At 37.8% G+C, this 58,644-nt stretch overlaps 1 protein-coding gene across 2 annotated transcripts; it reads left to right on the top strand.

The window, feature by feature from the left end:
• Positions 1–3,754: 3,754 nt before the first annotated feature.
• FBLN5 (fibulin 5) lies at positions 3,755–57,782 on the top strand. Of its 2 annotated transcripts, XM_087952082.1 has the most exons (12): positions 3,755–3,932; positions 4,034–4,058; positions 7,992–8,046; positions 8,331–8,382; positions 14,817–15,065; positions 33,446–33,568; positions 37,916–38,032; positions 39,577–39,696; positions 42,630–42,749; positions 50,449–50,575; positions 52,498–52,690; positions 53,887–57,782. In XM_087952082.1, exons 1-12 carry the CDS (start codon positions 3,896–3,898, stop codon positions 54,046–54,048), a joined length of 1,380 nt encoding a protein of 459 aa, XP_087808208.1. In that variant the 5' UTR covers positions 3,755–3,895; the 3' UTR covers positions 54,049–57,782. The 2 variants fall into 2 exon arrangements, with proteins under 2 accessions (XP_087808208.1, XP_026534985.1); XM_026679200.2 differs by lacking the exon at positions 4,034–4,058 and having other exon boundaries at positions 3,802–3,932.
• The last annotated feature ends 862 nt before the right edge of the window (positions 57,783–58,644 follow it).

The following is a 58,644-nucleotide window of genomic DNA, read 5'->3' as shown; positions in this document are numbered from 1 at the left end:
TACTCAGTCCCTTGGGGTATTCCTAGGTATTTCTATTCATATGTAACAAAGACACCATATTGGGAATGAAAATGTGACAACTGAACGATAGCCTCTTAGCAATGTTACTATTATTGTAATCCTCATGCTTAGTTAACAATGAATCTACCAAATAATTAGTACATTCATTCAATTTGCTATCCAGTAGTCTATGATTTACAAATTACTCTGGTTGGATTTATGCATTACACTAAGCTACAAACAAAGCAGTTTGATTTTGTATGTTATGTGAACCTGGTCAAACTCAAAAGTGGGGAAATAAAGGAGAAATTAGTTATCCACCAAGGATAGAAAACATCCAATTTCCTTCCAACCTTATGATTTTATGGTAATGATCAGAAAATCAGGAGAATTATAATGGAATTATAGTCACTTTACTTTCAGATAATAAACAGTGGTCTGTACTTATTCCAGGAATCAAGACAAAGTTAAATTAAACTGTACATGTGGCTTTTAAGTGTGCCTTTAAAGGTGAGATTGTTTGAATGTGTTACAAAACAGTTGCACTAAGCAGCTGAAATCCAATTAGTGTCAAATGATAGGTTAGTCCAGTGATTCCCAAACTTTTTCAGTCCGTCACCCACTTGGTGCTACAAACTTATCCTCAGTACCCCCCACCCACCCTGGTTGCTCCCTCCACTCCTGCTCCTAGGAGGCAAGGCCCAGCAGCTGTGGAGAATCCAGGTGGGACCCAAGCAGCAACGGGTCAGCCCTGGCTTGCCTTCCTCTCGACCACCAGTAAGCCAGGCCAAGTGGGGTGGGGGGGGGAAGCTGAATTGCGCCCTGCGAGGGGCCCACTTCCAGCACTCCTCTGCCACCTCCCTTGCCTCTTAGTGCCCCCCCTAAGTCATCCCACTGCCCCCCAGGAAGAGGTACCACCCACTTTGGGAACCACTACGTTAGTCCTATCATTTGATCTCATTTCATTTTTTTTATGGTTTGGAATGATTTATATGACTAAATGTTAGCATTACCTAACATTGCCTATTTATATTTCGCATCTTCCTTGTTTTTGTTAACTTTACTGAAAGATTATCAACATAAAAAGAAAACAACTGAAGATGACATCTGTGGCAGTTAGAACTCTAGCAGTAAAAGAACAAAGGATAAAAATATCTATAAATATAATTCATATAGTAGAATAGAATAGAATAGAATAGAATAGAATAGAATAGAATAGAATAGAATAGAATAGAATAGAATAGAAGTAATTATTTGACTGCTTTTTCAAGTAAATGTGAATATTTTAAAAATTCAAATCAAAGAATTTCTCAAAATGCATTTTAAGGTAGAATTATAGTAAAATTCAATTGATGAATCAACTTATGTCTTAGTACTGAATTTACTACTTTTTTTCTCCATCAATAGTTAGTGGTTGTTAATTCACAATTTATTGGCATTGGTCAGAGGAAAATATTGATTTAAGTTTGATGTAAACAGTAAGATGTTCTTTGCTACAGAAATCACAAAGTACTCATTTCATCATATAACTCAGAATTTAGTTGAAGTGCATAATGATTTAAAATTTCTCCTATTGATTATTGTTAATAGGAGTCCATAAATGAAGCTTTTAAATGGTTGTTTCAGTGTTTTCATGAATATTGAACATATTAAGTGTTTTGTAATTTCAGATTTAACTCTCATAAAAAGCGAGTATGTCACATAACCTGCAAATGTTAACAAAATTAAAACCACAAAACCTGGCTTTAAACTTCAAATATTTTGACCCATGGAGGATGTAATTCTTCATTTCAAAGTTATTTCAAAATGTTTCTTCTAGATATCCATCGCACCTCCCAGTGTAAAAAGAAACCTTCATCATGAAACCATAATACTTTGCACAAAGGAGTACATATTATGGAATGGAAAAAATGAGATTTTATATAATTCATAAAACACATTTTTGAAGAGTGATATTCAAAAGTGAGGGTATAGTTACCATAGTGTTTTTCTGTGAATACTAGAGTGCAATCATACACAGCCTAGGACTCTGCTGTTGCTTCAGTCCAAACATTGTTCAATCTAACACTTATTTTCCAAGTTACTATTGTTTACAATAATAAATTTATCAATTAGCCTAAAATAGTTTCAGCTGTTCTTGTTGGAAGTAGTTTACTAAAGGCAAGATGTTGAATGGAATTTTTATAATCATATACAATGAAACTCCTCAGAATTGCCAGTGTTTAATTGCAGTGCAAGTTATCTGTACAGTTGGAACCTTGTAAAAGATACAGCAGGTTTTAGTGACTTAAAGAGAAATGTTTCAGTCACACTCTTATGTGCACCTTATCATTGTTTGCACAGATTTAGTATGCAATTTGTGGCATTCTAGATTTTAGTTCCCTCAGAAGTATGGTCATTGATGATATGATGATGGGAATACAATTTTTGCTTAACTCTGCCTTTGTGCAGTGTGTGCACTCAGTCAATATTATACATTTTCCATATATCTCTGTGCCATCTAGTAACCAGCCAGCAGACTTTTATACTGCATGCTGCAAATAAGTTGGAATCTTTCTGGAAGGGACGAATGAGTTTTGAGTTACTGTAGAGGAAGATAAATCATGTGATGTATGGCTACTATATCAGGTTTGCAAAAATCCAAGGAACCTCAAGGTGGCAGCAAAGAGACCCAGAACCCCCACACCCACCACCATATAGTGGATAGATTTTAGCAATACATATATGGCAGTTTAGCAATACACATATGTATTACATATCTGTAGTGGACAGCTTTTAGCAATACATATGTGATGCTAATCCTGCACTTCGGCAAAGTGAAGTCTTCATCTCAGTATATACTCTTACAGAAAGGGCATAAATGGAAATGTCAATAGGGTATAAAAGTTTTTCAAACATTTTAATTATTTGCATATTTTGAATAACATACAATACAGTAGTTATTTCTGACCCTTGAGGCAATTGACAGTGTTAACCTTCTAACAAATCATTGGATGAAGCCATTTCCCATATATTCTATTGGCAAGAAATGGTTGACACTGGAGAAGAGATTGAGCCTCAAGTAAGGTCATTCTCAAGCAGACTTTCACAACCTGATTCCTTCTAAATATGCTGGGGCTACAATTCTAGAATTCCCAGGCAGTCAAGACTCTATAGAGCACGGGTGTCAAACTTGCGGCATCATGTTGCCATCATGTGATGTATCACAACATTTTCCCCCTTTGCAGAGCTGAGGTGGGTGTGACACATTCAGCCTGTGGGCCACCAGTTTGACATCCCTACTCTAGAGCAGGGGTGTCCAACCTTGGCAACTTTAAGACTTGTGGACTTCAACTCCCAGAATTCCTCAGCCAGCAAAGCTGGCTGAGGAATTCTGGGAGTTGAAGTCCACAAGTCTTAAAGTTGCCAAGGTTGGACACCCCTGCTCTAGAGGAACAACTCAGTATTTGCAGATATCTCCAGAAGATCTTGATAGAAGTTGATTGCTCATACCAGTGTTGCCAGACCTTCAATATGCTTGCTTAAGAAGTGTTCCCCTTGCTTTTATTTATTTCATTTTATTTTTCATCTGACAGGCTTCTTAGGAGTGTTGTAAGTCTAGCCAGTTGGTGAGCTCTCTAATCTAAACCAGCTGTTCCTAGATTGAGGCCTCCCATGCATTGTTTTAACATACTTAGAAAATGAAGTATTCATTTTTAACATTCCTCCTCCAATTGGTTTAATGTTGAATTACAGAAGAGAACTAAGCAAAACCAGGTGCTATTGCTGTATTCACTCCAGTGTCTGAGGAGGAGCAGACCTCTCTGATTCCCTTCCCTCTCCTCCCCTCCCTCCTCCTTCCTTCCCCTTCTTTCCCTCATTCTTTCTGTCTCTCTTTCTCTCTCCCCGTTTCTCTATGATTTGGCCTTTCATTCTCTGGAAATTAAATGATGGTAGGTCTGAAGTTCTAGCAAAAGATTTAATGTACAAAAGTATTTTTAGATATTCAGCTGTACAGGCATTATTGTTTTACCTTCTTGGCTTTATTCATCAGTTTTGGACATGACAGCATTTAAAAGGTATGTTCTGTGCATTACGTTACTATTTTGTTTCTTTTTTGATAGTTTGCTGAATGCAGTTCTGAGTCAGCTACTTAAGTTATACATCCCATTATATTTGCAAGAGATTGTACGGGAGAGGGGAGGAATAATTTTATTCCTTTAGTATTATGCAGATCTAACATCTGACAGTATGCCTCTTTATACTGAATTCAGCATATCACTGGAGCCATTTACAGAATCTATGAAAAGTTTTTGTGCAGAAGTGCATCAACATTTATTGTAGCTCAAAATCAGTTTACAGCAGCGGACTGTGTTTTTAAAAAATATTTTCCACTAATATGCTGCTGACTAAATCAATTTATCCTGAGGGAACTGTACAGACATATCAAATACTGTGGCTATTATTTTTTCCTGTGAAGATAACTCTCTTGAAGACGTAGTTCCAGACTGAACTCTTATAGGAGAATATTTCTCTTATTTTTTCAAAGCAGGGGAAAATATAGCTGAGCAAAGAGGACGTAACTGAAATTATAAAGAAAGATTGGATTGGTTTTTATATTGCTATTTACTATTTCTATAGCTGTGCTCAGTATTCTTTATGGAATTTCATAAAAGAAAGATCGCTGCACTAAAGAATGTATAGTTTAAATTTGGAATAGAAGACACGACCGAGGAAGGGATACAAAAATAAAGGGGAAAAATATCTGGCACCTTCAGTTACATGCTATTAGATTTACTTTCCTTCAGGTATGGCCTTTTTTTCTTTTAATGCCTACGAAAATGACTTCCTGTTAAGCAGTGGACACAACTAAGAGGAACGTCAAAATAACATTTTTAACGTAGAGTTTTTCTATCTCAGGAGGGAAGATTATTTAATGACTGGCTATTATAGGAAAGATTCTGGATTCAGCAGAATTTTTCCTGCTCTAATAGAGTAATTATTTATTTTCATATGTTCCAGTCATGCAAATTTCTTATGAGATACGACTCTAATCCATATATGTTTGCAGTCATTGGGAGACATGAATTTGCTTGTCAGGGTGCCTAGATTGGTTGCAATGTCTGGTTGAATTGGACACTGGATGTCGCCTATGATCAGTTTGTTTTTCTTACTTTTTGTCCTGTGAAGTGACTCTTCCATGAACAGAACAGAATAACAAAGTTGAAAGGAACCTTGGAGGTCTTCTAATCCAACCCCCTGCACAAGCAGGAGAGCCTATACCATTCCAGACAAGTGGTTATCTCTTCTTAAAATCTTCCAGTGATGGAACACCCACAAGCCATTCCACTGGTTAATTGTTATCACTGTTAGAAATTTTCTCCTTAGTTCTAGGTTGCTTCTCTCCTTGATTAGTTTCCATCCATTGCTTCTTGATTTGTCTTCTAGTGGTTTTGAAAATAGATTGATATCCTCTTCTTTGTGGCAGCCTCTTAAATATTGGAACACTACTATCATGTCACCCTTGTTCTTCTTTTCACTAGATTATACATACCCAATTCCTGCAACTAGTCTTTATATATTTTAGCCTCCAGCCCCCTAATCACCTTTGTTACTCTGTTTTCACCCTTCCCAGAATCTCTATATCTTTTTATAATAGGGTGACCAAAACTGATCCAATATTCTAAGTGTGGTCTTACTAAAACCACAATCTTACAATCTTCCTTGGAATATAATCTTCCTTTGGGATATGCAGCCTGCCTTTGGACTTGCACCATCTCTTGGAAAGATTTTAAGAGAAACAAAGTACAGCAGGAAATGATGGGTGGTATGGAAAGTTCTCCCAGATGGGTACCTCTGGTTATGTTGGGACTACAACTTCCAACATTCTCACCTATTTTCCCTGCTCAGATTCTGCTGCTTTCAGTCCTCGTCCATATCAATGGCTGTCTTCCTGTTGAGCCATGGATTTTTCCTTGGTGATGAACCATGGATTTTTCCTTGGTGAAAAAAATATGATGAGAGGACCATTCAGAACTGGGGACAAAAACAGCTGTAAAGGAAAGGATGAAAATTCATCTGAATTGAAGCTACCTTTCTCAGTAATCTTCCTCAGTGTGGTTCCCTCTAGAATGCTTAGACTGTAACTCCAAGAATCCCTGGCCAACAGGATACCTGAGACATATAGTCCTAATCTTTCTAGAGGGAAATTGCTACCACAGGCTGTTCGGTTGGAGATCCCAATTCCTCAGATATGGGAGCATACTGTGTACATTTTGTCTCTGAGCTGTTAGTCTCCTGGCTATTTGAGACCTGATTTCAGGCTCTGTTATATATAACACTAGCTCGATACTCGTGCTTCGCTACGAAACTATGTGGTCAGGTTTAGTTTTTGGGGAGAAAAATAAAGGGGGGGGGGATTCTGCCTACCAGCATCAATTGGTATTCATCTGGCTAGCGTCCTATCAGTGTGTGAGAGAGTTGAGGGCTATTTTGAAGCTGAAAGAGAATTTGCTGTTTGAGAAAGAAGGAGACAGCAAGGAGCCTGGGTGTGGCTTAGCTCAACTGTTCTGTACTAAAGCTGCTTAGTGCTGTGAAACTAAAACTGAAATTGAAACTCCTCTGCTTGTGTTTTGCATTTGGAACATATTTCTTTTCAGGAGGGGAGGGGAAGTAGAACTCCTAAGCATCAGAGCGTGTTAATAATAATATACGAAATACTAATGCTCTGATGGTCAATTCGAAAAATCCTTTCTTAGTGAACACCTAGAAGCCAAGAGACGTGCCAAATTTCAAGTTTGGCTTTACGGTTCTGGAGATTTTGTGATGATGCGTGAGTGGTATTTCACTTTTATATATATAGATTTATATATAATTTGAAGCTATCATAAATAAATAAATGGCAAAATAACAGAGACTGATATAGAGTCAGTGTTCTTGGCAATTTCAGTCTCAGTTAATCTGCCATTTGTTTGTTGTTTGGTTATGGTGTCTTTAAATCTGTGTTGATTCTTGACATCTACTTGGACTATCCCTGCAGTTTACTTGGCAAGATTTTTTCAGAATTGGTTTGCCATAGCCTTCTTCCTAAGGTTGAGTGTCAGGCTCGTCCCAGCTTGGGCATTCAGGCAAAAAAGACCTTTGACTCCTTTTGTAGCAAAAGGTATATTTTTAATAAAGCCAAATGGTTACAACATAAGCAAAGCTGGATTGCAATATTCCCATTCAAACCTGCATTTTCCCCCATTTCCTGGGTCCTCTCCCCTTGAACAGCTCACAAGTGTCCAATAATATTAAATTTTGGTGTTTTGGTAACAGCTTTAAGGTTTGGCACCTCTTTGGTGTAGTTTCGCATCCCTTTCTCATGCTCCTATCCTTGGATGTGCCAGTCTGTTCCGGATTGGCACCTCTGGTGCCTGTCATCCTTCCCCCTACATTCTCTCTCTCTCCCTCCTCCCACATTTTATGGCAGGATGCCAGCTAAGCAAAACAGGCTGAAGGCAGACCTGACACTGAGAGAGACTGAGTGGCCCAAAGTCACCCAGCTGATTTTGTGCTTAAGCCAGAATTCAAATTCTCAGTCTCTTTTTTTACCCTGTCTCTGTTGTTTTTATAAATAACTCAAGGCAGAGAACATACTTAATACTCCTTTCCCCCTCTAATTTCTATGAGGTAAATTGGGCTGAAAGAGAGTGGCTGGCACAAAGTCACTCATCACAGTTTCCTGTTTTCTAGCCTGGTGCCTTAATCATCAGATCAAACTGACTCTCCTGGTTTTTTTGTTTGTTTCAAGTTTGTTGCATTGTATATATCAGCAATGTTTACTGTGCTGTATGGGAACTCTGGTTCAGCCACATTAAAGGTTCTGGATTCTCATTCTTGCTTTAGACACACTTTTTTTTTCTCATGCAATTTTGAAAGCTGTGCTATTGTGTTTAAAAACAGCTGGTTTCTATTTACTTCAAATTGCCTTGGCAAATATGCATATACTCACTTTGTTATACCTCTTGCAGGTTAATGCCCATTTTCGTGGCTATTGGCTGCCTCATTAGTCATGGAACAACTCAGGTGAGATACAGACTGTGTGAGAAAGAAGGGAATGGATTACATGGGGTGGCATAGGGGAAAGAGAAAAATAACACAATATTAGATTCATTATAATCTTTACCAAATATAAAAAAAATGCATGTGGCTGTGTCATCTCATCTTGCCAGCTTTTGTTCAGTTAGCGATCAGGTTCTTTTCATGTCTATTGCTACCAAAGGAAAAAGAAAACATGATATTCCCTCTGATTTATAATTTTGCATTCTTCCAATTGTTCATTGTCTGATCCTCTTTTCTTTTCTGTTCAGCAACAATGCTCAAATGGCTTTGAGATGGATCGTGTGTCAGGCCAATGCTTAGGTAAGATTTTTATTATATCAGTTCCTCTCAGCTAATACTGTAATATAAGCCAGGGGTGTCACTCAATTTCATTGAGGGCCGCATTAGGACTGATTGATCTCAGGGGGCCGGGTGAGTGTGGCCAACTGGGTGGGCGTGGCCAGATTGATGCCACTCACTGGGCGTGGCTGACTGGGTGGGCTTGACAATCTGACTGGATGGGCGTGGCCAGCTTGATCCCACTCCCCAACCTGCTGGCATATTTCCTCTTTGCATTAAGTAGACTGGGCCGAAGGCATGCTGGCCCGATGTTTCCTCTTCACATTGGATAGACCAGGCCCAGTGGTGGATTAAGGCTCACTGATGCCCTAAGCACTGACAAATCTTGGTGCCCCCCTCCTTTGTACATACTGTACAAACGAAGCCATATTCGTTTGGGCCTGGTGCCCCCCTTTGGGCCTGGTGCCCTAAGCACATGCTTACTCTGCTTAATGATTAATACACCACTGACCAGACCGAAGTGACATGGGTGGACTGGGCCAAAATGACATGGGTAGACTGGGCTGAAACGATATGGGCGCACCCCTTACATTTTCTAGGACGCCCCTGCGGGCCGCATCCAGCTATGGGCCTTGAGTGTGACACCCCTGTTATAAGCAGTGTGTGCTGGAAACTTTGGGCTATGTTTATATTCTTCAATATGAAAAGGTATGATTTATTAATTACATCTTCAAATGAACAAGACTGGATTCAACTAATTTAATTGGAACTGACCATAAAATGGAAGAATCAATTACTTGATTGCTGAATTTGAAATATAACATCCAATATAGCTACAAAAAGACTAATTCTGAAGTTCTGCTTTATAACCAAAGAAATAAAACAAGAGCAAAAAGTAAATAGAACTACTGCTATTGAAAGCCTGCAGTGAAAATATTAAATAGAGATATAGAACTAAGACATTATGGAGCTTATGGAAGAAAAATATTTATTTGTTTATTAAACAGATTTATATACACTGCTCAAAAAAATAAAGGGAACACTTAAACAACACAATGTAACTCCAAGTCAATCACACTTCTGTGAAAACTGTCCACTTAGGTAGCAACACTGATTGACAATCAATTTCACATGCTGTTGCGCAAATGGAATAGGCAACAGGTGGAAAGCCTAGGCAGTTAGCAAGACATCCCCAATAAAGGAGTGGTTCTGCAGGTGGTGACCACAGACCACTTCTCAGTTCCTATGCTTTCTGGCTGATGGTTTGGTCACTTTTGAATGCTGGCAGTGCTTTCATTCTAGTGGTAGCATGAGACAGAGTCTACAACCCACACAAGTGGTTCAGGTAGTGCAGCTCATCCAGGATGGCACATCAATGCGAGCTGTGGCAAGAAGGTTTGCTGTGTCTGTCAGCGTAGTGTCCAGAGCATGGAGACGCTACCAGGAGACAGGCCAGTACATCAGGAAACGTGGAGGAGGCCGTAGGAGGGCAACAACCCAGCATCAGGACCGCTACCTCCACCTTTGTGCAAGGAGAGGCAGGAGGAGCACTGCCAGAGCCCTGCAAAATGACCTCCAGCGGGCCACAAATGTGCATGTGGCTGCTCAAACGGTCAGAAACAGACTCCATGAGGGTGGTATGAGGGCCCGACGTCCACAGGTGAGGGTTGTGCTTACAGCCCAACACCGTGCAGGACGTTTGACATTTGCCAGAGAACACCAAGATTGGCAAATTTGCCACTGGTGCCCTGTGCTCTTCACAGATGAAAGCAGGTTCACACTGAGCACATGTGACAGACATGACAGGGTCTGGAGACGACGTGGAGAACGTTCTGCTGCCTGCAACATCCTCCAGCATGACCGGTTTGGCAGTGGGTCAGTAATGGTGTGGGGTGGCATTTCTTTAGGGGGGCACACAGCCCTCCATGTGCTCGCTAGAGGTAGCCTGACTGCCATTAGATACCGAGATGAGATCTTCAGACCCCTTGTGAAATCATATGCTGGTGCGGTTGGCCCTGGGTTCCTCCTAATGCAAGATAATGCTAGACCTCATGTGGCTGGAGTGCGTCAGCAGTTCCTGCAAGATGAAGGCATTGATGCTATGGACTGGCCCACCTGTTCCCCAGACCTGAATCCAATTGAGCACATTTGGGACATCATGTCTCGCTCCATCCATCAACGCCACATTGCACTACAGACTGTCTAGGAGTTGGGGGATGCTTTAGTCCAGGTGTGGGAGGAGATCCCTCAGGAGACCATCCATCACCTCATCAGGAGCATGCCCAGGCATTGTAGGGAGGTCATACAGGCACGTGGAGGCCACACCCACTACTGAACCTCCTTTTGACTTGTTTTAAGGACATTACATCAAAGTTGGATCAGCCTGTAATGTTTTTTCCACTTTAATTTTGAGTGTAACTCCAAATCCAGACCTCCATGGGTTGCTAAATTTGATTTCCATTGATAATTTTTGGGTGATTTTATTGTCAGCACATTCAACTCTGTAATGAACAAAGTATTTAATAAGAATATTTCATTCATTCAGATCTAGGATGTCTTATTTTTGTGTTCCCTTTATTTTTTTGAGCAGTGTAGTTGCACACAATGACTAGGTGACATACAACATTAAAAATGCACAGTTAAAATTTTACAGTTCAACACACACAAACCCAACTCTCACCACCTGCAATGGCCACAACACAATCAGACAAACTATTTATTAAAAAGATTTATAGAGCAATGTACTTAGATAGTACATTGATTCTGATGCAAATCTAATAATCAACAAAATGACAGCTTTCTTCCCTCATCACATCAGTCTGACTTTTAAATAATGGAATAATTCAAGTAATACCAATATGACATAAGTATCTCTAAATACTATCTAGCATGCTTTGCTAACTTAATGTCCTCCAGATGTATAGCCTGCATATCTCATTATCATTACCAGCCAGGCACAACAAATGTTCATCCTGTTTACAAGTGATGGCAGTTGTCATCCATGACACTGGGCAGGAATTAAGTCATAGCAGTTTAGAAAAATTAATTCTCTGAAACAAGAATGCCTGAAACTCAAGGACCACCAGACCTTTAGGTATAGACATGAGAAGACCTCTAAACAGCTTGGTCAAATCATAATCATTTTACAACAGAAAAAGAAAACTAGAAATAATTGTTTTAAAATATTTAATTAATTAAATGCATTGATGATATAGTTAAAATGTCAATTATATTAAATCCAACTCATTTTTTTCTCCTGGCTCCATCCTCTTCATTGATCTGTCTCTCACTGGTTTTTGGAGTACGACCATTCACAGGCAACATTTGGCTTCTGGGTCACTTTGGCCCTGCCTAAACAATGCAAGAGACTTAGTGGTCTCCTCTCCTAATCATCCAACCATTTCAGTATGCGAGTGGGCTCTTTGTGCACCAAATGCTACAAGCGAGTTTTGAGAAATTGCAGCTTCCTCTTCTTCTTCCTCTTCATTATTGTTGTTATTCATATAGGCAACTTTATTTGCCATCAAAGATAAATCAAACATAAACACAAATTTATAAAGCATTATTCAACTCTAATAGGAGCTAATCTCATCCAAGGATCATGCTGAATAAGCTTTTATCTAGGTTTTTGCAGCCTTTGCCCAGAATCTGCTATTCTAAGCGTTATGTGATCAATCATAAAGGGTCAGAATGCATATCTCCTGCTGTGGAAAAGAAGTCATGATTTTCAAATGCTAATGATGCTGCATGTATATATCCCAGCCTTTGCATTCTTTCTCTCAGAAGGGACACACAGATGCACGCATGTTCAAATAATATTGGTTTATTGTTCTAAATGGGAATAGCCTTTGTTCTCCAAAATGGCTGTTGTTCTCTGATCTTATTCTTCAGCTTGTTCATGCCTTTCTGAAGTCAGTTTACAGTTTAATATTCCATGAAAGTGCCTAAGATGTTGCTGAGAGCTAACAGAAGATCCTAAATGAATCTTCAAGAATTCAACATTTTGCGCTGTTTACACAAAAAAGAATATAAGACATGTGAAATTCTAGATCAAGAGCCAGGTTTTACAACTGCCAAATCAAACCTTTGCTGTCTTCAGAAAAAAAAGCCAACCTAAAACGTGTGTGCCAGTGCTATGACTTGAACAGGAAAATGCTGTCATGTTTGTAATTAGAAATAAAACTCTATGTTAGTGGAAGAACAGGAAATCAGACCATTTCTATTTTTATTGGAAACAAAGAGCAAGGTAAGCTGGATTTTTACTCAGCGGATACTAAAATAGGGTCAAATTAGTCCATGCCTTAATATATGGGGTGATCACAGCCAACTATGGGTATTCACCAAACCATGGTTTTGCAAACGTCTTAATTCACAAATCACATGTGCCAAAATGAAACAATCCACTTTATGAAAGATAAATCAGTCTAGGGCTGGACATAAATTTATAATCTGACCTACACTTTGTTAATATAAGTCATCTATCTATAGTGTACTAAATACATCATAACTAGGTTTGGACAATATGATAAGATATGTGGGGTCCTTAGTGCTCTCTGATCTTGCATGTTTTCTTCCAGACGTTTCTTTATCCAACTAAATAGCATCATCAGCGTTAGTAGGGAGTAAGGTAGCACTCTGGGGTAGCAATGTCTGCAAAAAAACAACCAAGCTCCAAGAGCAGCAAGCACCCCACAGTTCAACCATGAGCTACAAATATTCTCTTCCATGATAAGATCTAAATCTGATTAAAACAATAGCATCTGGACTCATACAATATATTAAGCCAAAGATATGTATTTCATTATAACTTAGCATGATGAGTGAAGTCAGTTGTAATGTGAGGGCTTGTGTTGGAGGAAAAGGTTTGAGAAGATTTTCCCTGAATGTTCCTCCCACTGTATTAACTTACCTCTGTCTGTCACCCAACCATATGAGGATTAAAAGATCTCACTCACCCACCCAGCCTCATGCAATAGCTTTTAAGGGACATAGGAAATTGCAATAAAGGGAAGGGTCTTAATGGCTTTGCCTATGAAGCACTCTGTAAATTGAGATTAATAACCTGGATCAGTACCATTGTACAGTATTTGAATTTTGCTTGGGAAATATCAAGAGCTTTTAGAACATAATAGTTAGGAAACAGTCAATCAATCAATCAATTAATCAGAATAGAGCTGAAAGGGATCTTAGAAGTCCAACCCCCTGCTCAATCAAGTGACCTTATACCATTTCAAACAGGCGGCTGTCCAATCTTTTCTTAAAGCTCTAGTGAAGAAACACCTAAACTTCTGAAGGCAAGCTGTTCCACTGGTTAGGTTGCTTCTCTCTTTGATTAGTTTCCATCCATTGTCTTGTCTTCTGATGCTTTGGAAAATAACTTGATCCCCTCTTCTTTGCAGCAGTCCCTCAAATACTGGAATACTGCTGTCATGTCACCTCTAGTCTATCTTTTCTCTAGACTAGTGAAACCCAAATCCTGCAACATTCTTCATATGTTTTCATCTCCGGGCCTTTAATCATCTTAGTTGATCTTCTCTGCAATTTTTGCCAAAGTCTCAACATCTTTTTTGTAATTGATGACCAAAAGTGCATGCAGTATTCCAGGTGTGGTCTTACTAAGAATTTATAAAGTGGTACTAATATTTCATGTGATTTTGATTCTACACCTCTGTTTATACAACCAAAGATTGTATTAGCTTTTCTGGCTGCGGTTGCACACTGCTGGCTTATGGAGTCCACTAGGATTCCAAGGTTCCTCTTACAGTTACTTTTTTGAACCAGGTTTTGCCTAATCTGTACTTGTATCCTTGTATCTTTTTCCGGCCCAGGTGTAAAACCTTGCTTTTCTCCACATTAAATTTCATCTTGTTGGATAGGACCCATTGTTCAAGTCTGTCAAGAACTTTTTGGATACTGAGCTTGTCTTCTTGGGTGTTGGCTATCCCTGCCAGCTTAGTGTCATCTACAAATTTGATGAGATCCCCTTCTATTCCCTTATCTAAGCAATATTGGGAGTAAGACCCATTGCACATGCATAGCATTGCTCTGAATATCAATTTAATGGATATATTACTAAACATTAGAAACAGCAACTGACTGAGCTTTCATATATTTGTTTATTTTTTGTACCCATTCTATTTATTATTTGATCTGATTTATTTGTTTGAAATTGGTGGGTTTTGGTCCTTACTGCATTACATGTATTGCATTGGTCAGGAGGGGGATGAATATTATTAAAAACCTGTCTATATCTGTAAACTTCTCCCTTTTTTAATTCATCTCAAAAGAAATCTATACTGAAGTAAATTGAAAATGAAAAGCAGGATAAGTAATTTATGATGTGATTAAAAGTAAATACATTATTTAATTAATTAGCTGTAACAAGTGATCAATCAGACACAAACTATCAATCGTCAGAGACCCAAATTAATCTTTCCATTTCTGTATTATTTCAGATGTTGATGAATGCCGCACTATTGCTGAGGCCTGCAGAGGAGATATGGTGTGTGTCAATCAAAATGGGGGCTATTTATGCATCCCACGAACAAATCCCAACCAGCGATCCCCATATACGAATCCTTACGGACCCAGTTTGTACCCACCGCCTCCAGTCCCAGCTCCTGTTCCAAATTATCCTACTGTGGGAAGAGCACCTCCCATTTGTCGGTTTGGGTATCGAATGAATGAAAACAACCAGTGTGTAGGTAAATAGCGAGGTGTTTCATTTATGCCTCTCGTATAGTTTTTTAGCCTATCACAATTTGCTATCTGAACTGTGTGTGTGAGAGAGAGGAGGGAGACAGATAGAGAGAGACAGAGTACAGGTGGTCCTCAACTTACAACCATTCATTTAGTGACCATTTGAAGTTACAACAGCACTGAAAAAAGTGACTTATGACCGTTTTTCACACTTATGACCATTGCAGCATCCCCAGAGTCACGTGATCAAAATTCAAATGCTTGGCACCTGACTCACATTTATGTCCCAGGGTCATGTGATCACTGTTTTCAACCTTCTGACAAGCAAATTCATTGGGAAAACCAAATTCATTGAACAACTATATTACTAACTTAACAACTGCAGTGATTCACTTGACAGCTGTGGCAAGAAAGATCATAAAATGGGGCATAACTCACTTAGCAAATGTCTCACTTAGTAACATAAATTTTGGGCTCAGTTGTGGTCATTAGTCAAGGGATACCTGTATACATTGGTCCAAGCTTTCATGACTGAGAAGCAAAACACTGTCAAAAGGCCTGTGCAGCATTTTCCTGCTTTATTGTGCCTTGTTTATTTTTCAGAAGGTCAATGGCTTCTGTACCATGTTTGAATTGCTTATTCTGCCAAAGCAAGACATTTATCATGGGGAAATTTTTGTTTTGTTATCTTGTCTTTTGGACTATTACTTTACACATGAGGCATGGAGGTTCATGCTGATGGTTCAAACTGCCAGCTGTTTGAACCGTCTAATTGGGGATAAATAGTAAATATATCTCATTCATGTCCCAACCACCTTCATCAGGAAATACATGATTCCAACTACAACTGTGCTGTTTTCTTTCAGACTTCTTTGTGATTTGTTGGCTTAACAGCTATTTATTTGGGCAATTGCAGCTTCCTTACATTTTTTTTTTTTAGTATACAGGTAGCCCTCATTTAGCAACCACAATTGTCACTGGCAACTTGGTCATTAAGCAACATGGCCATTAAATGAAACCACAAATGTGCTTATAGTTTTAATTCAACTTTTGTTGTTGTAGTTGTTTATAGACCTGCAAAGTTTATAAATGCAAAGATGGGTCATGAAATTGCATTTTCATCTCTTTTGTAAGGGCAAACGGACACTAAAATGAGGCATTCACTAAATGAAGATGACCTGTAATATGCTTCATAGTTGTGGTACAATTTGTTTCGTTTGGGGGAATGTTGCTCAGGGAAGATGCACATTTCTTATCCGGGCAATTTCAATTTAAAGAGTGTTCTATCCATTTTGTAATACTGACTAAAAGAAATAAAGATTAGGTATGTTAATATATTTTGATTATGAAAGTAGGCAACTCCAAGAAAAAGATGGATAGGAGAGAGCACTTTGCTTTGTTCCACAAAGGGTGAGTGGTCAGGAAATAATTCATTTTCTTTTCTTTTCTTTTTAACACATGAAAGAATGAACATGTAGATACTGTTTATTGGATTTTATTTAAATAATACCCCTCCCCTCAACCTGCAAATGACTACGGATCATGATGCCTCATTCTGAGGGAGGACTCCGTTTTGGTCCTATGAATTTTCTTGATTATTAAACAGATACAGTAGCAGCTGCTGAGGATTATCATTAATGGTTCTGTACTGGCATTATGGGTTATCTTAAAATGCACACTTATCCAATTAGTAACTGGAAGTCTTTCAGCTAAAATTAATTCAGGATAAAATTATGTTTTTGAATGTTATTTTGGAATAAACTATTCATGGTAAGAGAGGATTGAAGAGGAGGAAGACTAATGGAATATGCTGAGAACGAAACCTTGGCTAGATAACTTTTTGGAGGCGGTTATTCTGTCCCATGCCAGATGACACTAATAATACTGGTTGTATTTCTTGTTCTTGTTTTAGCTGTATGAAGAAAATCCACAATGCATGCTGGCAACTAAAAAAAATGGTTACACATCCTATGCAATCTGAATATAATCTTCCTAAAATATAGCAACCCCAATGCAGGCTGGTTGGGTATATTCCTTCCCTGTTATGCCATTGCAGGTGACTGCTTTTCCCTGAAAAATAAGTTTGGTGCATTAAATCAGGGGTCCCCAACCCCCGGTCTGTGGACTGGCACTGGTCCACAGCATACCAGCAATCTGGCCACCCAAACAAGTGAAGCCTCAAATGCAGGAAGCACACAAAACCACGCCTTCTCTGGTCCGTGGAAAAAACTTTCTCCACAGAACTGGTCCCTGGTGCCCAAAAGATTGGGAGCCTCTGCATTGAATGCAACAGATGTCATGACAGGTACCATGTCTTCTCATATAAAGATTGATGGAAAATAATCAAGCTAACCAAGTACCTGGTAATCTTTCCCTAATTATGGTTCTTGCTTCTTCGGAACAGCCCTAACCTTTCAAAATTTAGTGTGGCTAAGTTAAAAAGTGTACACATAAAGGATTCCCCTCTCTTTTATTTTTAAGTCCGCACTCCTCACATCTCTCCCTAAGGTCCCCTTGGAAATGTTTCTAATTTTATTTTGGGATGGTGATTCCCTACCCAAAATTAGCCGTCCCAATTTTTTAATCCCACTACATTGGTATTCTTAGCACTTTATGCGTCTTAGTTTCTTTTCTTATTCTTTCTTACAATCAGCCTTTGGATTCAGCCATTCTATTTTTACAGATGTAGAATTGAAGCTGAGGAAGAATGTTTTTTCCCACCCAATGAGTCCATTTTTATGAGCTGGAATTTGAACTACTATTTCAAGTTCCAAATGTAACACCCTGTCCTTTGGCTCTTCTCTTTCTCCGTTTGTTTTTCATTCCTGATTGTTCATCTGGGACTAGAGGCATTAAATTTTAATATGTGTTGTCCCTATTCTTAATCATTTTTAGGATGTTTTTCAGCGTTGAAAGCACTGAAAAAGCACCATCTAGTTCCAAATTACAGATTTATTAAATTTTTAAACAGTTTCTTGGCTTTTCCTTTGCTTGCAGCTCTCCTTTAGTTTTATTCACTTTTATAAATGTGTGGTTAAGAGTTGGTTTCTCAGGACATTAAATTCCATAATGAAAAGCCAGTTTTACTTTCATTGGACAACACAGTCCTCACAATGTAGTGAGACTTCCTGTCATTTAGGCAGGTTCATCATAGTAAGATCAGGTCGAACTGAAAAAAAAACCTGATTTTCAAGGCATGCAGAATTTATTTATATATTATATTTTTGTTCTATTCTTCTTTCTGAGAAATTAGAACAGTGCTCATTTTGCATATTGTTGCCTTTATAAAAATTCCGAGAGAAATGTTCGACTAAAGCCTGAAGCCCAAAGTTTCATTTCTGACAAGATTAAAATCTAGTTTGTTCAAACCTTCCATTGTAGCAACTGGATTTGATTCTCATGTATATGATTTAGAGTGATGTGAACGAACCTCAGAGTAGTTTATTTCCTTCTCTTTCTTCATCAGCCCAGGCTTGCAATTTGCAATGATTAAACATATGAAAAACAAAAGCAATGGATTTTTCTTTCTTCTGACTTCACCCAAGGGCAAAAAAGAACAGGGACCTCTTATATCTGGTGCTTAATTTAAGATTATGTCTAAATGAAGTAAGTAACTCTTATATTTGTTGCTTATTCTCTTTTTCAGATCTCTTTCCTGGCTTACCTTTCATTGCAGTATTCATTTCTCTCTCTCTTTTAGCACTGGCAAAATATGAAATTAATACAGGTTTTAATATTTCTAGTCTATTTTAATATAATTTAGGATAGGAATCATTTCACATACTCAATAAAAAATATCAGGAACAATTAAATTACACTGACCATTAGTAACTTTTGGTTATGTGCCATGAAATAATTGAGACAAAACCATCTGTACAATGCACCAAAAGCTTTTGCAAATATATTTGTGGTCTTGGATTAAGTTGGAGAAGTGACAGGTAGTTCTCAATTTACAACTGTTCATTTAACAGTGGTTTGAAAGTACAATGGCCTTAGAAAAAGTTGCAACCATTACACCATCCCTCACGGTCATGTGATTTCAATATGTTTTCTCTGAGGTACATCTTCTGTCAAACTCTGAGAGAAATGCAATGATGGCTGCTCCAAGCTGCTAGTTTGGGCATTTTCCACATTATTCTCCACTATGGAAACTTTCCTGAAGTCTCCACATGCCTTCTGTCATGTTGAAATAGTCTTCAGTCTTCTGGAAAATCGTGCTGTCTTAGCTTTGATATAGCATCAAGAGATGGCAGCACTCATATTGACACATCAAACTAATTGCTATTCTTGGCTCCTATGTTTCTTGATTCAGATTTATTTGTTCTCTTCATTTTGATTCCAGATCTACATCTGGCTGCATTCCTATGCCACAATCAAGATGTTTGGCCAAAATATATAGAAATGTGAATTCGTTTATCAACATTTGCAGATTTGCCAGACACTATTTTCAAATTTAAAGGGCACAGGGTTGGCCAAGCCTGCTATAAGGAAAGGCAAACATTGCTTTATTATCTTGTCTTAAGAATAAATGTATTTTGCCTTTTAGAAACATAAGTGCTGCATTTCGCCTTGTGGACTTTTAACATACAGTATCTAACCTACTTTTTTTTTGCTGACTCTTACTGTTCACTGAGCCTCTTTTCACATTATACATGTACATCCATGCAGATATGTTTTGTAAATAATCCAAACATTTAAAGTGTGACAACTAGAAATATCAATACATTTATCATATAAGAATCAACACAAGCTGCAACATGCTGTTGATTGTACACTCAGTGGTCAACAAAAGATGCAACATGATATGAAATTTAAATTTTACAGGAAGCGATCTTCTTTTAAGTGTCCTCACAGTCTGGGTAAGCTATAAATATGCTATTTGTGATTTTATTACATATGACAAATGGTGGAGTGTTTAAGTATTTAGATGTTAGGGCATGCATCTCATTTCAGTTTTACGTTTAGTAAGAATCAATATAGGCACATTTTTATTTTTAAATGTCCCATGAGCTGCCCTTAATTTAGGAATTTTTTTTGTAGTAGTCAATCATAATCTGTCCTCCTGCCATTTAAAACCATTATTCCATGTCTTCTACTCTAGAAAGAGAGAGAACAGGTCTTGATGCTCTTCTATGTGACAACCTTTCAGATATTTGAAGAGCATATCACAGTTCCACTCACTTGTCATTTCTTTGACAATATAGCAAATATGATGTATTGCAAAATATAATAATCTGCAAGTTCCAATTCCGAGACCAAAGACACAATAATAAACCACTGACATGGAGCTTATAGAAAGAACCCAACAGAGTAAGGATTAATCCTATTCTTCCCCTCAAGCTCCAGATGTGGAGCCTTGTAATGGCCCCGGGATCCTTGAGCCAATAATGTTACATGCAGATATAGCAATATCTAGCATGACCCATGATGTGCGATAATATATTATTGCTTTGGTTGGTGCCTTCTCTTCACGTAAAATGACAAAAGGATTCCTGCACGAGATGCTTATAACCTGAACCTTTGCATAAGAGGCAACATAGCAGAGTTGGTATTCAGCAGGTTCTGACCAGTTCTGGAGAACTGGTAGCAGAAATTTTGAGTAGTTCGGGCAACCAATAGTGGAAATTTTGAGTAGTTTGGAATACCATCTCTGACTGGCCCTGTGCCCATCTATTCTCTGCCTCCCAAGTCCCAGCTGATCGGCTGGGTCTTCTTTTATTGTCCTGCACAGGAGAACGGAGCTGGAAATCAGGTTAGTGGGGTGGGGAGAGAATGGGGATTTTATAGAATCCTTCCCCTGGAGTAGGGTGGGAATGACAGTATCCTTCCCCTGCCATGCCCACCAAGCCACGCCCACCAAGCCACACCACACCCACCAAGCCACACCCACAGAATCAGTAGTAAAAAAATTTGAATCCCACCACTGCAACATGGAGTGGTGCAAAGATTAACAACAGAAAAAATATTTATTGAGATCATAGATACATGCCATCACAAAGAGATTAGCTCTTTTTTTCCCCCAAAGGTTTTTTGTTTTTATTTTTTACACATCTTTTCACGTGAGCAATGTGGTTCCAGATTACAATATTTATACATAGTCATAGTTACATTTTCAACTTTCTTAATTAATATCTCAAATTATTATCCATTCAACTAATCTTTAGATAAATTTCCCTTTCATATTTCAATTCATTAATTCAATATCAAAATCATTTCATCCTCACATATATTTTCAATTCTTTATCCCCTATTATTTCCATTTCAGCTTTTCACCTATTTTATGTTACATTATGTATTGTTATCATCTATAACTTTCTCAAGACCAATATATAATTAAACAGTCAATGAAAGAAAAAATGAGTGAAAGTAAAGTAAGATTAAAACAGTTAGGACGCACATGGTATATTCCCCCATCTACAACATATCTTATATATATTCCAGAGATATTCATATAATCATTTCATATTTTTTTCTTTGTTTCCACTTAGCCAAAAATATAATACGTACATTATAAATATTTTACATTCCCACATAATCCCTTCTGGTTCATTATGTTTTCTATTTTCTCATATCCTTTGTATAATCAATTGCATTTTCCATTACATGTATACCACAAAGAAAAAAAATAAAAATAAAAACAGAGTTAATTTCCCCTTTTACTTCCCTTTAACCAATTTCAACCTATAGCATTTATATAACCCTAATTCACATTTTTTGAACATAATTAATAACGGATTTTTGCCCAAGTCATCATATTCTCTGTTTTCCTAATATCATTTAGATAGTCATTAGCTATTATTCATGTTTTATATATATGGTATTCGGCTTGGTTCGGCTTGGTTCGGGTATTTTCCCACGTCATTGTAGTTGTTCTTTTAAAGTTGTAGCAACGTTTCAGCAGAATCTCATCTGCCATCATCAGGCTTCTGTATTGTGTCCGTCTGTGGGTCAGACTTTTACAGTGGTTTCAGATTTAAATTTGGGGCAGCCTATTGCTGTGCCAGAATGGTTTTTTCTTCATCCTGATTGGTTGGGAGTCTTGGTCTGTGTTTATTGGTCTCGGAGTTTGCTGTGTTCTGCTTGATTGGTGTCTCTAATATCTTCTGTCTGTTTTTTGGCTCTTTTTGTATCTTGATTGGCTGGCAGCATTGTGTTACTTTATTGGAGGCCTTTAGTGCAGCTTGGCTTCGGGTAAATGGACGGCTATCATTAGTTAGGAAGCTGGGTTTCATCTGGGTGCCTGGTTGGGGTGTGTTTGAGCTGGAGGTATCAGGGGGGATCTGTTTGTGCCCAGGTGTTTGCCTGGCTTGTGGTGTGGAGATTTTTTTGTTTGTGAGTGCAGGCTTTCAAATGATTGACAGCCTGGTGGAATCATCTCTTCTATTCATGCTTTCTGGTCTTTTTTTCAATCTCTATGGCTTCTCTGATGACTCTGTGGCTAGGGTTTTCCATAGTGGCCAGGGTTTTGGTGCCATTGAAGTTGATGCTATGACCTGTGGCTTCCATGTGTTGGACTAGTGAGGAAGTGTGTTCCAGCTTTTTGACTGCATTTTTGTGTTCATCCAGGCGGGTGCTTATTCTTCTATTGGTCTGTCCAATGTATGTGGCTGGGCATGATGCACAGGGGACTTCGTATATGCCTTGGTTTTCCAGGTCAATTTTATCTTTGGGGTTTCTAAGGATGGCTGCTATTTTTCTGTCTGTTTTGAAGGCAGTCCTGATGTGATGTCTTTGTAGTACCTTACTAATTTTGTCTGTAGTACCTCTTATGTAGGGCAGGACAGCTGTTCCATAGGTCTGTTCATCTTCTGGGTTTCTATTATGTTTCAGTGTGTTTTTGTGGATCAAGCCGGTGATTTTGCTTTTGTGGAAGCCGTTGGCTGTCAGTACTTTAGTCAGGGTGCATAGTTCAGTCTTAATGTGTGTCTTGTCTGCCAGGCGTTTGGTTCTGGTAATTAGTGTTTTAGCCACGGAGTTTATCTGTGCTGGGTGGTGGTGGGATTGGGCGTTGAGGTAGCGGTTAGTGTGTGTTTTCTTCTGGTATACGGTGTGTCCTAGTGTGCCATCTGTTTTATTGTAGATTAGTACGTCTAGGAATGGTAGTTGTTTGTTTGTTTCCGTTTCCATGGTGAACTTGATTTTGGGGTGTGTGCTGTTTAGGTGTGTTAGGAAGTTGTTTAGGTTTTCTTTTCCATGGGGCCAAATCACAAATGTGTCATCGATGTATCTTAACCATAGTTTGGGTTTGTGGGTGGCATTGGCCAGGGCTCTGGATTCGAATTCTTCCATGAACAGGTTTGCAATGACGGGTGACAGTGGTGATCCCATAGGGGCTCCTTCAATTTGTTTGTATCTTTGTCCTTTGTATATGAAATATGTGTTGGTTAAGCAGTGTTCTGTTAGTTCCATGAGATGTTTAGCTGGTTGGTATTTATTTTTGATGATGGACTTGAATTGTGTGCGCACTTGCATGCACGCACTCACGTGCCAGCACCCAGAAGATAATGCGCCTCCTGCGCATGCACGCATAATCCCCACCCACCCACCCCCACCCACCCCTTACCTGCACTGCGCCTCACAGCTGATTTTCGGTTGGTTTGAGGCTTCAGGAAAGCTTCTGCAGGCTTTGCAGGCCAAAAACTAGCCCCGCTTCGTCACTTCCAGTATTTTCGGAAAAACAGGAAGTGATGAAAAGGGGCTAGTTTTTGTCTTGCAAAGCCTGCAGAAGCCTGCAAAAACATTCCTCAAACCAGTTGAAAATCAGCTGTGAAGCGTGCATATGCCCAGAGAGGTAAGTTTGCATGCAGCTCGCATGCAGGCACAAATGGCTCACGCGTGCCATAGGTTCGCCATGACGGCATTAGGCTATTTTTTTTTAAATTAAAACTCATGTAGAAGTGCAACCATTATTCTGTTTGTTTTTCTGCCAAAAGCTAACATAGCTTTGTTACTTTATCCTAGTAATTGCCTTCTTTAAAAGTTTCAATAAAGCAATTTATCAAATGAACTATTAAGGATAAACTACACTCAACTAAGTATTACATCAGATCCAGATTTCTTTCATTTATTCATGTTTTAAAGTAGAACACCTTTTTATAATAAGTATTATTGGTAAATTGCGGCATAAACGATTTTATTATTTGAACTGACATTAAAGGCATTTCTGAATACTTGAAAGAAGTAAAAGGGGATAAGGACTTTATAATGTGTGCATTTGTAAAAACATTACATAGACTCTGTCCATTGAATGGCAACAAGGACACAGCTGTTATGCTTTTCAAGCCAAAACCACTCAAGGATCTTTCTTTCTCCAGTGCTGGCATTTGTCCAGTATATCTTCTTTGCTTAGAAAGAATCCCCAAAGCCACATTGCTTAGAGAAGAATCTGTGTAGCTTTATGAGGGTTGCACTTGGAGCACAGCTGGCTAAGGAACAGACCCAAAATTTAATAACATTTGAAAATCAATTTACTTTCTCCTGCATAAGCTGTCTGGTTTCAGCAAAGCCAAAGATCACACATAAAGAATGGACAATCTTTTGTTTTCCAGAACCTCTCAAGATTTTTCTCAATGCAACTGACAAGATGGCAGGTCAGAGACACCAGGGAGAAATTCATCTTTTCCACCAACTCTCTTAAAAGATTCTCATTATCTTTGAGCTAAGAGAAAATTCTTAAATATCATAAGCTCATGGAAGCTTATGTCTATGATTAAAACCAGTTAGTTTTAAACAGTTTCTACAAAACTCCTTCTAAAAACCATGTGTTCCATAATAATGTCTACTAGTTGCCAAGGCCAAAGCACCTGTTCTTCTGATGTTTGGAACTAAGTCTGTTAGTTAGCTACAGAATACAAATGAGGCATATGCTGTGATTCAAGACTCTACCTGAGTTTATTCCTGGGCTGGTTGTTATAATATAAAGCATGCAGTTGTACAGGCAGTTGATAATGGGTAGTCTAGAATAACTTCATTTGTGCCCCATAAGTTCTTACTAATGGAGAGCCTGGCCAAAAACAACATTCTGGAATATACCATTTGGTCACCTCATCTCAAAACGGATATCCTAAAACTAGAAACTGTACAGAAAGGGTCAAAGAAAACAGAGCTTAATGTCATTTTAATATTCATCTTGGTGGAAAGCCAACAAGCATTTCCAAACATTCAGTTGGGAAAAATCTTCTGTGGGAGATGAGGATGATTCTGGAATGTTCACATGAGGGTGGGGAAGAAACTGACCATGAACCCTGGTCTAAAAGGACAAGCACACAGAGAGAATAAGTATATCAAGAGAGATAGACCATTGCAATGTTACAAGACCAAAGGCAAAATAAAGAAGCTCCAGTACTGGTATAAATGAAAGCCGGAAGTTTGCTTTTATTTGTTTAAGAAATGCTTTTAATGGGAGTGAGGTGGGGAATTTAACAGCTAAACTGAGGAAAAAATAAATAGAAGATTAAATACATAAAGAGCCACACTTTTCACACATGGGGATGACTAAAAGAAACATGGATTGATGAATCTGGATTGATTAATCTGAACTTTATGTATAGGAATAGTTTGCTGATGTGTGCTGGTGGTCAATGTTTTAAATAGTCTATGTTTTGCAGCCTTCCTCATTGAAATACTGATTAAGGTGCTGTTGTTTGCCATACTTCTGCACAGTAATTTTATATAAAAAAATGCAAAAATACTCTTAGCAATCTCCTAATTTCCTTCTCTCCTCCTGCTATTCCAACTGCTATCATGGTGGATTTCTTGCTTCTGATATATTAATATTATGAATCCTTTGGTATCATTGCATGGTGGCACAGAGGTTAGAATGCAGTCCTGCAGGCTAACTCACTGCTCACTGCCAGAAGTTCCGTTCTCACCGGCTCAAAGTTGACTCAGCCTTCCATCCTTCCGAGGTCAGTAAAATGTGGATCCAGGTTGTTGGGGACAATATGCTGACTCTGTCAACTGCTTAGAGAGGGTTGTAAAGCACGGTTAAGTGGTATATAAATCTAAGTGCTATTGCTATTATTACTATCATCAACAAGAGAGGCAGGGACAGGCTAATCAACCAGACATTGTAATGGTAGACAAGGACCAGAAGTCAGCAGGGGTGATACATGTAGTGGTACCAAGTGACCCCAACATTAGGAAGAAGGAGTATGAGAAGCTGGAGAAGTACCAGAGCCTGAAGGAAGAACTAGAAAGGGTGAAGAAAATAAAAACTAAAGTGGTTTCAATGGTGGTAGGAGCACTAAGGGCTGTGAACCCTAAGCTGGGAAAGTGAGATCCCAGGAACAATATTGGAACACTCTGTACAGAAGAGTGTAATGTGATCAGTGGTGGGATTCAAATATTTTTTTTTAAATATAGTTTATTAATTTTTACAATTAAAACCAGTCACAATACATACACAAATAAGCAAAAGAAAGAAAAAAAAAGAAAGAAAGAAGAGAGAAGAGGAAGAGAGGGAAAGAATTTTGAGAAAAGAAAGAAAGAAAGAGGTTACAGGATAAAAAGTATTCTTATTTTAACAGTTTGCAAGATCTTCTTTTGTTTTCATCACCTTAACTTGTGTCATGGGATTCAAATAATTTTAACAACCGGTTCGCCCAGGGCCAGGTTGGCTGTCGTGGGAGGCGTGGCCCAACCTGGCCCTGGGTGAACCAGTTGTTAAATCACTCCCCACCACTCTCCTGGGCACTGCGCTGCCATGGAGAAATGGGCAATGGAGCAACTGGCACAAGGGAAGGAGGAAGAGCAGGGAAAATGCCCTTCTCCTTCCCTCGCACTGGCCACTCCGTTGCCCATTTCTCCATTGCAGCACAGCGCAGTGCCCAGGATCGATACTGGGGTGGTGGTGGTAATTGAACAACCGGTTCACCTGAACCAGTGCAAATCAGCTGAATCCCCCTCCACTGGCTAAAATGCTGCACAGAACCTTCAATCTCACAGCCTCTGATGGAGGATCTGAGATTGAGGAAGACATATACCACTCATAGGAAGTCCCAAAGGTGCTTTTTCAAGAGGCACCTGGACTTTCTGATATTTCTTTGAAACGTTTCACTTTTCATCCAAGAAGCTTCTTGTTTGAGAAGCAAAACTTCTTCAAAATAACCCCAAAAGTCCAGTTGCTTCTTGAAAAAGCACCTTTGGGACAAACATGATATGGATGGCTGAGAATCTCCATAGACACTCATAGGAAGGGAAGGTTTTTTAATTTATTTGCTGTATTATATTTTTATTCAGATTGGTTTCATTATATATCACCCAGAGCCAGTTCAGAATGAGGAGGTGCCTAAATGGAATACATTAAATGAATGTAAAGGAAAAGCAAAAGTTACTAGCTTGGCCTTAAGAAAAAAAATCCCAAATCCATATTAAGTAGACCATTTATTAGACCATCTTTACATTATAATGCCTAATGCAGACTTTGAAATAATTAAAAATGCTTTAAGAGGCATTTTAAATATTTTGTCAACTTTAGTTGAACTTGAAAATTACTGTCTTTTTAAAGATTTTAGATTTTTTTATACATATACAGCCATTTTTCATGAGTAGCCTGCTGATTGTTTGCATTAGCAACAATACTGGCAAAGGATTGATGTATTTGGATTTCTTTGTATAGTTAATTCCAAAATGTTAAGAATCTAAGCATTTAAACACAAAGTATGCATAGAAACACAGCCTTAAACATCTACAGGCAGACTTTGATTTATGTGGGACGGTCATTAAGCGGGTCATCACATAACCAATCTGATTTTACAACTTTCATTTTTACAATCTTGAAATATTTCTATGGTCTTTTTAGAGTTGCCAACAGAAAGGGTGCGGGAAAAGGGGTTTGAAAGAGCAGTGTGGCAGCTTGGAAATTGAAAGGGCATTCCATAAATAGTTTTTCAAAGATAGTAACTAGGTGACTGAAGTTTCTGCCATGCAAATATCTAACTGGAGAACATGATTGATGACTCTTGGCTATGGATGTGTCTCATTGGAGAATATGAACTACGATACACCCAGGGGGTGGGAGAAAACCTGGGTCAAGGATGACAAAGAATTATGTGTCTCAGAGTCAGCTACACCCAGGCAGTGCCGGACATGTTAACTTGAAATTTTGGAATTTTGGCTCGAGACTCATGATTTAATTGGGGTAACTGCTGGAATCCTGACAACAACCTTTTTTTAATGGTGATTGTTAAGCAAATGTCAAAGTCATAAAACAAAAGCCAAAGTTGTAAAGTGAATGCAGTGATCATTAAGTGACCCATTATTTGCAATGGGCTTTTTTTTTTTTTTTTTGCTGGAATTTGGAAGTAGCAATAGCAATAGCACTTAGACTTATATACTATTTCACCAGGGGTAGGATTCTACCGGTTTGAACTGGTTCTATAGAACCGGTTGTTATGATTCTGCACAGTTTGGAGAACCGGCAAATTGTGTCCCTGGCTGGCCCTGCCCCTCTCCACCCGCCCCTCCTTCCTCACCCAGCTAATCCTTATTGTGCATGCACGATCTTGCGTGCATGCTAGACATTACTGAGTGCATTCTTCCCCACCCAGTCAGTCCTTGAGGTATTTCTTCTTCCCCCCTCCTGATGATCAGCTGTTCCTATGATCAGCTGTGCTGGGATTCCCTCGCTTACTTACTGCTTCGCCCAGGAGGCTTCCCTGAGGCCCAGAAAGGCAAAAAAAAATGGGGGAGGGGGTTCAGCACACACACACTGCCCCCCCTCCATTTTTTTTGCCTTCCTGTGCCCCAGGGAAGCTTCCTGGGAACAAAAAATGCCCCCTCCTGTGCCTCAGGGGAGCCTCCTGGGGGGGCGTTTTTGCTCCCAGAAGGCTTCCCTGAGGCCCAAAAGCACCCAAAACAGAGCTGCATACCCCCCCATGCTCCATTTTTTCCCTTCCTGAGCCCCATGGAAACCTTCTGGGAGCAAAAATAACCCCCAGGAGGCTCCCCTGAGGTGTAGAAGACCCCAAAATGGAGCGCAGGGAATTGCTGTGTGCCCCCCCCATGCTCAAAAAATGCAGGGGGTGCTGCAAAAAAAGAAGAAGCCACGCCCACCTAGCCACACCCACAGAACCAGTTGTTAAAAATTTGAATCCCACCCCTGTGCTTCACAGTGCTTTAGAGCCCCCTCTAAGCGGTTTACAGATTGACCCAACAATCTGGGTGCTCTTTTTACCACCTCAGAAGGATGGAAAACCTTGACCCTTGGTGAAATTCAAACTGCCAAATTGCAGGCCGCTGGCAGTCAGCAGAAGTAGCCTGCAGTACTGCACTCTAACCACTGCGCCACTGCGGCTCATACAAGTAAATGATGGTTTTTGGCAAAACCCATTATAAATTGCATTATAATAATCATGTGACTATGGAATGCTACAAACGGTCTGGTTGTTGCGTGCCCAAACTATAATCATGTCACCTGGGGAGCAGACATTGCAACTTTGAATCCAGGTCATAAATAGCTTTTTTTGAGTTGGTCGTTAAGTGAGGACTACCTATAGTGAGTGCTATACTGTAAGGCCGGAGGATAGGCAAATAATTTCAAGAGCAATGGGAACAATTTGTGAAGATTCTCAATTACATCTGATATATTCTTGACTTTCTAAAAGGCTTTCATGACTTAGAGCAGCAGTCTCCAACCTTTCTGGCTTTGCTGATTAGCGGAGGGGAGAAGGGATGGTTCCGTGAAAGCAGTGAACAAATGCGTGTGCGTGGCTCCATTTGCACATGTGCCGGACACGTTCAACCACTCCCGCATAGACAGAGCTTCGTACATGCATGCTCATAGGGCACAAGTGGAATTGTGTGTGAGCACAAGGGCCAGTACTGGGCCACGGTCCAGGGATTGGGGACTCAAGACTTAGAACCATTGTACCATTAATAATTCACAAATTAGTGGAATGTCAAGTGATCACAATTTGGAAAATCTATTAACCATTGTTGGTTTGAGCTCTGAGCTTGACAATTTAGTTGCAAATGTTTCATCCCCATTCGAGGAGACATCTTCAGTGCACTTTGGATTGTGCTTTTCCTGGGGGAGCACTGGCCTTTAAATACCTTTCTGAGTCCTGGTCTGATTTCAGATTATGTGATTGGCTGGCTGTAGTTGCTGAGTCATGAACTGGCATTTCCCCTCATTTCCACTAAATGATTAATCGAAGCATCTTCAGGAAAGATAGCAACACAAATCGAATAAGTCCTGATGGATGTTATCAAAGGCTTCTATTTGCATATAATGTCTTTAGTACCATACTCTAGAACTTTAGAATAACTTGCCATTAATTTCCTTATGTAATTTCCAAGTATTTCAGTTCTAGTTTTTTCCTCATATGAGCAAACCTTTTCAAATAGATCATGAGATGCAAACACAACATCATGCAATGTGTTTCTGTAGCTCAGAGAAAATTGTATGATGTTAGGACAGATATAATTATATGAAGCTGACGGTATAGAGCAAGGGTCTTCAAACTTGGCAAGTTTAAGACTTGTGGACTTCAACTCCCAGAATTCCTGAGCTAACATGACTGGAGGAGGAATTCTGGGAGGTGAAGTCTACAAGTCTTAAAGTTGCCAAGTCTGAAGACCCCTGGTATAGAGGAGCAGTGTCTAAAATGAAGGGATTTAACCTATCTTAAATATTTTTCATATTCTGCCGAATTTTGTTCATGAGCAGCATTCTCAGAGAGTTCCATTAGCAAAACCAAGTCAAATTCTAATAAGGAATTAAAATAAAGAGGATTAAAGTAAATAAAGGGATGCTTAGAGAGTACAAAAAGTCCATTTGGGTGAAGGTTATGTATAATTAACATTGAAATCATGCTGTTCTTTCATATTAATGCAATATTAGAATTGCAGACGATCTGCTTCTGGGTCACACATGGTCATTACTTTCTAATTTGGCCCATCAGACAAATTCTTTATAAAAGACAAAGTGAAAAAGTTGATAAACCATATTTGGTTATATATTTCAGGGAAGTTCCCAGTTCAAGGCCGTGACAGCAGATTGGTGGGTTGCATTAAACTAAGGAATTGAATGGGGAAGTTGTGTTTGCATAATACTCTCTGGTCCATTTACTTTGCTAATAGTTTTCCAAAGAACAAAAAGATGCCAAAGAATGTCCTTGGAACACTTGTGTATGTAATTTCTCTCTTTCTCTCTCTGAGTTTTGTTTGATTGGATATTGTTTGGATTTTGTATATCTAGCTTCCTATAGTCAATAAGCCTACACATTACTGTCTTTTCTAGAACAGTTGTGTTTGCTTTTTTCCTGTTATATTTTTTTATTTCATCTCAATCCCCTGTTCTAATTTGATCTCAAGTTAAATATGGGCTACAGAAGACAGAGATGGGCTCAGTTTCTGGTTCTGAATGGTGGTTCTCACTAATAGAGGTAGTCCTCGACTTACGACCACAATTGAGCCCAAGTTTTTTGTTGCTAAGTGAAACATTTGTTAAGTGAATTTTGCTCCATTTTATGACCTTTCTTGCCACAGTTGTTAAGGGAATCAATGCGGTTGTTAAAAAATAACACGGTTGTTCAGTGAATCTGGTTTTTCCCATTGACTTTGCTTGTTAGAGGGTTGTAAGAGGGGATCACGGGACCCTGGGGCACTACAACAGTCATAAATGTGAGTCAGTTCCCAAGTGTCTGAATATTGATCATGTGACCATGGGAGTGCTGCAATGGTTGTAAGTGTGAAAAACGGTCATGTCACTTTTTTCAGTGCCGTTGTAACTTTGAATGATCACTAAGTGAACTGTTGTAAGTTGAGGACTACCTGCATTTCCTCCTTTCAGTAGAATATATTCAAGTAAAGCTGCCTTTTGCAATTGACTGACTGGTGATTGGCAATTGGTGATTTTGTCAGTGCTGATGGTGTTAATGGTACTCCAGTTGTTTTGGGATTGCACTCAAGCACCTATTATTATTGGCACCATCTTTGCTTTCTTTTGCCACAGTTGTTCTATTTCTATTTGCAGGTCTTTGTATTTTGTCCATTTTTTCCCCTTCTATTCTGTTGTCTCCAGCACTATCCACTATCCAGATTTATTTGTCTTCATTATCAACACTTGTTAATATTATTATTTTATCCTGCATTTTTAACATAACATTTAAGGCATACTTAATTTTCTTGCCTCCTCTTTGCCCACAACAATCTTCTGAGGTGGACCAAAAATTTTAATGGCATTTATATCCTGTATTTTACTGTTCAGCCATTGATCATATATATGTCTGAAATTAATGGTAATAATAATCATCATTGCCCAGGGTAGTAATAAGCCAGTCAGGTCTTAGCATAAAATTGTCACTGTAGCAGAAACAGCATCAAAAATTTGGAGAAATAGAGCTGTGTAAGATTGGCACCAAGTCAGGGAAGGAGTTCCTAGTGGAACTTTGTCCCATCATCAGTTGTGGTACTTAGGAGACCATTTCCTCCCAGTGCTGTCTATCCATCCTGTGAGATATGGCAGGAGAGGCATGCTTTGTATCCTGTCTGTGAAAAGGTGTCACCTGTCAGCATCCAAGAGGGCAGTCGTTTTGTGCTATAACTCACATCCTCTGGAACAGCATCTCTCTCTCTCTCCTGACCATGCTGCCCTTTTGCAGGGCATAAAAACCTAGTTTTGTCATTAATCCCGTATCAACCCACATGATCCCGTATCATCGGTTGTGTTTTCTTAGCTGTTATTTTTATGTTGTTTTTGTTTTGGCTATTTTAGTGATGTTTCACTATTTATATTCTGTTTTAATTGTGTTTTAATTGTGAGCTGCCAAGAGTCATGTATATGAGATGGCAGCCTATACATTTTTAACATCATCACCGTCACCATCAATTTTGATGAGGATTCTCCCTAAAACTCTACCCAAAACTCTACTTCATTAACCTTCTTTTCTTTGCAACTGCTGAACCACAGTACAACTACACTCAGTTTCCTAAATAATGCTGAAGAGTGATTTTGCAGCAGCTCTTAGCATCCCTTGGGCTTTCTTTCCTGTAAAAACAAATGTAATGAAACAAGGACAGAAACAGGATGCTGGATTCTGATTTGGTATGGATTCAGAAATGTTGTTTTCCAGGAATTGGACCAGTCAAGTAACAGGAGAAATTACAAACACCCACAGACATTGAATCAACTTGATAAGAGACAGAGTATCTGGTGGGTGGAGTACTGTCAATGATTTTGATCCATTCAGATTTTGGCACAGAGTGAATTATCTCCAATGCCTCAGAGGCATTCTTAAAGCAACGCCAACTTTATTTTGGCATTCCTTTTGATTTATTTAATTACATGAATCTTTTTATGCTGTATCATAGGGATGGGACCCAGAACTGTGGCTTTCCTGCTGAATAACCAAGTAATCTTTAATTATTCCCTGCATTGCAGATGTCGATGAATGCGCAACTGAATCACATCAGTGTAACCCTACCCAAATCTGCATCAACACTGAAGGAGGATACACTTGTTCCTGCACCGAGGGATACTGGCTTTTAGAAGGCCAATGCTTAGGTAGGTTAACATGGGATGGTGTGATGACCCAGGGTGTAACACAAATGTAACAAAATCCAAAATGTAAGTAAATGTCCTTTAATTCCTCCAACTTGGCCCCATTGTTCAATAATACTCAGTTGGAGATAAAACGTACTCAAAAATAGTCTTCAGAAGAAAGCAATACAGTCCAAATTTAATAAGCAGATAGAGGTGAAATAAAAAACCAAACAAACTACAGTTATGAAATTTCCACAATGGAACAAGAGAAGTATTTACCAAATTCAAGGAGATAACAAGACACAGTCTGTTGGAAGCACGCCAACCAAGATAACTTCAGACCAAAATAAAACACGCTTTGTTTCCAGCGTTTGCCAGTACGCAGGTCCAAACTCTTATTCAGTTCTCACACTTGCAGCCCATGAAGAGGATCAAGGCCCTCTCCTCCCGAGGAGACCATGTCTCTCCCTTATTCTCTCCTCCCTATGTGCCCTAGGATGGATAGGGGATGGGCCTGGGTCCTCCTCTGACTGCTCAGCCGGCCTCTGCCCTTCCCCAGCCTACTCCACAACCTCTGGAGCAACATTTCCACTCCCTGTCGGCTGTTCCTCCTCTCCCTCAGAGTCAGTCTCCACCAGGGGCATGACAGATGGGCTTCTCTTAGAAATTGCTGTCTGGAATTCTTACATGATTCCCAGAAGAAATACCAGTGACCCTCCCACTTCAAAGCTCTACTAAAGAGTAAGGATAATTTGGGAAAAGAAGGGGGAAGTTAACGTTACAATTGGAGTTGAGAAAAGTAGTTTATGATTTCCTTTCAAAACAGGTAGTCCTCATTTAGTAACCAAAATTGGGACTGGCAACTTGGTCCTTAAGTGAAATGGTGACTAAGTGAAAGTGTGACTGTGCTTGCCTTATTTCAGCTTTTTTTTTTCATTATAAGCCTGCAAAATCACTTTTCATCACTGCAGCAACTGTGAATGGTTGCTCAATGAGGCAGTTGCTGAATGAGGACTACCTGTAACGACTTGAGAACTTCTTGAGAGTGTTTCTTCTTGCTATTACTATTGAATGTCTCTCTCCAGATTCTGTCCATATTCCAAGGGACATAAACGGCATCGAGAGATTAACATATTTTCCTCTCTTGATTAGGGTGGAAAACATTCCCTTTACTTATTTAGTTAACACAATACCAGCACATAGCCAAATTATGGTGTTACATTGGCAAACAGTACTGTCATATTCATGACATGTTTATCAATTGATGAGATCGTGAATTTCAACTATAAAGTGGAATTTTAAAAAATGTTATATGAAAGGGCATGAAATTTGGGTGATCTTTTAAAAGCCCCCCCAAAACATGTGAGCTAGGTCAATCATTATCAAAGGAATAAACTGGCTGAAACACTAGGAAAGTTCTATAATGGGTTCTTTGCTTTGAATGCATTGCTTTTGTTGGCTGTGATTGGTTTTTCCAGCTTTTTAGATCTGCTTTGAACTTTTGCAGTGGTCTAAGTTCCAGCTGATTTCATCAGATGGTGAAATACATTAGTACAGTCTAACAACCTTACTGGGAACAGCAGATAGCTGGCTTCTCTCCCTTCAGAACCATTTCCTGTCACATTCTCCTGCTCATCATATAGTCATGATGACCAGACTGTGTATCTGTCCATCTGTCTATTATCTATCTAACTCTCATCTCTCTCTCTCCCCCCACCATCTATGAGTGAGCAAGGAGTTTCATTTCATTCCTTTCTCTGCTGCATCGTGCTTTTAAATTGCAATTACATTTAAATTGCAAGTGATTATTCTATTCTTTCTACAGAATGAAACAAAATCTTTAGAATACTCCACTTATTATTTTCCTTTATATTGGTGCCAAATCAAGTGCCTTTAAGTAAGCACTTAACTGAAATTTATATTGGTCAATTGCCCTGCTACACAGATTGCTGGATGTGGATTCCTATATGCACCAAGTAAAAATATGATATATCACCCTTTTTACCATCCTGAAGCCTCCCTATCCAAGGTATTCAGCCTCGTCTTATGTATTTTGGATTTTATTCTGTCTAGGGGATGAGTTCAGGATTTGCTTGGATTTTCATAGTTTCATGATAACTATGAGTTTATTCCAAATCATTATGGACTCAGCATATATAAGGAGTCACTCTTGGGCTCCAGCTTTGGAATAATGAGAATGTGTTCTGGGTATGGGGAACCACCTCATTTTTTGTCATGCTGACTATGGTTTCTATGAGGCTAATTGGCACCATCAATTTCTGCAAAGAGAAGGTAACAAGCAAGAGGACCTGCTCCAACTTCCTTATGGACCCTTTCCCAATAATCAAGCAGACAGTTTAGTCATGGGGGGGGGGGGAGCCAATCTCTGGGATATGAAGGAGCAAAAGTACATTTATTTATTATTTATTAGGTGTTTGCTTCATCCTTATCAAATTATCAAATTATCCTTATGAAAGTAAGACACTATATTTCCTTTTTAGAGAGGATTAAGAAGGTGTAGAGCAGGGGTAGTCAACCTTTTTATACCTACCGCCCACTTTTGTATCTCTGTTAGTAGTAAAGTTTTCTCTAACCGCCCACCGGTTCCACAGTAATGGTGATTTATAAAGTAGGGGACAAAACCCCTACTGCCCACCATGAACGCTGGAACACCCACTAGTGAGCAGTAGGGACCAGGTTGACTACCACTGGTGTAGAGCAACGTTTACAACTAACTGAATTATTTGGACTTTTTCATGGTCCTGTCCTGTCTTTTTATTTTTTAACATTAGGAGAAATCATTCATTGATTTGGGCTCCCAACATATGGCTGATATTCAATTTTATATCTCCACCACAGGCCAAGCAGGAGATGTACTGGAGTCACTATGCTGTGCTTGGAGGCTAGAGAGGATGGTATAGGCCTAAATAAATCCTAGCAAGTTACTGTTTGATTAGAAAAACTCAGGCTCCAGAACTCTTCCCTCTTTAGCTCTGGACCGGGGTTTTACTATCTTGTAGGATCAAGTCTGCAACTTGGGACCCCCTCTTGACTTGTGGCTACTTCTGCAATAGCAGTTAGAAGCCATGACCAGGAAGGAATTGACTAGTACACTACTTGAAGCCTCTTCTGGATACAAAGCTCTAGTAGCTCATGACCGTATCATTTCATACTGACATGTGACTGTGATCTTTTAGGGTGGAAACTTGAACTCTTAGCCCCAGGTTGAAAAACAGTGAACTTCCAACCTTATATTTGATCCAAGTATAGCAATATATTCCATTTTGAGGGGGGAAATACCTCTATTTGAAAGAAAAATCTATCATGACTTGTTTACAGGAAATAGAGAGAAATGTTTTCTAGTACTATCTTCTGTCAACTGTCAAAATAACTGAGGTGCTGGGAAAGGTAAACCATGCATATAATCAGAGAATTTTCCATGAAAAACTGTTGGAATCATCCAAAAGGCACTCTTGGAATAGAGTAATCGACTTTTAAATTATTGGCCAAATAAAAACAGTCTAGGATGCAACCAATCGTAAAACTAGAGAAATTGCAGAGTCAAAACCAAATTAAAGGAGTATGTAGGGAAATGATTAGGTGATAGAATTATTTTTCTTCTTTTCTTGAATGACAAAGAAAAAAAATCTGCAATCCTACATCAGAATTGTTGACTTCAACTCTAGCAAATAATGAATTTATCTTTTGGGCATACTTGTGTCTTTAGCATTACAAAAAAGACATAAAGTAATCCTTTCTGGCTGCAATTCCTATAAATACATCTGCTTTTTTAAATTTCTGAAATTGTCTTATAATGTAGGTGAAAATATTGCAGTGGATGACTGTAAGAATGCCAAAAGTTAGTTTTGCTTGCTGAATTTTGAATTTTAATTGTATTAAATATAAGCATGAAAAAAAGAACATTTAGGACTAACATTCATATCTTCATATCTCAGCCCAGCTGTGTTATGCTTATCAGAAGCTCAAATAGGTATTTTGCTTATTGCCAGTCAAAGTTCCTGACAGGATTTGCAGTATGGCCAAAACGATCTGTGCTTCAGATGAACATGTCAAACAGTTTGATCTCTGCTTGCATGATTTGAATTAGGCTAAAAGCAAATACAGTGCAGTTATAAAGAAGGTGTTGATGCCACTTGCCCTTACTGAGCTGCTGAACAGGATTGTAAATGAAATGAGATTGCAGTATTTGATGAAATAAAATTGTGCATGCAATCTGATAACAACATAACTATTGATTATACCATAATTATTTAAGGTCTGTTAATAAATATTGTTAAGTGATATTAGCTTCTATTTTTTTCCCCAATGTGGCAAATGGTTTCACTTCTAATTCAACTCTTTTACTAGACATAGATGAATGTCGCTATGGATACTGTCAGCAGCTATGTGCCAATGTACCTGGCTCCTATTCCTGTACCTGCAACCCAGGATTTGTACTGAATGAAGATGGAAGATCATGTCAAGGTATTGTGTAGAGGAGGGAGGAGGGAGAAAAAGCAGGAATTCATGTCAGTTCATATAACATACTACCAAGTTCCAAGAGCACCAAGGAGCCCTCATTTCAACCCTCAGCTACAAATATTCACATAAGATTATGAATATATTTGTCCCAGCAACTTTATACCTTTTCACTTTTTGAAAATATGTCATCAGAATAATGTAACTATTCTATAATTAACTATATTAATACAGAATCATTCACAACAAACAAACAATTAAAGGCATTAAACTCCAACTTGTATGTATATATTTACACTTGCAGGCTGGAAAGGCCTAGATGATATGACTAATGCTTACTGGGCACTGAAAGCCACTCCAACACCTATATTTATTGCTACCTTTTTAATTATATACTGAGGTTGTATGTTCCACATTTATTACCTTTGCTTTTTCCTTTTGGAAAAAAGAAATTCTCTATGCCAGTAAAAATTGGATTCTGTATATAAAATGGTTATTAAGCAAGTTCAAAAATGGGTCATTGGTCATGAGCACTAAGGGAATATTTATTGGTAGAATTCCATTTTATGTCTTGAGCTGTAGAATAGTTTTTCAGGGAATGAATTCGGATTTAAGATAGAAAAAATCATATTTCAAACTGGCTATGTTATAAATGTTATGAACCATGGAACTAATAAATATATGGAAATCAGAAGGAATTATATGTGAGACTTCTCCTTTCCCACCAACGATCACAGGATTTCTTCTCATAAATGGAAGGACTCTCTGATTGGCCTGCATTTCCCCTAGGTCCAGTACTACATATTTAGTAGTAACTTCTAATAGCATGTACTGTATAATACTTAAAACCACAATTATGGTTGATTTATTGTACATGGGGCAATACAATGCATTCACATGCATTCATGTTTCAATGCTTGTATTAGTTTCCAATGTTGTTTAGGCATTCATGTTGTTAATGTTGAGAAAATTGGAAAAAAAATTATTTTACCCCAATCTGTTTATCCTAAACTGACTTTTTGAAATATCTGTCTCTTCATGAGAAAGAAAAGGGGCACCGTCTCTTAAGAAGAGAGAGTAAATAACTGATACACATGTGCCAGCTTGTAATCATGATTTATAGTTTTATACACATACACACATACACACACACATCTTTATCAAAAGTTGGTTGCTTTTGATTAAAGTTGGTTACATTTGGCTAACCAACAGGTGATCTGGAAGGCCAACCAATGGGGTCAAAGTTTGCTACGTTGCTGAAGATACTCATCTGTGGACTAATAGCAGATAAGAAACACAAATTCAGATCTCCTGTATGAAGATTGGAGTACTGTATGTGATTATTTTGGAACAGAACAAAACAGAAATAAAGAGGGATCCTAAAACTAAGATCCCATGATTTTGAGGGTGGGAAGTAGTTATATTATTACTTTAAATGTCTAAGAGTAAGCTTTGATTGCAGTATTTATTGTAGATTTTTTTTCAAAGCTGTAAATATTAATTAAAGCTTGAGAAAGATAATTAATTTTCTAAGAACTGGCTATCCACAGATGTAAATGAATGTACAAGTAGCAACCCTTGTGTACAAAACTGTATCAACACCTATGGCTCATTCCTTTGTCGTTGTGATCCTGGCTATGAGTTGGAGACCGATGGTATTAGCTGTACTGGTAAGTCGAAATTATTGTGGAGCATTATGATTTTGGGAGGAAATAAACTTTTTTGGGAAGCAGGGAATAAACATGCTTTCTCACTCAACACTGAAGATAGGAATTCTGAAACTGACATAAATAAGAAAATTAATTCTTATAATATTGGGAATATTCTTGCAATAACTAGAAGCAATTAGTAACTTGAACATAGGCATATATTCACTGTTCAATAACTTCATATAATTCCACAATACAGTACAATCTAATGTTAGAAAAAGGAAACCAAGCTTTCAAATCAATCAATTGAGAACTGAATCATATGGAAAAATTCTGTATCTAATAATAGTGGGGCAATTTGATGTAGTGGTTAAAGGCACTGGGCTTGAAATGGGAAAGCTGTGAATTCTAATTCAGATGAGTGACCTTGGGCCAGTCATTTTCTCTTAGCCCTAGGAAGAAGGCATTGGCAACTCCCTTTTGAAGAACATTGTCAAGAAAACTGAAGGGACTTAACTATATAGTTGCCAGATGTTTAGATTGACTTGAAGACACACACAAAGTAACTGTAAGCATATACAAATAGCACATGTTTTCTTCAGTTCTAAACATAATTTTATTTTTTTCTAAAAATATTTCGATTCTAAACATAAACTATAATGGGTCGGAAATTCCCATCAGCTAAAAAATTGTGTATGTATAAAAATACAATTTATAGTGTACCCGTTGGTGCTGAGCACTGAACAATTCCTCCCTATAAACAGGAAGGACACTCTGACCATTTGTCTGGGGACAGAGCACAAACCAACAATATTGAACTTGGATCTGTTGCATACAAAGCCACCTATCCAACAGGTCCATCCAGAACTGGGCCTCTCCTTTATATCAGCATATTAACTCTATCCCTCTGGTGGGGGGTGATTTAGGAAGGAATGAGAAAAATTTATAAGCGCAAAGAGAGATGCACCTCCAATAATCTCCTTCCCTAGTGGGTATAACCCAATTTTTTTTTGAATTTTCATACTTAATTATTATTTGTATTTCATATTTCTGACTTTTCATGTTTATCCCCAGTTTGGGGAATCAGATATCATTTTGCATAACTGATGAAGTGGATTCCAATTCATGAAACTCTATGCCATAGTAGACACATTAATCTTATGCCCAGGATTATAGCCATGTGTATTTTGTTGCACTGATGGTACATAACATTCTCAGTTACAGAATATTGCTTGGTTTTCAGCAGTGAAACTGAAATCAGCCTGTGTTCTTGCCACAAAAACTTCTAAAAATGACCACTTGAATCAATTAATTTGAGCCCACAATAGCAGCAAAAGTTATATAATTATATTTGGGAAATTATGGGGTTTTTGTTTAGTATGAAAATGATATTCTGAAAAATCCATTGTGCCTGTTTAAATGAAAATGTCTATTCAAGCAATGCAAAAAAAAAAAAAAAGAAAGAATATTGAGCCAGGGTGGAAATTTTCTTTCTTCCAATTTACTATAAGTAACTGTTAATTTTGCCTCCTGGAAACTACAAGAGCATGTGTAGAAAGTTATTTTAAACCACTCCAGGATCCAGACTTAGAGGAGGATATCTGACTTTTCTTCATCTTCCTATATTAGCATTTTTTCCATGGTGTTGCACTGGATCAAGAATTAGCACAGCTCATTCTAAACACTTATTTTTGACACATCACTCCAGGATAAAGCTGCTTGTTTTCTTTATTGGGGCAAATAATGAATATAAATATATCATTTACATTCCTTTTTCCAGAATCTGGTTTCATTAGTTATACAGTCCAAGGAGTACTATATCTATGTGCCAAACTTCAATGCTTATATTACTTTTTATTTGAAAAAAATAATTTAGTACTTGCTCAAAGATTTTAAACAATGTTCTTTTGTTTAGCACTCTTTAATGTCTTTGCCTTCGACCCATTTTCATTCATAAATTTAGGAATTGGCGCATATAAATGTCATTCTTTCTTAAATGTAAGAGTGGTAAGTAAAACAAAATCTATATCAGTGTGGTTGTTTATGGTCCACAAGAAAATTGAATCAAGCTGTCAACAATGGTTTTAGGTTAGGGTTAGGGTTAGATTTAATTCCAGGAGCCCCAAAATGAAAGAAAATGCAATGGACTGTCTTGATTTCCTCTCCCCTATTATTGTCAAAAGATATTAGTGACTTAAACTATTATTGTCTTTTTTCCCACTTGAATTAAAATGTTTTTGGCCTCTTTTCCCTAAATGTATCAAGTGACACAAATTTAGATCTGGATTCCATCAAAATTGTGAAGATTGCATAATCATTGCAACATTGTAAAATTCTTTACTTGAGTAGCCCTTCGCAGAAACTACATTGAATTATTTATGTTCACAAGATTTTTGTGTTTTTTCCAAAGTGATATATTACAGATTTGCTGAAAATTAAGTTCCAAGAATTGCCAGCCAGCATGGGCACATTAGGAGAGTACCAGGTTTTGGAACCCTGTTTTACAGAATAATTTATACAAAATAGAATCCCTCTTCCAGGAGAGAATGTTTTAGAAATCTTGTGAATCACAAATGCAAGATATTAGTAGATAAAATGTAAACAGATTGTGAATTTATTTGTGAATGAATTCTGTAAGCAGACAAGAGAAAAATGTTTAGGAAGATTAAAATTAGTATTTTAGGAAATTATACTATATAATGAGAATATGATATGTACAAATGCACCATCAAGACTGATAGAATATGGAAACTTATTTCTTTATGCAGGCTTATATAAGATTATATGGTAAATTGACATTTTCTATGAGCCTGACCCCAACTGCAATCCAAACAGTTACGAAGCATCCTTAAAACAATTTTTCAGGAGCTTTAATTGGTATTAGCTAATATAACAAGTAATAGCATTTCTATCAACAATGAGCAAACTTTTTTTCCATATTCTTACATTTGTAGATATGGATGAATGCAGCTTCTCAGAATTTCTCTGCCAGCATGAATGTATTAATCAGCCAGGGAGTTACTACTGTTTCTGCCCATCTGGCTACGTTCTTGTTGAGGATACTCGATGTCAGGGTAAGAATATTCCATACATTTTGTCTTTTAAATATAATTAGAGGGCAAATAAGTCAGTAGTTAGTCTTCTGGAAATTTTAGAAATAATAGTAGTGCATAACGGAATCAGATTTTGCAAACTTTATTACAAAAAGATAGCATTGAAAGCTATTACACAATGTCACTGAAGCATAACTAAGTGAAAAATGTTAATGGATTTTCTGGCTAACCAACTATTTTCCAGAGCAGCTAAAGGTCACCTAATGCTATTACACTTTTCTACACATATTGTATTTTGTATATTGCATCATATTTTGCAATAGGGAAGGCTTTTATGGAGAAAACTGATTCTATACTAATTGCATTCTTATTTACTAGCTATGAATAGCAGAGGACTTTTTAAACATTCTGCAAGTATTTTGTGGCTGCAAAACTTTTCTTTATGCATCGAGGGAGCACATTTCAAAAGAACTGTTGATTGACTTACTTGGCAGAAGCTTTTATAACACAATTTCCTTTTCAGTAGTTTCTTTACCCTTTTGTGTTTGTTTGCTGAGTTTAAGCTGGGTATAAATACATAGCCTTCATGTGGATATACCATATCATACCAGTAGTTCATAAATGTTCTATTTCTTATTTAGGAAGAGAACAAAATCAGTAAGCTTGTTGTCTTTCTCCCTCCAAAAAGCAATCCAATTGGTGTAACTAATGAAATACAGATAAGTAGATTTACAGACAACCAATTGTTCATACATTATATCCAAACTGAGAAAGGATAGTATAAGACTTATAGTGAAAACTCAGTTTCTAGCAGGAGTATCCACAGGCTATGGTTAAAAAGTCAAGATGTCAGCCACCATAGTACAAAATTCCATCTGGTTTTGTTGTTTTTATTTTGTATGTATTTTTTTATTTTTTTGATCAAGTCATTGTGACCATCATCTTGATCTTTTTTTTTTTTTTTACCACATCATGGGGACTCTCCTGACTGTGGAAATGTTAAATGAGAGCCAGTCTTATATAGTAATTAAGTGTTGGGCTAGGAATGGATAAACCCAGGTTTTAGTGTAGCTTGAAAGTTGTAGTGTACCTATCAAGATTGCAAGGCCAGTCACCCTCTCTCAGCCAAACCCACCTCACAGGAGATATATAAGAGATGATGTAGAAATTTGATAAATTAAATAAAAAGTAAAATACGGGAAACATAGGGGAAGTGCCATGCATGCTGCCTTGAGTTCCTAAATGAAAAATGGGGTATAAATAACATTTTTTATGAAAGCTGTGTGTTCTAAATGCTTATTTTTAATATAATTATTTGTTGTATTTCTGTACCACTTTTCATTTAAAAAGTTGAAATTAGCAAAAAAAATATGCTAAAAAGAGCTGAAAATTACAATAGAAATACAAAAACTCTGAAATGATAATTGCCCTCATCTGTCCACACTCCCTATTTACCACTACAAACTGGAAAAAATAAATATATATACACTGCACAAAAAAATAAAGGGAACACAAAAATAAGACATCCTAGATCTGAATGAATGAAATATTCATATTAAATACTTTGTTCATTACATAGTTGAATGTGCTGACAACACAATCACACAAAAATTATCAATGGAAATCAAATTTAGCAACCCATGGAGGTCTGGATTTGGAGTTACACTCAAAATTAAAGTGGAAAAAAACACTACAGGCTGATCCAACTTTAATGTAATGTCCTTAAAACAAGTCAAAAGGAGGCTCAGTAGTGGGTGTGGCCTCCACGTGCCTGTATGACCTCCCTACAACGCCTGGCCATGCTCCTGATGAGGTGGCGGATGGTCTTCTGAGGGATCTCCTCCCACACCTGGACTAAAACATCCCCCAACTCCTGGACGGTCTGCTGCAACGTGGCGTTGGTGGATGGAGTGAGACATGATGTCCCAAATGTGCTCAATTGGATTCAGGTCTGGGGAACGGGTGGGCCAGTCCATAGCATCAATGCCTTCATCTTGCAGGAACTGCTGACACACTCCAGCCACATGAGGTCTAGCATTGTTGTGCATTAGGAGGAACCCAGGGCCAACCACACCAGCATATGGTCTCACAAGGGGTCTGAGGATCTCATCTCAGTACCTAATGGCAGTCAGGCTACCTCTGGCGAGCACATGGAGGGCTGTGCGGCCCCCTAAAGAAATGCCACCCACACCATTACTGACCCACTGCCAAACCGGTCATGCTGGAGGATGTTGCACGCAGCAGAACGTTCTCCACGGTGTCTCCAGACCTGTCATGTTTGTTACATGTGCTCAGTGTGAACCTGCTTTCATCTGTGAAGAGCACAGGGCGCCAGTGGCGAATTTGCCAATCTTGGTGTTCTTTGGCAAATGCCAAATGTCCTGCATGGTGTTGGGCTGTAAGCACAACCCCCACCTGTGGACGTCGGGCCCTCATACCACCCTCATGGAGTCTGTTTCTGACCGTTTGAGCAGCCACATGCACATTTGTGGCCCGCTGGAGGTCATTTTGCAGGGCTCTGGCAGTGCTCCTCCTGCCTCTCCTTGCACAAAGGTGGAGGTAGCGGTCCTGATGCTGGGTTGTTGCCCTCCTACGGCCTCCTCCATGTCTCCTGATGTATTGGCCTGTTTCCTGGTAGCGCCTCCATGCTCTGGACACTACGCTGACAGACACAGCAAACCTTCTTGTCACAGCTCGCATTGATGTGCCATCCCGGATGAGCTGCACTACCTGAGCCACTTGTGTGGGTTGTAGACTCCGTCTCATGCTACCACTAGAGTGAAAGCACCGCCAGCATTCAAAAGTGACCAAACCATCAGCCAGAAAGCATAGAAACTGAGAAGTGGTCTGTGGTCACCACCTGCAGAACCACTCCTTTATTGGGGATGTCTTACTCTAACTGCCTATGCTTTCCCCCTCTTGTCTATTCCATTTGCACAACAGCATGTGTAATTGATTGCCAATCAGTATTGCTACCTAAATGGACAGTTTGATTTCACAGAAGTGTGATTGACTTGGAGTTACATTGTGTTGTTTAAGTGTTCCCTTTATTTTTTTGAGCAGTGTATAAACATACATATCTGTCAAAATTATATTCATATGATTTTCTCTAAGATATCCAAGATAGGCAGATCTAGTTATCTAGCTTAAAATCTAGCCTATCTTAGTACTATATTATGAACTCATATTCAATAACATGGAATGAACGTGAGTGAACTTGCCTCACAAGGATCAATCAGCCATGAGAGTTTAACTACTGCAAGTCTCCATAAATTCAACTGGTTATATTGACAGACTGGTTGAAAGAGGCTGCAAACATATGAGAGGCATAATAAATTATACAATTTACTCATTAGTGGTCAAATTACAAAAGTAGGGATCCTTTATTGATGTCTGAGAGTCTTCTCTCCTAAATTCTTCACTTTATAATAAAATCATGTTCAAGTTATGCCTTCAAACCTTCTTTTAAAGTATCTTCCTAGAATATGACAAAAAGTCCACAGAGTTAAAAATTTAGTACAGTTTGTAGAAATTTCCAAGTGGGTTGGTGAGTTTGCTCCTTATGTTTAGTATTTCTACATGTAAGATTGGCCTTGTCAGATTCTATCTTATCTACAGTACATGTAACAATTAATAATATATCCCTCTCATCTGGTGCATTCCAACGTATAATAATCAGCCAAAAGTAATTTCTTTTTGCCAAAAATATACTGGCTTACAAACTGGAAAATATATTTCAAGGCTGTGCAGTACATGAGATTACCCAGATATTTCACAAATTATGCTATAGTTTTCCCCAAGAGCAAGCAAGTTCCACTTAGGTCTCTTAAGGTTTCATTCTTCCAGTCATTTGTGACATGTTCTCTTTTCTGTGAAGCATATTTCATTTATACAAAGTGTTTGTTCTCCTGCACAGCTGAACATTGTGCAGAAGGCTGGTCCTAGATCTACTTTGGCTATAAAAGCCACTAAACATATTTCAACTATTAGTTCCCAATGCCTGACAATAGCAATTAGTAAGAAAACAAGCATTTTTGTTTTTAGTTTGCTAAAGACAAGAGATACAGTGATGATTTTTTTTAAAAATACACTACTATACAATATGTGAAAAATCATCAAAAAAAAAAAAAAATCATCAGAAAATCATCAGAGAAGTGAAAGAAATTATGTGGTTTTTGTAACCAATGTTAAGTAACCTCTTTAGAAATCTAATCCTTCTCAAAATCTGAAGTAAAGCTGTGTTCATTCAATGCTTTTTTTTGTATTGAAAGTTCAAATCCAATGGTACATGTCCTACTGATCACAAGTGGGCAACAGGTAGATAAAAAGTTAAGGTCTATCTTCTGTCTTTATCGCTCTACTTGCTCCTTATTTAAGAGATTGCTTTATTTATTTAGTGTATGTAAGAAAAGTCTACACATACTAGACACAATGCAGTCCTGACAGCCTAGACTGCTAGTTTATTCAATTCGGCACTTGTGCGCCTAGCCTTGGTGCACTGCAGGGACAAACTATCTTTACACCAATTAGCTAGCAGTGTTCAGGTTGCTGGCTATTCCAGGCTTCTCCACCGGTCTCACCTTGCCTCGTCTCACAATGCATTTCATCTAGCCAGCTCCAGTGCCAGCTTCTGCTTTCCGCACCCATGAATGCAGTTAAGTGCTAATCTGAGACCTCTCTTCTGCCTTACTTCCTAAACGAACTCAGAAAAAGCATTTTTTTTAAATTTTCCTATTAATAAATCTCCTTTCCACTATTATAAAATTGGCTGTACTGATCATTGTACTGTTCAGTTATGGTTTTCACACATCAGAAAGTTTCACTGTCCAATATTATGCATAATGGAAATTTGTTTTATTTTTCCTCATCACATCTCACCAGCCCTTTGAAGATCTCTAGACTTCAGTGTATAATTTCATTTTAGTCTCCTAATAGTTACATCAGATGGATGAAGTTGTGGGTGCATAAGCTCCCTAAGGATGCCAATAAGCTTCGTAGTGATGAAATTCAAATCCAAATTTTAAGGGTCCATTTCCAACATCCCTATCTGTTAGTCTCCACAGCTGTGTTAGATTTATATCAGATGATATTGCTATCATTGTTAACTGAAAGCAGGAATTAAAATCCAATATACCCCAAGACCACCGAACATTGGGCAACGGTTTGGAAAAGATTGCCTTACACATACTCAATGTCATATTATGGAAAGGGATTGTCTGATAGGACTGCTGAATATTGCACTCTTAAACCCTACTCACTTAAAACATCCCAGTCTTTATGGCAGACATTCAGACTACAAATTGCAAGATCCAGCCAGACTTTGTATCATATACAAAAGAATCACGTTAGTTGTGTCCTCTTTGTTGGATTCATGAAATTTAAGGCTTGGAAATTTGGGACATCAAGGAAGAAAACATATTCAGGACACTATTAAAGCCAACCTCTTTAACACATTCTTTGGCTCAGTATTTGTAAACAGCAATGGATCATGCCCAGTATTTCCTAGTCGAACCACAGACAACTATAATGATCTAATACATATTGATTTTACAGAAGACAATGTTGAAAAAGCAGTACACAATCTAAAACCATCTCTATCTATTGGACCGGATGGAATATGTGCCTACTTCTTAAAAAAGCTATCCACTGCCATAGCCGAACCTCTAAGCATAATCTTTGAAAAATCTTTCAGGACCAGCTCCTTGCCTAACCTATGGTCACAAGGTCATCCCCATCTTCAAAAAGGGAGACCCCAGCCTAGTTGAAAATTACAGACTAATCTCCTTATGCTGCATCTCCTGTAAAGTCATGGAATCAATTATTAACCAATCCATTATCCTCCACTAAGAGACAAACAACCTACTCTCTAATAAACAATTTGGTTTTAGGAAAAAAAACTATCATGTAATCTGCAACTCTTACACTACAAAAACATATGGACTACACAACTCGATCAGGGCAAAGCAATAGATGCAATTTACATAGACTTCTGTAAAGCCCTTGATTCAGTGGTACGTGACAAACTGCTCCTAAAAGTAAAATCTTATGGTATCTCTGGACACCTGCATAACTGGTTAGAAGCATTCCTGTCAAACAGACAACAAATGGTCAAAATTGGGAGCGTCCTATCAAATTCTGTACCTGTCAACATTGGTGTCCCCCAAGGCAGTGTTCTAGGACCAACTCTTTTCATACTCTACATAAATGACCTCTGATCATATTAAGAGCAACTGTGTTCTTTTCGCTGATGATGTAAAGCTGTTCAATACCACAGACAATACTGCTACCCTTCAAAAAGATCTTGAGTATGTATCAGAATGGTCAAACAAATGGCAACTTCAAATCTCAACAAATAAATGCTCTGTCCTACATATTGGCAAAAAAATATATCAGAAAATAAAATTTAGGCTGAATAGTCAAGACCTTGTTGATAATCCAAACTCTGTCAAGGATCTTGGAGTACTCATCTCAAATGACCTCAGTGCTAGAGCCCATTGTAACTGCATAGCCAAAAAGGCGTTAAGAGTTGTTAACCTAATCTTACATAGCTTTTTCTCTGGTAATGTTACACTAATAACTAGAGCATACAAAACATATGCTAGACCAATACTCGAATACAGCTCATTAGTCTGGAACCCACATTACGTATCTGATATTAACACAGTTGAGAAAGTCCAGAAATATTTCACAAGAAGAGTTCTCCACTCCTCTACTCGTTGCAGAATACCTTATGCTACCAGATTCAAAATTCTAGACCTAGAAAACTGAGAACTATGCCGCCTTCAGTCCAATCTAAGTATAGTATATAAAATCATACATTGCAATGTCCTACCTGTCAATGAATATTTCAGCTTCAACCATAACAACACAAGAGCACACAATAGATAAAAACTCAAAGTAAACCGCACCAAACTTGATTGCAGGAAATACGACTTCAGCAATAGAGTGGTCAATGTCTGGAATACTCTACCTGACTCTGTGGTTTCTTCCCCAAACCCCAAAAACTTTAACCTTAGACTGTCTACTATTGACCTCACCCCTTTCCTAAGAGGTCTGTAGGGGGCGTGCATAAGCGCACCAACTTGCCTACCGTCCCTGTCCTATTGTTTCTTTTATATTTTATATTTATTTTTATTATATGTGTCCATGTATTCATAACTATGTTTTTACTTATACCTATTATCTTGTAAGCAATTGACAAAATTTTAAAAAAAATCAGTGGGATTCCATAGTTTCCCATGGAATTAAGTTATTGGTTTCTAAAAAAAGGGATAATCCATGTGAAGTAGGGAAAGATCTATTTCAAAACTCTTGTTTTATTTCATAGATATGTTTTTTTAAACAGGAATATTTCAACCTTTCTACTGCAATTTATAATCTTGCTCAGTGCAAAGAATAAGTAAAGTATAATAAATCATTGTATTTGAACGTTGCATTATAGTTGTTTTATTTGAATTGGTGCAGTCTTAAAGAATGAAGGTGTTAAAGGGAGATTGCCAAGTAAGGCAGGGTATGAACTGGCAGCCCAAACCACTGCTATTCAAAGCCAAGAAAGGAGGGTGAGAATATATAGACCCAGAAATGGGAGACCCCAATCTTTCATCCTATGGGCTCTGCCCTACAGGGTTTTTTAAAAAATTGTTTTTATTATGAATGAACAATGTGTACTAACACATTTATTACAATGCCATATTTTCTGTTTTTTTTTTTTTCATTTTAGATGTTAATGAATGTGAGGTTGGGAATCATACTTGTAATGTGCAGCAAACATGTTTTAATGTCCAAGGAGGATTCAAATGCCTAGACCCAGTAAGATGCGAGGATCCTTATATCCGGATCAATGAAAAGTGAGTGATTTATTAATAGAAAAAATTAGAGCAATCATGTTATCCAGGAAGCACATTAAACAGTGTAGTGCTTGGTTATTTTCAAATTGCACTTGCTATTTTTGGTTGCTAGCCCTGTTCAATATTGATTTGAGCATGTATTCTCTCATTATTTTTGAGAGATGAACTTAATATGAAATTGACCAATGACTGAAAATATTTATTTCCTAAAGATATCAAAGGTTGGATTGCCACTTGTTAAGTGCATAGTCATTTTTAGATCCAGTTTCTTGCTGTGTAACATATGAAATAGCCAATAACTAAAAATACAGTTTTTATAATATGCATGTCTTTCTAAACTAGCATTTTCAAATATACAAAATACTTGTCAGCATGGTTTGCAATTTTCCAGTTTCATTCTAAACTCATTCCTTCAAGTTATCTCCTCAGAATGGAAATGTTCAATGATAAAAACTTATCAAACAGTTCTTTATTGGGTCACCAGGTGGCAGAATAATCAGCTATTTACAACTGAAATAGAAAAAGTGCTTATGAGCATTTATCATAATCATGTTCTCCTGTAATATATACAGTTGTCTTTAAAATTGAGTTTTTAATTATAGATATTTTATAAGTATGTTATTAATACATTGCTTATCACCCATCTTCTGTTAAGGACCTTCTGTTATCCCTGATCTCTTTTCAATGTTAAAAGTGCTATGTCATATACATAATTAAACACCTAGAGAAACAAAAGAAATGGAAAATAACATTAAACATTAAAAAAACATTAAAAAGAAACATTAAAAATGTTTCTTCAAGCAATGAAGAATTTAGATTTATGAATTCAAACTCTAAATATTTTGACCATAATTTATGCTGAAATAATTTGCGCATACAAAAGTTAAATAAATTATGGAATAAAGCTGATATACTTTTTTATTTTTATTTTTTCCTATTGTATATTATATGATAACATGGATCATCATCTTTATTTTTGAAATGAAAACTATCGTTTTATGTTCTGCAGTATTTTATTCTTTATATTCTTTATTATATTTTCACCTCATTCACTGACCAAGCCTTTGAAAGGTACGGTAGCTCAGTGGCTTAGCGTTTTGCTTCAGTGGTTCAAGTACTAGTACAAGTACTTTGTGGTGAGGTGAACTTCCATCACTTGCCTCAGCTTCTGTTCACCTACCAGTTTGAAAGCATGTTATATGTGAGTAGATAAATAGGTACCACTTCGGTGGGGAGATGAGTTGGTGCTTTGTGCAGTCGGTCAGATTCCTGCTGGCTCTAAATTTTCCCAGTTGTGACGCTGTTTGTAAGGTGACTCTGGGGAAGGGTGACACTGCAGGAAGCTGTTTATCTTTCTTTCTGGTATGAAGCCAACTGGCCTTCTTGTGGCACACCATGGGAAGCTCACAAGCATGTCTCACAACAGAGCTGGCAAATTGGTAGCCAAACTACTACTCTGCAATAGCATTGTGGTCTCCTAGATAATGTAACACAATACTCTAATAACAACCATCATCACCAAATCTTTGGACCATTTGCAAAATGTGTAGATCAATGAAATATAAAACAAAACAGTAAAACTTTCAAACAGATATATTAAGATGTAAACTATCTCAGTATAAAAATAGCACTCATGTGATTGCTGTTAAACAACAAAGAAAGTAGCATTCTTATTTGCTTATATTAATTTGATTACAACAATAAAAATAATATGAGCTATGAAATTAGAGCTAACATAACAGTTCACCATAATGCACCATAATAAATTTGTTAAGCTTTATTAAAATAATATTAAAAATTTCCTAGATCCTTGTAAATCAATAGGTTGATAGATGGACAAAAATGTCAAGTGCAGTCTAAACATTTGGCTAACTATGCAACCATAGTCAATAATAATAATATTCTTCTCTTTGTTCCATCAGTCATTGTATATGTCCAACTGAAAACCCTAACTGTAGAGACCAGCCATTCACCATCTTGTACAGAGACATGGATGTATCAGGACGTACTGTGCCTGCCGATGTATTTCAGATGCAAGCAACCTCTCGCTACCCTGGTGCTTATTACATCTTTCAGATTAAGTCAGGAAATGAAGGCAGAGAATTCTATATGCGGGTGAGTGAGATTTATGAATAGACCCTTCCATTGTCTTCTTTTTAAAATGGTCTGTATTATTTTAAGGTTACTGTTTAAATAGTAAAATCACAAAAATATTCATATTATAAAGAATACTAGATGAGTGCCATTACCTGAGATTTAAAAAACCAAACAGTTTCAGACATTCACAGGCAATGTTGTCTGCACTTAGCAAGTACTAGAGATAACATGGAGGTTATCTCCACAACCTGTTTGTGACTTTTTTAGGGGACTATATGCTAACTGAGAAGAAGAAAATTAATTAGATTGAATTTTCACCTTACTCAATATAATCATTTTATTTTTGAGCACTGTAGAGTAGGCAGTGAGCCAGAAGAGAGAGCCTTAATTCATTCCAGAACTTGACGCAGTGAATTAAAGTCTTTTCCCCAAGAAGATTATGAAGAGCTAGATGGGGATGCAATTTTAAGGGGCACTTTGACAAAGCAATTTCCATCCACTCAAACACTTCCATCAGTGAAAAGAAGGAACAAGCAAGGGGAACAATTCAGACATCTGTTTCTTTGAAATTAAATTTAAACAATCTTTGAAAACCAAGACTGGCTCCATTGTTTCAAGCTGTGTTTGCAGCTATTGGGAACCAAATCAGGTGAAAAACCAGTTGTTTAAATAATAAATACGATCCTCCTTCCCTATGTCTTTTGACTTCACCCTTTTTTCTTTTGAGCTATTTCCCCAATCTGTTCCTTCCCACAAGGCAGGGAAATATCCATCTTATTTGCTACTCCAACTCTTGCAGAACATTAGCAGCAGTCAACAAATAAAGTCAATCAAAAGAAGGAACCATAAAAAGCAGCAGTTAATGTAGACAACAGTCCTTTGCATTCATACAGTATTTATCCAAAACTAGATCCACAGAAGTAAAATGGCATCTTGGTTTCCGTGCAAACTGCTGGCGCAGGACTCAGTTCAGGCTCAGACCACTCTGCCCCAACCAATAGATTCTAGATCAGCACCAACACCACGCTCTGGTTTGGCACAGATCTGTTATAAGTGTTCTTCATAGTGATTATGGTCACAGCCTTGAGACACCAACAAAAATAAATCTTCCATAACAGAGCCACGATATTGTTACATATACTTAAGAAGGCAGCTTTTGGCCACCTGCTATGCTTGAAGTACTTCAACATTTTTCCTTGGCTTTCTCCATGCAGCAAACTGGACCTATCAGTGCCACTCTTGTGATGACCCGTCCTCTGAAGGGGCCACGTGACCTTGTGTTGGACCTGGAGATGGTCACTGTTAACACTGTCATCAATTTCAGAGGAAGTTCTGTCATTCGACTGAGGATTTATGTATCACAATATCCCTTCTAAACCCAGACTGGCATTGCTTTCTTTAAAACTACCACAGCAGCAGCTGAAAATGGACTATTTTCTACTCTTTTTTCTTCTCAGGAGTCAATTCTTCTCACAATCCAACCTGAAATTAGTATTAAATCATGTTACAATGGTTCATGTTACAATAACTGGACAGTAGTTCTTGTGGTTAAGAGACACCTGAGCTTTGAATTATCAGTGGATTCCACAGATTTATTTTATTTTATTTTGCTCATGAGTGTTTAGATACTTTGGTCTTGCTTTCCAAACTTTTTCTAAAGTGTGATTAAAAGCTTTAAAAACTGTGAAGATTTTCACTGTAATGGCAATACTGTTTGGCCAAGACACTAGAGAAACTGGGAAAAATTAGCTTCTACTGTTCTGCTTTCTAAAAATGTAAGAAAAACAGGTAAAAATGCTTGTGGAACCAGAAAAGCATCAGCTAGTCTCTCTCAAAAAAATATATGGAATAATCTTACATTCTGAATCCTGGGTCTGATTCAGGGGGAATAATTCCTTATTGGCTTTGCTTTATACTTTCCCCCTTTCTTACTTCCAGGCTAGGAAATTGACTGCCTGGAGATCTTAACTAGAATCCAAACCAGCCACAGCTATTACACCTGCTTAAGATAGCTTTGTGCTTGTACTTCTTGAATATACCCACTTACACTCTAGGCAACCTGTTCTTAAAATAGAGATAATTTTCAAAAACAGTGTTTTGAAACAACATAGATGGCATGTCAAGCTTAATGCTCAACTTTAGCAGATTTTAAAAAAAGTTATTTCAGGCACAAGAAATCAGGCAGACATAAAATAATTCTTTAGATATTGGCCATTATGGATAGTATGCATGTAACTTAATGACATACTTTGAGTTATTTACTCAAAAAGAGGCCATTATCTTTTCATAATCTATTCCAGGCTCATTTCCTTAATAATCTCAAAGCAGCCCACTGCTGTGTAATAATAGCTCAATATGAAATCAGCAGAAAAAATCCACACATATAGGTCATTTTAGCAACTCTTAACATAATGTTATTACGCTTATTTTATATTACTCTTCTTTTTTCTGCATAGGAAAAGACATGCATCTACAATTCAAGAAAAAAGATACCCAGGCTAGTAATAAGGATGGCTTAATAAGAGAGAATATAAATTCCTAGCTTAGTCCCAAGTGTTTCCAGTTAAAGACTTCAGGAAGCAGAATGGCAAAACCTCTATCTAATGCCTCAAGTAACAAGTAGCCACAGCCATTAAATTGGCTAGTCGGTTGATCTTGAAAAAAACTAAGTGTGCTATATTCAGTGTTATATGTTCTACATATAGTCCTTGATTAACAGCTACTTGTTCAGCAACTGTTTTAAGTTATGATGGTTCTGAATGAGGCAACTTACAGTTGGTCCTCAAAATTGCACCTGTCGTGGCATCTCTGGGGGTGCACATGATCACAATTTGGGTGCTTGGCCTAGGAGTGCAGTGGTTAGAGTGCAGTATAGCAGGCTAACTCTGCCAACAGTCTGGAGTTCGATCCTGACAGGCTCGAAGTTGACTCAGCCTTCCATCCTTCAGTAAAATGAACCAGATTATTGGTGCAATATGCTGACTCTGTAAACTGCTTAGAGGGCTATAAAGCACTGTGAAGCAGTATACAAGTCTAATTGCTATCGCTTGGCAACTAGCTTACAATTATGATGCTCCATGCAATCACATGACTGCATGATGTGTCCTGAAGTCATGTGATTGTCATTTGAAACCTTATTGCTGGTTTCTGGCATGCAAAGTCAATGGGGAAACCAGCAGGAGGTCACAAATTGTGATCAGGTGACATAACACACACAGGATTTGCCTAATGACCTCAAATGGAAATGCCAGGTGACACGTTTCATAACCATGTTAGTTAATTATGGACTTCCTCATCCCAATTACTGTTGTTACCCATCATTGCATGACTGGACTCAATTTTATGATCATTTTTATCATGGTCATTACGTGAATCACTGTGGTTATTAATCATGTGGTCAATAATGTCTCTGGAGATTCTCAGTCAACCAGATCATATTTGTCCCAAAGATTCTTTTCAAAAGGCAACTGGACTTTCTTGGTTTTTTCCTTGAAAACTTTCGTTTCTCATCCAACAAGCTTCTTCGGTTCTGATTGAATAGTGGGGAATGGAAGAATTTATATTCTTATATTTATATTCTTTCCACCATTCAGTCAGGACCAAAGAAGCTTCTTGGATGAGAAGTGAAATGTTTTCAAGGAAAGAACCAAGAAAGTCCAGGAGCCTTTTGGAAAGTACCTTTGGGACTATGTGGCCAATAAGTGAAGCCAGGTCACCCAGTTGGCTCTGTGCCTAAGGTGCGGCTAGTCCTCACTGTTTGGAGCTTTACCAGTAAACCAAACTAGCTTTTTTACAGCTCTTTTATATATAGGAATAATTTATCTCTTAAATATTCCAATACATGAATTACTTCATACTTTACTATATTATAAACATTTTAAAGAGTGCCGCTATGGATAAGATCACATAAGATTAAGGAAGCACTAACTAGCTATGCTGAATCTGATTTCTCAATGCATTTTCAAAATTATGTATGTGGTCCAACTTTCAACAGAAGCTCAGTAAGGATTAGATTTTTTAAAAAGCTGATTGCACCTGTCCTGGGATTTGAGATCATAGCTGTGATTGCACTTACACACATATTTGGGGAACATTTATTTATAGGAGTAAAAATCAAAACAAATCATAGTAGCAATGAACATAATTCTGTCATTTGCAGAACATGTATGTTTAAGAATTGCTTTCCTGCACATATGCTTTGTATTAGTTTCAATAACTCAAACAATACACTGATTTTTTTTAAACTGTATTTTTATTTGTAATTGTTTTAATTTTTCACTGGTTTCACCAGGTTTCCTGGAAAAAAAATACATTGTTCAGAACCAAATTGTGAATGTACAAGTTCACTAACGGACTATATTTTTCTGAATGTTCTGATCACGTAAGAGGCTCTATTCCTAGTACAGCTGTGCTTAATTTATAAGTTGTTTAAACTTTTATTCAAAGTAAAAAAAAGATGTGCAAATTTTTTAAAAAGGGAAATTATATTTGGCAATGTATCTAAGTTTGGACTCTAAACAGCAGCAAACCTTGGATGACTTCTTTCAAATAATTATAATTACTTCAGATTATGTGAAGATCATGAGTAGCTTCCTTGCCAGTTCAAGGAAAGGCTTGAGAGCATTTATTTCTCTTATCAAAGTTCCAAAAACTTGCTCCAAATTTGTACTTTTGCTTGTGCATATAATGCTGAACTATCTTTTTGCTTATGTGCAAAACAGGTACTTTACATGTGCATATGGAAAAATATGTAATAGTTATTTGGTTGTCCATTACTTTTGTACTATTGGCTAATAATGTGACTTTTCTCCCTAACAATCAAATGAGCATCTACTAGTGCTTTACTGAAATTATTTTGTTTACTGTTCCAGCTCACCCACAAAAGGGAAAAAAAAATCCCCCCCAGTGTATTATATGATGAAGCAATGCAATTGCGTCAGTGTTGCTTGGACACAAAGGGTCAGAAATACTTTTTCTTTGCTGTATAAAAAGCCAATATTAATGGCGAAATATTTCTATGAAAAATGTGCTGAGGAAATTATTAACCGGAGAAAATCCTTCTGAAATATATTGAAATTATTAAGTAAATAAACTATGCCTGAGGACATAATTTTGCTTCTGGGTGGTGCTCATGCATTGCGGTGGGTTTCCAGCAGAATTTATCAGTAGATTGTGCTCCTTGGCTACTGTTGAAGAGATAAAAGGTAAATTCTTCCTTCTTTGCTACCAAATGTTTCTTTTCATTTTATTATTAACTGATTATTTTATTTGGAAAAAAAGTATTAGCCAATCATTATTTGTTACTTTTCCATACATTGCTGAGGTTAAATATATTATGCAAACCAGCAAACTGAGTCAGATTTGGATTTTAAAAAAAATAAATTATTGGTGTATCCTGCCTTTATTATTTTTTAAAAAATATAAACACAGGATAAATAACTCAAGACAGCAAACACACTTAATACTCCTGCCTCCTACTTTTTGGGGGACTAGGCACTTAGATAACCCTCTGAGATGGGTTGGGCTGAGAGAGTGACTGGTCCAAAGCCACCCAGTTGAATCACAGAGAGATAGGAACATGTTGGTTTTGTCTTTAAGTATGAATGACTAATTATATATTGTTTGCCAAAATAAAGACAGAATAAAATAAATAAATAGTATTATAATCAGACAGTTAAAACCAGTATTTTCCCTCATCCACTCTTCTGTTGCAGCCATAAAGGAACAGGAATCTGGGAGTGATTTATTGCTATCTGCACCAGTATTGCGAATTTAATCCTTTTCCTCCCAAGTCACCATTATATGTCTCTATAGCAGACAGCTACTTCTAATTCTCCTTTCTATCTCCTGTAGAGTTAAGTAAAGACATTAATTACACTTGGTTGGCAATCCCTACTACTTTATGGTATTCAGGCAGCTCTGCTACGCTTCAGCCCAAGTAGAGTAGGAACAAATAAGCCTTCAGCAGTTCA

Source organism: Notechis scutatus, chromosome 1 (genome assembly GCF_049901735.1).
Source record: "Notechis scutatus isolate UNSWTSFEM ecotype Mainland chromosome 1, rNotScu1.2, whole genome shotgun sequence".
In the NCBI taxonomy this organism is placed as follows: domain Eukaryota; kingdom Metazoa; phylum Chordata; class Lepidosauria; order Squamata; family Elapidae; genus Notechis; species Notechis scutatus.
The sequence above is the reverse complement of the archived record's forward strand: the minus strand, read 5'-3'. Positions and strand labels throughout refer to the sequence as shown.

Bases quoted from the DNA above. Each gene is read 5' to 3' on its own strand.
- FBLN5 (XM_087952082.1), top strand. From the start codon at position 3,896: ATGATTTGGCCTTTCATTCTCTGGAAATTAAATGATG. The intron at 8,047-8,330 runs GTGAGATACAGA...TTTTCTGTTCAG, and splicing joins TTAGTCATGGAACAACTCAG to CAACAATGCTCAAATGGCTT. The intron at 38,033-39,576 runs GTATTGTGTAGA...GGCTATCCACAG, and splicing joins AGATGGAAGATCATGTCAAG to ATGTAAATGAATGTACAAGT.